Here is a 72,089-nt window from a genome sequence, read left to right on the forward strand (position 1 = left end):
CGGATTATGAGGCACGTGCGATTTCAACCACAGAGAGGTATCAGCTCACACTTGTCAGAATAACCATCAGCAAGAAAACTACAAACAATAAATGCTGAAGGTGTTGTGGAGAAATGCACACCCTCAACTTCGAGTGGGACGTAACTTGGAAACCACCACGAATGAGAACAGAACGGATGTGCCTTAAAAAGGTCAACGTTGAGCTACCATATGATCCAGCAGGCCCACTCCTCGACCTAAAATCTAAGAAGAGAGAATTGCAAAGACACAGGCAGGCAAATCTGCATGGCACAGTATTACAATAGCCAAGATATGGAAGTAACCAAAAAGTCCACCAACAGATGGGTGGACAAAGAAGAACTCCTCCATGTACAGATGGAATATTCGCTAGTGAAAAAAGTGAAACAATGCCATTTGCAGCACCATAGATGAGTCTAGACGTAATCACGCCACGTGTAGTAAGTGAGAAAGCAAAAGACACATATCCTATCATATCACTTTTAGGAGTTACTTAAAAATTGATACCAATGAAGATATTTCCACAGAGAAAGGCAACCACAGATTCATTAAAAAACTTATGGTTCACCAAATAGAAAGGGATGAGGATTGGCTACATTACCATATTGGGGTTAACAGAGATATACAAACCATGTGAAATATATAATCACCAAAGACGTACGGAAGACCAGGAGAGAGACTACTCAACATTGTGTCATAACCTACATGGAAAAAGGACGCGAGGAAGAATAGATACACGTATATGTGTGAAAGAACCACATCTTGCACACCTAGAACAAACAAACCATTGTAATCAAATTTGCTGGGATAAAAAATCAAAAGTAAATTACAAATATGAACAAGAAGTAATGAGACATAAACTTACAGGGCTTTTTCCTGGCACATTCCATTCTAATTTACAACCTAGAACACCACTTCCATTAAGGCTCTGTTTCCCCAGTAACCAAATTTGGTAAAGGAGAAATGCTGCCACCTTCTGACCTTTCCCTGCAGGAGCAGCTTTAAACTCACAGCTAATGGTCACTTAACATTCCCAAGGACTCAGGGCTGTAAAGGACACCTGCCCTAAAAAATTGTGCTGAAGTAGGGAATGGACAAAAAAATTCAAAACAGGCAAAGGTTTCAAGAAGAGAGTATGAAGAGTTAAGTTTTACTCACGCTCTTTTAAAAAAAAAGGAAAATGGATAAAAGCTCAACCTCAGGGAGTGTTAGACCCATGCAATCTAATCTACAAAAAGTTTCAACTTACACCAGTCGACTGACCAGCAGCAAAAAGTCTACAGACAATAAATGCTGAAGGGGTTTTAGGGAACTGTGTACCCTCTACCTGCTGGTGAGACGTAAAGGGGTAACAGCCAATAATGAGAACAGAAAGCAGCTGTGTTTAAAAGTAAAAATGGAGGTACCATTCAATCCAGCAGGCGCACCATTGGACCTCTCACCTGAGAAGACAAGAATCGAGAAGACACAGGCCGCAAAAGCTGCAGTGCAGCCTTATTCACAATAGCCAAGAAAGTGAAGCAATCAAAATGTCCAACAAGAGGTGAATGGATAAAGAAGAAGTGGTCCATGTACACAATGGAATATTAGCCATGGAAGACAATGAACCATTGCTCTCTGAGGCACCACAAATGAGTCTGGAGATAATCACGAAACATGAGGTAAGTCGGAAAGCAAAAGACCTATATTCTATGATATCACTTATAGGCGTTATCTAATAACTGACACAAATGAACGTATTTCCACAGAGAAAGACACCCACAGACTTAGAAAACAAACTATGCTCATCTAAAAGGAAAGGTGGGGGGAATGGATAAATTAAGATTAGTGTTACTATATGTATACAAACACATATTATATACATATATCAAAAAGACCGACCATATAGCAAGGGAGGTCTGCGGAACCCTCAGTAACATTTTACATGGGAAGAGGATCTGTACTTGAATAGACATATATAATGTACAAATGAACCAGATCGTGTACACCTAGGAGAAACAATATTCTAAGCTTTACCCCAATTAAAAAAAAATTTTAAAACCAAGAAGAAATAATGAGACATAATCTTATGGGGGTTTCTCCATGCACATTCCAATGTAATTTACAACCTAGGAACACGACTTCCAGAAAGACTCTGCTGCCCTCGTACCCAGATTTGGGAATGGAGAAATGCTGCCTCCTTGAGGCCACTTCCCACAACAGCAGCTTTAAATCCATTGCCAAAGGTCACTAAATAGTCACCAAACTTGCAGTTCGGTAAATGACACCTGCTCTCTAAAAAAATTCTGGGGTGGAAAATCGACCAAAAAATTCAAAAGAGGGCAACCTTCCAAGAAGACAATTGCAAGCGTTATATTGTACTCCCAATTGTTTCCTTTTTTTAACAGAAAAGAACACGGCAGAGAAAAATGATGAGTTTTACGAATTTTCAAAGACATGCAAACCCAAATTACAAACACCTATCAGCTCACAGCAGCCAGAAGGGCCGTTAGCATAAATGCTGCAAACAATAAATGCTGAAGCGATTGTGGAGAAATGCGTACCCTCGATTCTAAGGGGGACGTGGTAAGAGCCACTAATGAAAACACAAAGAAGGTGCTTTGAAAAGGGTAACACGGTGCTACCAGTCAATCAATCCCAACCACTGCTGGGCCTATCACCTGAGAAAATGAGAATTAAAAAGTCACAGGCTGGCAATCCTGCACTCCAACAATATTTACCATAGCCAACACTTGGAAGCAATGAAAATGTCCATCAACCGAGGAATGCACAAAGTAGAAGTGGTCCACGTACACAGTGGAAAATTACTCCAATAAAAAATAAAAAGTAAATTTAAAAAAACCAACAAAAGTAAGGAGACATCAGCTTGTGTGGGTTTGTCTGGGCACACTCCACTCTAATTTATAACCGAGAAACACCACAGGCCGCAAGGGCTTTTCCCTAGGTACCAGGGTGGGGAACATAGAAAGGCTGCCACCCTCTGGCAGTTACCTGCAAAAGCAGCTTTAAAGGCTGTGCTAATGGTCATTTCATAGGAACAAGTACTGCAGAACTGTAAATGAAACCTGCCCTCAAAATGTCTTGAGGGAGGTAATGGCCAAAACATTTCAAAATGTGACACATACTTTAAGAGAACACTTTGAAGAACTAAGGGGTAATCACAGCTTGCAAAATACAAAGGACATGCCTTAAAGCTCAATTTCAACGGATTATGAGGCACGTGCGATTTCAACCACAGAGAGGTATCAGCTCACACTTGTCAGAATAACCATCAGCAAGAAAACTACAAACAATAAATGCTGAAGGTGTTGTGGAGAAATGCACACCCTCAACTTCGAGTGGGACGTAAGTTGGAAACCGCCACGAATGAGAACAGAACGGATGTGCCTTAAAAAGGTCAACGTTGAGCTACCATATGATCCAGCAGGCCCACTCCTCGACCGAAAATCTAAGAAGAGAGAATTGCAAAGACACAGGCAGGCAAATCTGCATGGCACAGTATTACAATAGCCAAGATATGGAAGTAACCAAAAAGTCCACCAACAGATGGGTGGACAAAGAAGAACTCCTCCATGTACAGATGGAATATTCGCTAGTGAAAAAAGTGAAACAATGCCATTTGCAGCACCATAGATGAGTCTAGACGTAATCACGCCACGTGTAGTAAGTGAGAAAGCAAAAGACACATATCCTATCATATCACTTTTAGGAGTTACTTAAAAATTGATACCAATGAAGATATTTCCACAGAGAAAGGCAACCACAGATTCATTAAAAAACTTATGGTTCACCAAATAGAAAGGGATGAGGATTGGCTACATTACCATATTGGGGTTAACAGAGATATACAAACCATGTGAAATATATAATCACCAAAGACGTACGGAAGACCAGGAGAGAGACTACTCAACATTGTGTCATAACCTACATGGAAAAAGGACGCGAGGAAGAATAGATACACGTATATGTGTGAAAGAACCACATCTTGCACACCTAGAACAAACAAACCATTGTAATCAAATTTGCTGGGATAAAAAATCAAAAGTAAATTACAAATATGAACAAGAAGTAATGAGACATAAACTTACAGGGCTTTTTCCTGGCACATTCCATTCTAATTTACAACCTAGAACACCACTTCCATTAAGGCTCTGTTTCCCCAGTAACCAAATTTGGTAAAGGAGAAATGCTGCCACCTTCTGACCTTTCCCTGCAGGAGCAGCTTTAAACTCACAGCTAATGGTCACTTAACATTCCCAAGGACTCAGGGCTGTAAAGGACACCTGCCCTAAAAAATTGTGCTGAAGTAGGGAATGGACAAAAAAATTCAAAACAGGCAAATGTTTCAAGAAGAGAGTATGAAGAGTTAAGTTTTACTCACGCTCTTTTAAAAAAAAAAAGGAAAATGGATAAAAGCTCAACCTCAGGGAGTGTTAGACCCATGCAATCTAATCTACAAGAAGTTTCAACTTACACCAGTCGACTGACCAGCAGCAAAAAGTCTACAGACAATAAATGCTGAAGGGGTTTTAGGGAACTGTGTACCCTCTACCTGCTGGTGAGACGTAAAGGGGTAACAGCCAATAATGAGAACAGAAAGGAGCTGTGTTTAAAAGTAAAAATGGAGGTACCATTCAATCCAGCAGGCGCACCATTGGACCTCTCACCTGAGAAGACAAGAATCGAGAAGACACAGGCCGCAAAAGCTGCAGTGCAGCCTTATTCACAATAGCCAAGAAAGTGAAGCAATCAAAATGTCCAACAAGAGGTGAATGGATAAAGAAGAAGTGGTCCATGTACACAATGGAATATTAGCCATGGAAGACAATGAACCATTGCTCTCTGAGGCACCACAAATGAGTCTGGAGATAATCACGAAACATGAGGTAAGTCGGAAAGCAAAAGACCTATATTCTATGATATCACTTATAGGCGTTATCTAATAACTGACACAAATGAACGTATTTCCACAGAGAAAGACACCCACAGACTTAGAAAACAAACTATGCTCATCTAAAAGGAAAGGTGGGGGGAATGGATAAATTAAGATTAGTGTTACTATATGTATACAAACACATATTATATACATATATCAAAAAGACCGACCATATAGCAAGGGAGGTCTGCGGAACCCTCAGTAACATTTTACATGGGAAGAGGATCTGTACTTGAATAGACATATATAATGTACAAATGAACCAGATCGTGTACACCTAGGAGAAACAATATTCTAAGCTTTACCCCAATTAAAAAAAAATTTTAAAACCAAGAAGAAATAATGAGACATAATCTTATGGGGGTTTCTCCATGCACATTCCAATGTAATTTACAACCTAGGAACACGACTTCCAGAAAGACTCTGCTGCCCTCGTACCCAGATTTGGGAATGGAGAAATGCTGCCTCCTTGAGGCCACTTCCCACAACAGCAGCTTTAAATCCATTGCCAAAGGTCACTAAATAGTCACCAAACTTGCAGTTCGGTAAATGACACCTGCTCTCTAAAAAAATTCTGGGGTGGAAAATCGACCAAAAAATTCAAAAGAGGGCAACCTTCCAAGAAGACAATTGCAAGCGTTATATTGTACTCCCAATTGTTTCCTTTTTTTAAGAGAAAAGAAAACGGCAGAGAAAAATGATGAGTTTTACGAATTTTCAAAGACATGCAAACCCAAATTACAAACACCTATCAGCTCACAGCAGCCAGAAGGGCCGTTAGCATAAATGCTGCAAACAATAAATGCTGAAGCGATTGTGGAGAAATGCGTACCCTCGATTCTAAGGGGGACGTGGTAAGAGCCACTAATGAAAACACAAAGAAGGTGCTTTGAAAAGGGTAACACGGTGCTACCAGTCAATCAATCCCAACCACTGCTGGGCCTATCACCTGAGAAAATGAGAATTAAAAAGTCACAGGCTGGCAATCCTGCACTCCAACAATATTTACCATAGCCAACACTTGGAAGCAATGAAAATGTCCATCAACCGAGGAATGCACAAAGTAGAAGTGGTCCACGTACACAGTGGAAAATTACTCCAATAAAAAATAAAAAGTAAATTTAAAAAAACCAACAAAAGTAAGGAGACATCAGCTTGTGTGGGTTTGTCTGGGCACACTCCACTCTAATTTATAACCGAGAAACACCACAGGCCGCAAGGGCTTTTCCCTAGGTACCAGGGTGGGGAACATAGAAAGGCTGCCACCCTCTGGCAGTTACCTGCAAAAGCAGCTTTAAAGGCTGTGCTAATGGTCATTTCATAGGAACAAGTACTGCAGAACTGTAAATGAAACCTGCCCTCAAAATGTCTTGAGGGAGGTAATGGCCAAAACATTTCAAAATGTGACACATACTTTAAGAGAACACTTTGAAGAACTAAGGGGTAATCACAGCTTGCAAAATACAAAGGACATGCCTTAAAGCTCAATTTCAACGGATTATGAGGCACGTGCGATTTCAACCACAGAGAGGTATCAGCTCACACTTGTCAGAATAACCATCAGCAAGAAAACTACAAACAATAAATGCTGAAGGTGTTGTGGAGAAATGCACACCCTCAACTTCGAGTGGGACGTAACTTGGAAACCGCCACGAATGAGAACAGAACGGATGTGCCTTAAAAAGGTCAACGTTGAGCTACCATATGATCCAGCAGGCCCACTCCTCGACCTAAAATCTAAGAAGAGAGAATTGCAAAGACACAGGCAGGCAAATCTGCATGGCACAGTATTACAATAGCCAAGATATGGAAGTAACCAAAAAGTCCACCAACAGATGGGTGGACAAAGAAGAACTCCTCCATGTACAGATGGAATATTCGCTAGTGAAAAAAGTGAAACAATGCCATTTGCAGCACCATAGATGAGTCTAGACGTAATCACGCCACGTGTAGTAAGTGAGAAAGCAAAAGACACATATCCTATCATATCACTTTTAGGAGTTACTTAAAAATTGATACCAATGAAGATATTTCCACAGAGAAAGGCAACCACAGATTCATTAAAAAACTTATGGTTCACCAAATAGAAAGGGATGAGGATTGGCTACATTACCATATTGGGGTTAACAGAGATATACAAACCATGTGAAATATATAATCACCAAAGACGTACGGAAGACCAGGAGAGAGACTACTCAACATTGTGTCATAACCTACATGGAAAAAGGACGCGAGGAAGAATAGATACACGTATATGTGTGAAAGAACCACATCTTGCACACCTAGAACAAACAAACCATTGTAATCAAATTTGCTGGGATAAAAAATCAAAAGTAAATTACAAATATGAACAAGAAGTAATGAGACATAAACTTACAGGGCTTTTTCCTGGCACATTCCATTCTAATTTACAACCTAGAACACCACTTCCATTAAGGCTCTGTTTCCCCAGTAACCAAATTTGGTAAAGGAGAAATGCTGCCACCTTCTGACCTTTCCCTGCAGGAGCAGCTTTAAACTCACAGCTAATGGTCACTTAACATTCCCAAGGACTCAGGGCTGTAAAGGACACCTGCCCTAAAAAATTGTGCTGAAGTAGGGAATGGACAAAAAAATTCAAAACAGGCAAAGGTTTCAAGAAGAGAGTATGAAGAGTTAAGTTTTACTCACGCTCTTTTAAAAAAAAAAGGAAAATGGATAAAAGCTCAACCTCAGGGAGTGTTAGACCCATGCAATCTAATCTACAAAAAGTTTCAACTTACACCAGTCGACTGACCAGCAGCAAAAAGTCTACAGACAATAAATGCTGAAGGGGTTTTAGGGAACTGTGTACCCTCTACCTGCTGGTGAGACGTAAAGGGGTAACAGCCAATAATGAGAACAGAAAGCAGCTGTGTTTAAAAGTAAAAATGGAGGTACCATTCAATCCAGCAGGCGCACCATTGGACCTCTCACCTGAGAAGACAAGAATCGAGAAGACACAGGCCGCAAAAGCTGCAGTGCAGCCTTATTCACAATAGCCAAGAAAGTGAAGCAATCAAAATGTCCAACAAGAGGTGAATGGATAAAGAAGAAGTGGTCCATGTACACAATGGAATATTAGCCATGGAAGACAATGAACCATTGCTCTCTGAGGCACCACAAATGAGTCTGGAGATAATCACGAAACATGAGGTAAGTCGGAAAGCAAAAGACCTATATTCTATGATATCACTTATAGGCGTTATCTAATAACTGACACAAATGAACGTATTTCCACAGAGAAAGACACCCACAGACTTAGAAAACAAACTATGCTCATCTAAAAGGAAAGGTGGGGGGAATGGATAAATTAAGATTAGTGTTACTATATGTATACAAACACATATTATATACATATATCAAAAAGACCGACCATATAGCAAGGGAGGTCTGCGGAACCCTCAGTAACATTTTACATGGGAAGAGGATCTGTACTTGAATAGACATATATAATGTACAAATGAACCAGATCGTGTACACCTAGGAGAAACAATATTCTAAGCTTTACCCCAATTAAAAAAAAATTTTAAAACCAAGAAGAAATAATGAGACATAATCTTATGGGGGTTTCTCCATGCACATTCCAATGTAATTTACAACCTAGGAACACGACTTCCAGAAAGACTCTGCTGCCCTCGTACCCAGATTTGGGAATGGAGAAATGCTGCCTCCTTGAGGCCACTTCCCACAACAGCAGCTTTAAATCCATTGCCAAAGATCACTAAATAGTCACCAAACTTGCAGTTCGGTAAATGACACCTGCTCTCTAAAAAAATTCTGGGGTGGAAAATCGACCAAAAAATTCAAAAGAGGGCAACCTTCCAAGAAGACAATTGCAAGCGTTATATTGTACTCCCAATTGTTTCCTTTTTTTAACAGAAAAGAAAACGGCAGAGAAAAATGATGAGTTTTACGAATTTTCAAAGACATGCAAACCCAAATTACAAACACCTATCAGCTCACAGCAGCCAGAAGGGCCGTTAGCATAAATGCTGCAAACAATAAATGCTGAAGCGATTGTGGAGAAATGCGTACCCTCGATTCTAAGGGGGACGTGGTAAGAGCCACTAATGAAAACACAAAGAAGGTGCTTTGAAAAGGGTAACACGGTGCTACCAGTCAATCAATCCCAACCACTGCTGGGCCTATCACCTGAGAAAATGAGAATTAAAAAGTCACAGGCTGGCAATCCTGCACTCCAACAATATTTACCATAGCCAACACTTGGAAGCAATGAAAATGTCCATCAACCGAGGAATGCACAAAGTAGAAGTGGTCCACGTACACAGTGGAAAATTACTCCAATAAAAAATAAAAAGTAAATTTAAAAAAACCAACAAAAGTAAGGAGACATCAGCTTGTGTGGGTTTGTCTGGGCACACTCCACTCTAATTTATAACCGAGAAACACCACAGGCCGCAAGGGCTTTTCCCTAGGTACCAGGGTGGGGAACATAGAAAGGCTGCCACCCTCTGGCAGTTACCTGCAAAAGCAGCTTTAAAGGCTGTGCTAATGGTCATTTCATAGGAACAAGTACTGCAGAACTGTAAATGAAACCTGCCCTCAAAATGTCTTGAGGGAGGTAATGGCCAAAACATTTCAAAATGTGACACATACTTTAAGAGAACACTTTGAAGAACTAAGGGGTAATCACAGCTTGCAAAATACAAAGGACATGCCTTAAAGCTCAATTTCAACGGATTATGAGGCACGTGCGATTTCAACCACAGAGAGGTATCAGCTCACACTTGTCAGAATAACCATCAGCAAGAAAACTACAAACAATAAATGCTGAAGGTGTTGTGGAGAAATGCACACCCTCAACTTCGAGTGGGACGTAACTTGGAAACCGCCACGAATGAGAACAGAACGGATGTGCCTTAAAAAGGTCAACGTTGAGCTACCATATGATCCAGCAGGCCCACTCCTCGACCTAAAATCTAAGAAGAGAGAATTGCAAAGACACAGGCAGGCAAATCTGCATGGCACAGTATTACAATAGCCAAGATATGGAAGTAACCAAAAAGTCCACCAACAGATGGGTGGACAAAGAAGAACTCCTCCATGTACAGATGGAATATTCGCTAGTGAAAAAAGTGAAACAATGCCATTTGCAGCACCATAGATGAGTCTAGACGTAATCACGCCACGTGTAGTAAGTGAGAAAGCAAAAGACACATATCCTATCATATCACTTTTAGGAGTTACTTAAAAATTGATACCAATGAAGATATTTCCACAGAGAAAGGCAACCACAGATTCATTAAAAAACTTATGGTTCACCAAATAGAAAGGGATGAGGATTGGCTACATTACCATATTGGGGTTAACAGAGATATACAAACCATGTGAAATATATAATCACCAAAGACGTACGGAAGACCAGGAGAGAGACTACTCAACATTGTGTCATAACCTACATGGAAAAAGGACGCGAGGAAGAATAGATACACGTATATGTGTGAAAGAACCACATCTTGCACACCTAGAACAAACAAACCATTGTAATCAAATTTGCTGGGATAAAAAATCAAAAGTAAATTACAAATATGAACAAGAAGTAATGAGACATAAACTTACAGGGCTTTTTCCTGGCACATTCCATTCTAATTTACAACCTAGAACACCACTTCCATTAAGGCTCTGTTTCCCCAGTAACCAAATTTGGTAAAGGAGAAATGCTGCCACCTTCTGACCTTTCCCTGCAGGAGCAGCTTTAAACTCACAGCTAATGGTCACTTAACATTCCCAAGGACTCAGGGCTGTAAAGGACACCTGCCCTAAAAAATTGTGCTGAAGTAGGGAATGGACAAAAAAATTCAAAACAGGCAAAGGTTTCAAGAAGAGAGTATGAAGAGTTAAGTTTTACTCACGCTCTTTTAAAAAAAAAAGGAAAATGGATAAAAGCTCAACCTCAGGGAGTGTTAGACCCATGCAATCTAATCTACAAAAAGTTTCAACTTACACCAGTCGACTGACCAGCAGCAAAAAGTCTACAGACAATAAATGCTGAAGGGGTTTTAGGGAACTGTGTACCCTCTACCTGCTGGTGAGACGTAAAGGGGTAACAGCCAATAATGAGAACAGAAAGCAGCTGTGTTTAAAAGTAAAAATGGAGGTACCATTCAATCCAGCAGGCGCACCATTGGACCTCTCACCTGAGAAGACAAGAATCGAGAAGACACAGGCCGCAAAAGCTGCAGTGCAGCCTTATTCACAATAGCCAAGAAAGTGAAGCAATCAAAATGTCCAACAAGAGGTGAATGGATAAAGAAGAAGTGGTCCATGTACACAATGGAATATTAGCCATGGAAGACAATGAACCATTGCTCTCTGAGGCACCACAAATGAGTCTGGAGATAATCACGAAACATGAGGTAAGTCGGAAAGCAAAAGACCTATATTCTATGATATCACTTATAGGCGTTATCTAATAACTGACACAAATGAACGTATTTCCACAGAGAAAGACACCCACAGACTTAGAAAACAAACTATGCTCATCTAAAAGGAAAGGTGGGGGGAATGGATAAATTAAGATTAGTGTTACTATATGTATACAAACACATATTATATACATATATCAAAAAGACCGACCATATAGCAAGGGAGGTCTGCGGAACCCTCAGTAACATTTTACATGGGAAGAGGATCTGTACTTGAATAGACATATATAATGTACAAATGAACCAGATCGTGTACACCTAGGAGAAACAATATTCTAAGCTTTACCCCAATTAAAAAAAAATTTTAAAACCAAGAAGAAATAATGAGACATAATCTTATGGGGGTTTCTCCATGCACATTCCAATGTAATTTACAACCTAGGAACACGACTTCCAGAAAGACTCTGCTGCCCTCGTACCCAGATTTGGGAATGGAGAAATGCTGCCTCCTTGAGGCCACTTCCCACAACAGCAGCTTTAAATCCATTGCCAAAGATCACTAAATAGTCACCAAACTTGCAGTTCGGTAAATGACACCTGCTCTCTAAAAAAATTCTGGGGTGGAAAATCGACCAAAAAATTCAAAAGAGGGCAACCTTCCAAGAAGACAATTGCAAGCGTTATATTGTACTCCCAATTGTTTCCTTTTTTTAACAGAAAAGAAAACGGCAGAGAAAAATGATGAGTTTTACGAATTTTCAAAGACATGCAAACCCAAATTACAAACACCTATCAGCTCACAGCAGCCAGAAGGGCCGTTAGCATAAATGCTGCAAACAATAAATGCTGAAGCGATTGTGGAGAAATGCGTACCCTCGATTCTAAGGGGGACGTGGTAAGAGCCACTAATGAAAACACAAAGAAGGTGCTTTGAAAAGGGTAACACGGTGCTACCAGTCAATCAATCCCAACCACTGCTGGGCCTATCACCTGAGAAAATGAGAATTAAAAAGTCACAGGCTGGCAATCCTGCACTCCAACAATATTTACCATAGCCAACACTTGGAAGCAATGAAAATGTCCATCAACCGAGGAATGCACAAAGTAGAAGTGGTCCACGTACACAGTGGAAAATTACTCCAATAAAAAATAAAAAGTAAATTTAAAAAAACCAACAAAAGTAAGGAGACATCAGCTTGTGTGGGTTTGTCTGGGCACACTCCACTCTAATTTATAACCGAGAAACACCACAGGCCGCAAGGGCTTTTCCCTAGGTACCAGGGTGGGGAACATAGAAAGGCTGCCACCCTCTGGCAGTTACCTGCAAAAGCAGCTTTAAAGGCTGTGCTAATGGTCATTTCATAGGAACAAGTACTGCAGAACTGTAAATGAAACCTGCCCTCAAAATGTCTTGAGGGAGGTAATGGCCAAAACATTTCAAAATGTGACACATACTTTAAGAGAACACTTTGAAGAACTAAGGGGTAATCACAGCTTGCAAAATACAAAGGACATGCCTTAAAGCTCAATTTCAACGGATTATGAGGCACGTGCGATTTCAACCACAGAGAGGTATCAGCTCACACTTGTCAGAATAACCATCAGCAAGAAAACTACAAACAATAAATGCTGAAGGTGTTGTGGAGAAATGCACACCCTCAACTTCGAGTGGGACGTAACTTGGAAACCGCCACGAATGAGAACAGAACGGATGTGCCTTAAAAAGGTCAACGTTGAGCTACCATATGATCCAGCAGGCCCACTCCTCGACCTAAAATCTAAGAAGAGAGAATTGCAAAGACACAGGCAGGCAAATCTGCATGGCACAGTATTACAATAGCCAAGATATGGAAGTAACCAAAAAGTCCACCAACAGATGGGTGGACAAAGAAGAACTCCTCCATGTACAGATGGAATATTCGCTAGTGAAAAAAGTGAAACAATGCCATTTGCAGCACCATAGATGAGTCTAGACGTAATCACGCCACGTGTAGTAAGTGAGAAAGCAAAAGACACATATCCTATCATATCACTTTTAGGAGTTACTTAAAAATTGATACCAATGAAGATATTTCCACAGAGAAAGGCAACCACAGATTCATTAAAAAACTTATGGTTCACCAAATAGAAAGGGATGAGGATTGGCTACATTACCATATTGGGGTTAACAGAGATATACAAACCATGTGAAATATATAATCACCAAAGACGTACGGAAGACCAGGAGAGAGACTACTCAACATTGTGTCATAACCTACATGGAAAAAGGACGCGAGGAAGAATAGATACATGTATATGTGTGAAAGAACCACATCTTGCACACCTAGAACAAACAAACCATTGTAATCAAATTTGCTGGGATAAAAAATCAAAAGTAAATTACAAATATGAACAAGAAGTAATGAGACATAAACTTACAGGGCTTTTTCCTGGCACATTCCATTCTAATTTACAACCTAGAACACCACTTCCATTAAGGCTCTGTTTCCCCAGTAACCAAATTTGGTAAAGGAGAAATGCTGCCACCTTCTGACCTTTCCCTGCAGGAGCAGCTTTAAACTCACAGCTAATGGTCACTTAACATTCCCAAGGACTCAGGGCTGTAAAGGACACCTGCCCTAAAAAATTGTGCTGAAGTAGGGAATGGACAAAAAAATTCAAAACAGGGAAAGGTTTCAAGAAGAGAGTATGAAGAGTTAAGTTTTACTCACGCTCTTTTAAAAAAAAAAGGAAAATGGATAAAAGCTCAACCTCAGGGAGTGTTAGACCCATGCAATCTAATCTACAAAAAGTTTCAACTTACACCAGTCGACTGACCAGCAGCAAAAAGTCTACAGACAATAAATGCTGAAGGGGTTTTAGGGAACTGTGTACCCTCTACCTGCTGGTGAGACGTAAAGGGGTAACAGCCAATAATGAGAACAGAAAGCAGCTATGTTTAAAAGTAAAAATGGAGGTACCATTCAATCCAGCAGGTGCACCATTGGACCTCTCACCTGAGAAGACAAGAATCGAGAAGACACAGGCCGCAAAAGCTGCAGTGCAGCCTTATTCACAATAGCCAAGAAAGTGAAGCAATCAAAATGTCCAACAAGAGGTGAATGGATAAAGAAGAAGTGGTCCATGTACACAATGGAATATTAGCCATGGAAGACAATGAACCATTGCTCTCTGAGGCACCACAAATGAGTCTGGAGATAATCACGAAACATGAGGTAAGTCGGAAAGCAAAAGACCTATATTCTATGATATCACTTATAGGCGTTATCTAATAACTGACACAAATGAACGTATTTCCACAGAGAAAGACACCCACAGACTTAGAAAACAAACTATGCTCATCTAAAAGGAAAGGTGGGGGGAATGGATAAATTAAGATTAGTGTTACTATATGTATACAAACACATATTATATACATATATCAAAAAGACCGACCATATAGCAAGGGAGGTCTGCGGAACCCTCAGTAACATTTTACATGGGAAGAGGATCTGTACTTGAATAGACATATATAATGTACAAATGAACCAGATCGTGTACACCTAGGAGAAACAATATTCTAAGCTTTACCCCAATTAAAAAAAAATTTTAAAACCAAGAAGAAATAATGAGACATAATCTTATGGGGGTTTCTCCATGCACATTCCAATGTAATTTACAACCTAGGAACACGACTTCCAGAAAGACTCTGCTGCCCTCGTACCCAGATTTGGGAATGGAGAAATGCTGCCTCCTTGAGGCCACTTCCCACAACAGCAGCTTTAAATCCATTGCCAAAGGTCACTAAATAGTCACCAAACTTGCAGTTCGGTAAATGACACCTGCTCTCTAAAAAAATTCTGGGGTGGAAAATCGACCAAAAAATTCAAAAGAGGGCAACCTTCCAAGAAGACAATTGCAAGAGTTATATTGTACTCCCAATTGTTTCCTTTTTTTAACAGAAAAGAAAACGGCAGAGAAAAATGATGAGTTTTACGAATTTTCAAAGACATGCAAACCCAAATTACAAACACCTATCAGCTCACAGCAGCCAGAAGGGCCGTTAGCATAAATGCTGCAAACAATAAATGCTGAAGCGATTGTGGAGAAATGCGTACCCTCGATTCTAAGGGGGACGTGGTAAGAGCCACTAATGAAAACACAAAGAAGGTGCTTTGAAAAGGGTAACACGGTGCTACCAGTCAATCAATCCCAACCACTGCTGGGCCTATCACCTGAGAAAATGAGAATTAAAAAGTCACAGGCTGGCAATCCTGCACTCCAACAATATTTACCATAGCCAACACTTGGAAGCAATGAAAATGTCCATCAACCGAGGAATGCACAAAGTAGAAGTGGTCCACGTACACAGTGGAAAATTACTCCAATAAAAAATAAAAAGTAAATTTAAAAAAACCAACAAAAGTAAGGAGACATCAGCTTGTGTGGGTTTGTCTGGGCACACTCCACTCTAATTTATAACCGAGAAACACCACAGGCCGCAAGGGCTTTTCCCTAGGTACCAGGGTGGGGAACATAGAAAGGCTGCCACCCTCTGGCAGTTACCTGCAAAAGCAGCTTTAAAGGCTGTGCTAATGGTCATTTCATAGGAACAAGTACTGCAGAACTGTAAATGAAACCTGCCCTCAAAATGTCTTGAGGGAGGTAATGGCCAAAACATTTCAAAATGTGACACATACTTTAAGAGAACACTTTGAAGAACTAAGGGGTAATCACAGCTTGCAAAATACAAAGGACATGCCTTAAAGCTCAATTTCAACAGATTATGAGGCACGTGCGATTTCAACCACAGAGAGGTATCAGCTCACACTTGTCAGAATAACCATCAGCAAGAAAACTACAAACAATAAATGCTGAAGGTGTTGTGGAGAAATGCACACCCTCAACTTCGAGTGGGACGTAACTTGGAAACCACCACGAATGAGAACAGAACGGATGTGCCTTAAAAAGGTCAATGTTGAGCTACCATATGATCCAGCAGGCCCACTCCTCGACCTAAAATCTAAGAAGAGAGAATTGCAAAGACACAGGCAGGCAAATCTGCATGGCACAGTATTACAATAGCCAAGATATGGAAGTAACCAAAAAGTCCACCAACAGATGGGTGGACAAAGAAGAACTCCTCCATGTACAGATGGAATATTCGCTAGTGAAAAAAGTGAAACAATGCCATTTGCAGCACCATAGATGAGTCTAGACGTAATCACGCCACGTGTAGTAAGTGAGAAAGCAAAAGACACATATCCTATCATATCACTTTTAGGAGTTACTTAAAAATTGATACCAATGAAGATATTTCCACAAAGGCAACCACAGATTCATTAAAAAACTTATGGTTCACCAAATAGAAAGGGATGAGGATTGGCTACATTACCATATTGGGGTTAACAGAGATATACAAACCATGTGAAATATATAATCACCAAAGACGTACGGAAGACCAGGAGAGAGACTACTCAACATTGTGTCATAACCTACATGGAAAAAGGACACGAGGAAGAATAGATACACGTATATGTGTGAAAGAACCACATCTTGCACACCTAGAACAAACAAACCATTGTAATCAAATTTGCTGGGATAAAAAATCAAAAGTAAATTACAAATATGAACAAGAAGTAATGAGACATAAACTTACAGGGCTTTTTCCTGGCACATTCCATTCTAATTTACAACCTAGAACACCACTTCCATTAAGGCTCTGTTTCCCCAGTAACCAAATTTGGTAAAGGAGAAATGCTGCCACCTTCTGACCTTTCCCTGCAGGAGCAGCTTTAAACTCACAGCTAATGGTCACTTAACATTCCCAAGGACTCAGGGCTGTAAAGGACACCTGCCCTAAAAAATTGTGCTGAAGTAGGGAATGGACAAAAAAATTCAAAACAGGCAAAGGTTTCAAGAAGAGAGTATGAAGAGTTAAGTTTTACTCACGCTCTTTTAAAAAAAAAAGGAAAATGGATAAAAGCTCAACCTCAGGGAGTGTTAGACCCATGCAATCTAATCTACAAAAAGTTTCAACTTACACCAGTCGACTGACCAGCAGCAAAAAGTCTACAGACAATAAATGCTGAAGGGGTTTTAGGGAACTGTGTACCCTCTACCTGCTGGTGAGACGTAAAGGGGTAACAGCCAATAATGAGAACAGAAAGCAGCTGTGTTTAAAAGTAAAAATGGAGGTACCATTCAATCCAGCAGGTGCACCATTGGACCTCTCACCTGAGAAGACAAGAATCGAGAAGACACAGGCCGCAAAAGCTGCAGTGCAGCCTTATTCACAATAGCCAAGAAAGTGAAGCAATCAAAATGTCCAACAAGAGGTGAATGGATAAAGAAGAAGTGGTCCATGTACACAATGGAATATTAGCCATGGAAGACAATGAACCATTGCTCTCTGAGGCACCACAAATGAGTCTGGAGATAATCACGAAACATGAGGTAAGTCGGAAAGCAAAAGACCTATATTCTATGATATCACTTATAGGCGTTATCTAATAACTGACACAAATGAACGTATTTCCACAGAGAAAGACACCCACAGACTTAGAAAACAAACTATGCTCATCTAAAAGGAAAGGTGGGGGGAATGGATAAATTAAGATTAGTGTTACTATATGTATACAAACACATATTATATACATATATCAAAAAGACCGACCATATAGCAAGGGAGGTCTGCGGAACCCTCAGTAACATTTTACATGGGAAGAGGATCTGTACTTGAATAGACATATATAATGTACAAATGAACCAGATCGTGTACACCTAGGAGAAACAATATTCTAAGCTTTACCCCAATTAAAAAAAAATTTTAAAACCAAGAAGAAATAATGAGACATAATCTTATGGGGGTTTCTCCATGCACATTCCAATGTAATTTACAACCTAGGAACACGACTTCCAGAAAGACTCTGCTGCCCTCGTACCCAGATTTGGGAATGGAGAAATGCTGCCTCCTTGAGGCCACTTCCCACAACAGCAGCTTTAAATCCATTGCCAAAGGTCACTAAATAGTCACCAAACTTGCAGTTCGGTAAATGACACCTGCTCTCTAAAAAAATTCTGGGGTGGAAAATCGACCAAAAAATTCAAAAGAGGGCAACCTTCCAAGAAGACAATTGCAAGAGTTATATTGTACTCCCAATTGTTTCCTTTTTTTAACAGAAAAGAAAACGGCAGAGAAAAATGATGAGTTTTACGAATTTTCAAAGACATGCAAACCCAAATTACAAACACCTATCAGCTCACAGCAGCCAGAAGGGCCGTTAGCATAAATGCTGCAAACAATAAATGCTGAAGCGATTGTGGAGAAATGCGTACCCTCGATTCTAAGGGGGACGTGGTAAGAGCCACTAATGAAAACACAAAGAAGGTGCTTTGAAAAGGGTAACACGGTGCTACCAGTCAATCAATCCCAACCACTGCTGGGCCTATCACCTGAGAAAATGAGAATTAAAAAGTCACAGGCTGGCAATCCTGCACTCCAACAATATTTACCATAGCCAACACTTGGAAGCAATGAAAATGTCCATCAACCGAGGAATGCACAAAGTAGAAGTGGTCCACGTACACAGTGGAAAATTACTCCAATAAAAAATAAAAAGTAAATTTAAAAAAACCAACAAAAGTAAGGAGACATCAGCTTGTGTGGGTTTGTCTGGGCACACTCCACTCTAATTTATAACCGAGAAACACCACAGGCCGCAAGGGCTTTTCCCTAGGTACCAGGGTGGGGAACATAGAAAGGCTGCCACCCTCTGGCAGTTACCTGCAAAAGCAGCTTTAAAGGCTGTGCTAATGGTCATTTCATAGGAACAAGTACTGCAGAACTGTAAATGAAACCTGCCCTCAAAATGTCTTGAGGGAGGTAATGGCCAAAACATTTCAAAATGTGACACATACTTTAAGAGAACACTTTGAAGAACTAAGGGGTAATCACAGCTTGCAAAATACAAAGGACATGCCTTAAAGCTCAATTTCAACGGATTATGAGGCACGTGCGATTTCAACCACAGAGAGGTATCAGCTCACACTTGTCAGAATAACCATCAGCAAGAAAACTACAAACAATAAATGCTGAAGGTGTTGTGGAGAAATGCACACCCTCAACTTCGAGTGGGACGTAAGTTGGAAACCGCCACGAATGAGAACAGAACGGATGTGCCTTAAAAAGGTCAACGTTGAGCTACCATATGATCCAGCAGGCCCACTCCTCGACCTAAAATCTAAGAAGAGAGAATTGCAAAGACACAGGCAGGCAAATCTGCATGGCACAGTATTACAATAGCCAAGATATGGAAGTAACCAAAAAGTCCACCAACAGATGGGTGGACAAAGAAGAACTCCTCCATGTACAGATGGAATATTCGCTAGTGAAAAAAGTGAAACAATGCCATTTGCAGCACCATAGATGAGTCTAGACGTAATCACGCCACGTGTAGTAAGTGAGAAAGCAAAAGACACATATCCTATCATATCACTTTTAGGAGTTACTTAAAAATTGATACCAATGAAGATATTTCCACAGAGAAAGGCAACCACAGATTCATTAAAAAACTTATGGTTCACCAAATAGAAAGGGATGAGGATTGGCTACATTACCATATTGGGGTTAACAGAGATATACAAACCATGTGAAATATATAATCACCAAAGACGTACGGAAGACCAGGAGAGAGACTACTCAACATTGTGTCATAACCTACATGGAAAAAGGACGCGAGGAAGAATAGATACACGTATATGTGTGAAAGAACCACATCTTGCACACCTAGAACAAACAAACCATTGTAATCAAATTTGCTGGGATAAAAAATCAAAAGTAAATTACAAATATGAACAAGAAGTAATGAGACATAAACTTACAGGGCTTTTTCCTGGCACATTCCATTCTAATTTACAACCTAGAACACCACTTCCATTAAGGCTCTGTTTCCCCAGTAACCAAATTTGGTAAAGGAGAAATGCTGCCACCTTCTGACCTTTCCCTGCAGGAGCAGCTTTAAACTCACAGCTAATGGTCACTTAACATTCCCAAGGACTCAGGGCTGTAAAGGACACCTGCCCTAAAAAATTGTGCTGAAGTAGGGAATGGACAAAAAAATTCAAAACAGGCAAATGTTTCAAGAAGAGAGTAGGAAGAGTTAAGTTTTACTCACGCTCTTTTAAAAAAAAAAAGGAAAATGGATAAAAGCTCAACCTCAGGGAGTGTTAGACCCATGCAATCTAATCTACAAAAAGTTTCAACTTACACCAGTCGACTGACCAGCAGCAAAAAGTCTACAGACAATAAATGCTGAAGGGGTTTTAGGGAACTGTGTACCCTCTACCTGCTGGTGAGACGTAAAGGGGTAACAGCCAATAATGAGAACAGAAAGGAGCTGTGTTTAAAAGTAAAAATGGAGGTACCATTCAATCCAGCAGGCGCACCATTGGACCTCTCACCTGAGAAGACAAGAATCGAGAAGACACAGGCCGCAAAAGCTGCAGTGCAGCCTTATTCACAATAGCCAAGAAAGTGAAGCAATCAAAATGTCCAACAAGAGGTGAATGGATAAAGAAGAAGTGGTCCATGTACACAATGGAATATTAGCCATGGAAGACAATGAACCATTGCTCTCTGAGGCACCACAAATGAGTCTGGAGATAATCACGAAACATGAGGTAAGTCGGAAAGCAAAAGACCTATATTCTATGATATCACGTATAGGCGTTATCTAATAACTGACACAAATGAACGTATTTCCACAGAGAAAGACACCCACAGACTTAGAAAACAAACTATGCTCATCTAAAAGGAAAGGTGGGGGGAATGGATAAATTAAGATTAGTGTTACTATATGTATACAAACACATATTATATACATATATCAAAAAGACCGACCATATAGCAAGGGAGGTCTGCGGAACCCTCAGTAACATTTTACATGGGAAGAGGATCTGTACTTGAATAGACATATATAATGTACAAATGAACCAGATCGTGTACACCTAGGAGAAACAATATTCTAAGCTTTACCCCAATTAAAAAAAAATTTTAAAACCAAGAAGAAATAATGAGACATAATCTTATGGGGGTTTCTCCATGCACATTCCAATGTAATTTACAACCTAGGAACACGACTTCCAGAAAGACTCTGCTGCCCTCGTACCCAGATTTGGGAATGGAGAAATGCTGCCTCCTTGAGGCCACTTCCCACAACAGCAGCTTTAAATCCATTGCCAAAGGTCACTAAATAGTCACCAAACTTGCAGTTCGGTAAATGACACCTGCTCTCTAAAAAAATTCTGGGGTGGAAAATCGACCAAAAAATTCAAAAGAGGGCAACCTTCCAAGAAGACAATTGCAAGAGTTATATTGTACTCCCAATTGTTTCCTTTTTTTAACAGAAAAGAACACGGCAGAGAAAAATGATGAGTTTTACGAATTTTCAAAGACATGCAAACCCAAATTACAAACACCTATCAGCTCACAGCAGCCAGAAGGGCCGTTAGCATAAATGCTGCAAACAATAAATGCTGAAGCGATTGTGGAGAAATGCGTACCCTCGATTCTAAGGGGGACGTGGTAAGAGCCACTAATGAAAACACAAAGAAGGTGCTTTGAAAAGGGTAACACGGTGCTACCAGTCAATCAATCCCAACCACTGCTGAGCCTATCACCTGAGAAAATGAGAATTAAAAAGTCACAGGCTGGCAATCCTGCACTCCAACAATATTTACCATAGCCAACACTTGGAAGCAATGAAAATGTCCATCAACCGAGGAATGCACAAAGTAGAAGTGGTCCACGTACACAGTGGAAAATTACTCCAATAAAAAATAAAAAGTAAATTTAAAAAACCAACAAAAGTAAGGAGACATCAGCTTGTGTGGGTTTGTCTGGGCACACTCCACTCTAATTTATAACCGAGAAACACCACAGGCCGCAAGGGCTTTTCCCTAGGTACCAGGGTGGGGAACATAGAAAGGCTGCCACCCTCTGGCAGTTACCTGCAAAAGCAGCTTTAAAGGCTGTGCTAATGGTCATTTCATAGGAACAAGTACTGCAGAACTGTAAATGAAACCTGCCCTCAAAATGTCTTGAGGGAGGTAATGGCCAAAACATTTCAAAATGTGACACATACTTTAAGAGAACACTTTGAAGAACTAAGGGGTAATCACAGCTTGCAAAATACAAAGGACATGCCTTAAAGCTCAATTTCAACGGATTATGAGGCACGTGCGATTTCAACCACAGAGAGGTATCAGCTCACACTTGTCAGAATAACCATCAGCAAGAAAACTACAAACAATAAATGCTGAAGGTGTTGTGGAGAAATGCACACCCTCAACTTCGAGTGGGACGTAAGTTGGAAACCGCCACGAATGAGAACAGAACGGATGTGCCTTAAAAAGGTCAACGTTGAGCTACCATATGATCCAGCAGGCCCACTCCTCGACCGAAAATCTAAGAAGAGAGAATTGCAAAGACACAGGCAGGCAAATCTGCATGGCACAGTATTACAATAGCCAAGATATGGAAGTAACCAAAAAGTCCACCAACAGATGGGTGGACAAAGAAGAACTCCTCCATGTACAGATGGAATATTCGCTAGTGAAAAAAGTGAAACAATGCCATTTGCAGCACCATAGATGAGTCTAGACGTAATCACGCCACGTGTAGTAAGTGAGAAAGCAAAAGACACATATCCTATCATATCACTTTTAGGAGTTACTTAAAAATTGATACCAATGAAGATATTTCCACAGAGAAAGGCAACCACAGATTCATTAAAAAACTTATGGTTCACCAAATAGAAAGGGATGAGGATTGGCTACATTACCATATTGGGGTTAACAGAGATATACAAACCATGTGAAATATATAATCACCAAAGACGTACGGAAGACCAGGAGAGAGACTACTCAACATTGTGTCATAACCTACATGGAAAAAGGACACGAGGAAGAATAGATACACGTATATGTGTGAAAGAACCACATCTTGCACACCTAGAACAAACAAACCATTGTAATCAAATTTGCTGGGATAAAAAATCAAAAGTAAATTACAAATATGAACAAGAAGTAATGAGACATAAACTTACAGGGCTTTTTCCTGGCACATTCCATTCTAATTTACAACCTAGAACACCACTTCCATTAAGGCTCTGTTTCCCCAGTAACCAAATTTGGTAAAGGAGAAATGCTGCCACCTTCTGACCTTTCCCTGCAGGAGCAGCTTTAAACTCACAGCTAATGGTCACTTAACATTCCCAAGGACTCAGGGCTGTAAAGGACACCTGCCCTAAAAAATTGTGCTGAAGTAGGGAATGGACAAAAAAATTCAAAACAGGCAAAGGTTTCAAGAAGAGAGTAGGAAGAGTTAAGTTTTACTCACGCTCTTTTAAAAAAAAAAGGAAAATGGATAAAAGCTCAACCTCAGGGAGTGTTAGACCCATGCAATCTAATCTACAAAAAGTTTCAACTTACACCAGTCGACTGACCAGCAGCAAAAAGTCTACAGACAATAAATGCTGAAGGGGTTTTAGGGAACTGTGTACCCTCTACCTGCTGGTGAGACGTAAAGGGGTAACAGCCAATAATGAGAACAGAAAGCAGCTGTGTTTAAAAGTAAAAATGGAGGTACCATTCAATCCAGCAGGTGCACCATTGGACCTCTCACCTGAGAAGACAAGAATCGAGAAGACACAGGCCGCAAAAGCTGCAGTGCAGCCTTATTCACAATAGCCAAGAAAGTGAAGCAATCAAAATGTCCAACAAGAGGTGAATGGATAAAGAAGAAGTGGTCCATGTACACAATGGAATATTAGCCATGGAAGACAATGAACCATTGCTCTCTGAGGCACCACAAATGAGTCTGGAGATAATCACGAAACATGAGGTAAGTCGGAAAGCAAAAGACCTATATTCTATGATATCACTTATAGGCGTTATCTAATAACTGACACAAATGAACGTATTTCCACAGAGAAAGACACCCACAGACTTAGAAAACAAACTATGCTCATCTAAAAGGAAAGGTGGGGGGAATGGATAAATTAAGATTAGTGTTACTATATGTATACAAACACATATTATATACATATATCAAAAAGACCGACCATATAGCAAGGGAGGTCTGCGGAACCCTCAGTAACATTTTACATGGGAAGAGGATCTGTACTTGAATAGACATATATAATGTACAAATGAACCAGATCGTGTACACCTAGGAGAAACAATATTCTAAGCTTTACCCCAATTAAAAAAAAAATTTAAAACCAAGAAGAAATAATGAGACATAATCTTATGGGGGTTTCTCCATGCACATTCCAATGTAATTTACAACCTAGGAACACGACTTCCAGAAAGACTCTGCTGCCCTCGTACCCAGATTTGGGAATGGAGAAATGCTGCCTCCTTGAGGCCACTTCCCACAACAGCAGCTTTAAATCCATTGCCAAAGGTCACTAAATAGTCACCAAACTTGCAGTTCGGTAAATGACACCTGCTCTCTAAAAAAATTCTGGGGTGGAAAATCGACCAAAAAATTCAAAAGAGGGCAACCTTCCAAGAAGACAATTGCAAGAGTTATATTGTACTCCCAATTGTTTCCTTTTTTTAACAGAAAAGAAAACGGCAGAGAAAAATGATGAGTTTTACGAATTTTCAAAGACATGCAAACCCAAATTACAAACACCTATCAGCTCACAGCAGCCAGAAGGGCCGTTAGCATAAATGCTGCAAACAATAAATGCTGAAGCGATTGTGGAGAAATGCGTACCCTCGATTCTAAGGGGGACGTGGTAAGAGCCACTAATGAAAACACAAAGAAGGTGCTTTGAAAAGGGTAACACGGTGCTACCAGTCAATCAATCCCAACCACTGCTGGGCCTATCACCTGAGAAAATGAGAATTAAAAAGTCACAGGCTGGCAATCCTGCACTCCAACAATATTTACCATAGCCAACACTTGGAAGCAATGAAAATGTCCATCAACCGAGGAATGCACAAAGTAGAAGTGGTCCACGTACACAGTGGAAAATTACTCCAATAAAAAATAAAAAGTAAATTTAAAAAAACCAACAAAAGTAAGGAGACATCAGCTTGTGTGGGTTTGTCTGGGCACACTCCACTCTAATTTATAACCGAGAAACACCACAGGCCGCAAGGGCTTTTCCCTAGGTACCAGGGTGGGGAACATAGAAAGGCTGCCACCCTCTGGCAGTTACCTGCAAAAGCAGCTTTAAAGGCTGTGCTAATGGTCATTTCATAGGAACAAGTACTGCAGAACTGTAAATGAAACCTGCCCTCAAAATGTCTTGAGGGAGGTAATGGCCAAAACATTTCAAAATGTGACACATACTTTAAGAGAACACTTTGAAGAACTAAGGGGTAATCACAGCTTGCAAAATACAAAGGACATGCCTTAAAGCTCAATTTCAACGGATTATGAGGCACGTGCGATTTCAACCACAGAGAGGTATCAGCTCACACTTGTCAGAATAACCATCAGCAAGAAAACTACAAACAATAAATGCTGAAGGTGTTGTGGAGAAATGCACACCCTCAACTTCGAGTGGGACGTAACTTGGAAACCACCACGAATGAGAACAGAACGGATGTGCCTTAAAAAGGTCAACGTTGAGCTACCATATGATCCAGCAGGCCCACTCCTCGACCTAAAATCTAAGAAGAGAGAATTGCAAAGACACAGGCAGGCAAATCTGCATGGCACAGTATTACAATAGCCAAGATATGGAAGTAACCAAAAAGTCCACCAACAGATGGGTGGACAAAGAAGAACTCCTCCATGTACAGATGGAATATTCGCTAGTGAAAAAAGTGAAACAATGCCATTTGCAGCACCATAGATGAGTCTAGACGTAATCACGCCACGTGTAGTAAGTGAGAAAGCAAAAGACACATATCCTATCATATCACTTTTAGGAGTTACTTAAAAATTGATACCAATGAAGATATTTCCACAAAGGCAACCACAGATTCATTAAAAAACTTATGGTTCACCAAATAGAAAGGGATGAGGATTGGCTACATTACCATATTGGGGTTAACAGAGATATACAAACCATGTGAAATATATAATCACCAAAGACGTACGGAAGACCAGGAGAGAGACTACTCAACATTGTGTCATAACCTACATGGAAAAAGGACACGAGGAAGAATAGATACACGTATATGTGTGAAAGAACCACATCTTGCACACCTAGAACAAACAAACCATTGTAATCAAATTTGCTGGGATAAAAAATCAAAAGTAAATTACAAATATGAACAAGAAGTAATGAGACATAAACTTACAGGGCTTTTTCCTGGCACATTCCATTCTAATTTACAACCTAGAACACCACTTCCATTAAGGCTCTGTTTCCCCAGTAACCAAATTTGGTAAAGGAGAAATGCTGCCACCTTCTGACCTTTCCCTGCAGGAGCAGCTTTAAACTCACAGCTAATGGTCACTTAACATTCCCAAGGACTCAGGGCTGTAAAGGACACCTGCCCTAAAAAATTGTGCTGAAGTAGGGAATGGACAAAAAAATTCAAAACAGGCAAAGATTTCAAGAAGAGAGTATGAAGAGTTAAGTTTTACTCACGCTCTTTTAAAAAAAAAAGGAAAATGGATAAAAGCTCAACCTCAGGGAGTGTTAGACCCATGCAATCTAATCTACAAAAAGTTTCAACTTACACCAGTCGACTGACCAGCAGCAAAAAGTCTACAGACAATAAATGCTGAAGGGGTTTTAGGGAACTGTGTACCCTCTACCTGCTGGTGAGACGTAAAGGGGTAACAGCCAATAATGAGAACAGAAAGGAGCTGTGTTTAAAAGTAAAAATGGAGGTACCATTCAATCCAGCAGGCGCACCATTGGACCTCTCACCTGAGAAGACAAGAATCGAGAAGACACAGGCCGCAAAAGCTGCAGTGCAGCCTTATTCACAATAGCCAAGAAAGTGAAGCAATCAAAATGTCCAACAAGAGGTGAATGGATAAAGAAGAAGTGGTCCATGTACACAATGGAATATTAGCCATGGAAGACAATGAACCATTGCTCTCTGAGGCACCACAAATGAGTCTGGAGATCATCACGAAACATGAGGTAAGTCGGAAAGCAAAAGACCTATATTCTATGATATCACTTATAGGCGTTATCTAATAACTGACACAAATGAACGTATTTCCACAGAGAAAGACACCCACAGACTTAGAAAACAAACTATGCTCATCTAAAAGGAAAGGTGGGGGGAATGGATAAATTAAGATTAGTGTTACTATATGTATACAAACACATATTATATACATATATCAAAAAGACCGACCATATAGCAAGGGAGGTCTGCGGAACCCTCAGTAACATTTTACATGGGAAGAGGATCTGTACTTGAATAGACATATATAATGTACAAATGAACCAGATCGTGTACACCTAGGAGAAACAATATTCTAAGCTTTACCCCAATTAAAAAAAAATTTTAAAACCAAGAAGAAATAATGAGACATAATCTTATGGGGGTTTCTCCATGCACATTCCAATGTAATTTACAACCTAGGAACACGACTTCCAGAAAGACTCTGCTGCCCTCGTACCCAGATTTGGGAATGGAGAAATGCTGCCTCCTTGAGGCCACTTCCCACAACAGCAGCTTTAAATCCATTGCCAAAGGTCACTAAATAGTCACCAAACTTGCAGTTCGGTAAATGACACCTGCTCTCTAAAAAAATTCTGGGGTGGAAAATCGACCAAAAAATTCAAAAGAGGGCAACCTTCCAAGAAGACAATTGCAAGAGTTATATTGTACTCCCAATTGTTTCCTTTTTTTAACAGAAAAGAAAACGGCAGAGAAAAATGATGAGTTTTACGAATTTTCAAAGACATGCAAACCCAAATTACAAACACCTATCAGCTCACAGCAGCCAGAAGGGCCGTTAGCATAAATGCTGCAAACAATAAATGCTGAAGCGATTGTGGAGAAATGCGTACCCTCGATTCTAAGGGGGACGTGGTAAGAGCCACTAATGAAAACACAAAGAAGGTGCTTTGAAAAGGGTAACACGGTGCTACCAGTCAATCAATCCCAACCACTGCTGGGCCTATCACCTGAGAAAATGAGAATTAAAAAGTCACAGGCTGGCAATCCTGCACTCCAGCAATATTTACCATAGCCAACACTTGGAAGCAATGAAAATGTCCATCAACCGAGGAATGCACAAAGTAGAAGTGGTCCACGTACACAGTGGAAAATTACTCCAATAAAAAATAAAAAGTAAATTTAAAAAAACCAACTAAAGTAAGGAGACATCAGCTTGTGTGGGTTTGTCTGGGCACACTCCACTCTAATTTATAACCGAGAAACACCACAGGCCGCAAGGGCTTTTCCCTAGGTACCAGGGTGGGGAACATAGAAAGGCTGCCACCCTCTGGCAGTTACCTGCAAAAGCAGCTTTAAAGGCTGTGCTAATGGTCATTTCATAGGAACAAGCACTGCAGAACTGTAAATGAAACCTGCCCTCAAAATGTCTTGAGGGAGGTAATGGCCAAAACATTTCAAAATGTGACACATACTTTAAGAGAACACTTTGAAGAACTAAGGGGTAATCACAGCTTGCAAAATACAAAGGACATGCCTTAAAGCTCAATTTCAACGCAGTATGAGACACGTGCGAATTCAACCACAAAAAGGTATCAGCTCACCCTTGTCAGAATAACCATCTTTCAGAAAACTACAAACAATAAATGCTGAAGGTGTTGTGGAGAAATGCACACCCTCAACTTCGAGTGGGACATAACTTGGAAACCGCCACGAATGAGAACAGAACGGATGTGCCTTAAAAAGGTCAACGTTGAGCTACCATATGATCCAGCAGGCCCACTCCTCGACCGAAAATCTAAGAAGAGAGAATTGCAAAGACACAGGCAGGCAAATCTGCATGGCACAGTATTACAATAGCCAAGATATGGAAGTAACCAAAAAGTCCACCAACAGATGGGTGGACAAAGAAGAACTCCTCCATGTACAGATGGAATATTCACTAGTGAAAAAAGTGAAACAATGCCATTTGCAGCACCATAGATGAGTCTAGACGTAATCACGCCACGTGTAGTAAGTGAGAAAGCAAAAGACACATATCCTATCATATCACTTTTAGGAGTTACTTAAAAATTGATACCAATGAAGATATTTCCACAGAGAAAGGCAACCACAGATTCATTAAAAAACTTATGGTTCACCAAATAGAAAGGGATGAGGATTGGCTACATTACCATATTGGGGTTAACAGAGATATACAAACCATGTGAAATATATAATCACCAAAGACGTACGGAAGACCAGGAGAGAGACTACTCAACATTGTGTCATAACCTACATGGAAAAAGGACACGAGGAAGAATAGATACACGTATATGTGTGAAAGAACCACATCTTGCACACCTAGAACAAACAAACCATTGTAATCAAATTTGCTGGGATAAAAAATCAAAAGTAAATTACAAATATGAACAAGAAGTAATGAGACATAAACTTACAGGGCTTTTTCCTGGCACATTCCATTCTAATTTACAACCTAGAACACCACTTCCATTAAGGCTCTGTTTCCCCAGTAACCAAATTTGGTAAAGGAGAAATGCTGCCACCTTCTGACCTTTCCCTGCAGGAGCAGCTTTAAACTCACAGCTAATGGTCACTTAACATTCCCAAGGACTCAGGGCTGTAAAGGACACCTGCCCTAAAAAATTGTGCTGAAGTAGGGAATGGACAAAAAAATTCAAAACAGGCAAAGGTTTCAAGAAGAGAGTATGAAGAGTTAAGTTTTACTCACGCTCTTTTAAAAAAAAAAGGAAAATGGATAAAAGCTCAACCTCAGGGAGTGTTAGACCCATGCAATCTAATCTACAAAAAGTTTCAACTTACACCAGTCGACTGACCAGCAGCAAAAAGTCTACAGACAATAAATGCTGAAGGGGTTTTAGGGAACTGTGTACCCTCTACCTGCTGGTGAGACGTAAAGGGGTAACAGCCAATAATGAGAACAGAAAGGAGCTGTGTTTAAAAGTAAAAATGGAGGTACCATTCAATCCAGCAGGCGCACCATTGGACCTCTCACCTGAGAAGACAAGAATCGAGAAGACACAGGCCGCAAAAGCTGCAGTGCAGCCTTATTCACAATAGCCAAGAAAGTGAAGCAATCAAAATGTCCAACAAGAGGTGAATGGATAAAGAAGAAGTGGTCCATGTACACAATGGAATATTAGCCATGGAAGACAATGAACCATTGCTCTCTGAGGCACCACAAATGAGTCTGGAGATCATCACGAAACATGAGGTAAGTCGGAAAGCAAAAGACCTATATTCTATGATATCACTTATAGGCGTTATCTAATAACTGACACAAATGAACGTATTTCCACAGAGAAAGACACCCACAGACTTAGAAAACAAACTATGCTCATCTAAAAGGAAAGGTGGGGGGAATGGATAAATTAAGATTAGTGTTACTATATGTATACAAACACATATTATATACATATATCAAAAAGACCGACCATATAGCAAGGGAGGTCTGCGGAACCCTCAGTAACATTTTACATGGGAAGAGGATCTGTACTTGAATAGACATATATAATGTACAAATGAACCAGATCGTGTACACCTAGGAGAAACAATATTCTAAGCTTTACCCCAATTAAAAAAAAATTTTAAAACCAAGAAGAAATAATGAGACATAATCTTATGGGGGTTTCTCCATGCACATTCCAATGTAATTTACAACCTAGGAACACGACTTCCAGAAAGACTCTGCTGCCCTCGTACCCAGATTTGGGAATGGAGAAATGCTGCCTCCTTGAGGCCACTTCCCACAACAGCAGCTTTAAATCCATTGCCAAAGGTCACTAAATAGTCACCAAACTTGCAGTTCGGTAAATGACACCTGCTCTCTAAAAAAATTCTGGGGTGGAAAATCGACCAAAAAATTCAAAAGAGGGCAACCTTCCAAGAAGACAATTGCAAGAGTTATATTGTACTCCCAATTGTTTCCTTTTTTTAACAGAAAAGAAAACGGCAGAGAAAAATGATGAGTTTTACGAATTTTCAAAGACATGCAAACCCAAATTACAAACACCTATCAGCTCACAGCAGCCAGAAGGGCCGTTAGCATAAATGCTGCAAACAATAAATGCTGAAGCGATTGTGGAGAAATGCGTACCCTCGATTCTAAGGGGGACGTGGTAAGAGCCACTAATGAAAACACAAAGAAGGTGCTTTGAAAAGGGTAACACGGTGCTACCAGTCAATCAATCCCAACCACTGCTGGGCCTATCACCTGAGAAAATGAGAATTAAAAAGTCACAGGCTGGCAATCCTGCACTCCAGCAATATTTACCATAGCCAACACTTGGAAGCAATGAAAATGTCCATCAACCGAGGAATGCACAAAGTAGAAGTGGTCCACGTACACAGTGGAAAATTACTCCAATAAAAAATAAAAAGTAAATTTAAAAAAACCAACTAAAGTAAGGAGACATCAGCTTGTGTGGGTTTGTCTGGGCACACTCCACTCTAATTTATAACCGAGAAACACCACAGGCCGCAAGGGCTTTTCCCTAGGTACCAGGGTGGGGAACATAGAAAGGCTGCCACCCTCTGGCAGTTACCTGCAAAAGCAGCTTTAAAGGCTGTGCTAATGGTCATTTCATAGGAACAAGCACTGCAGAACTGTAAATGAAACCTGCCCTCAAAATGTCTTGAGGGAGGTAATGGCCAAAACATTTCAAAATGTGACACATACTTTAAGAGAACACTTTGAAGAACTAAGGGGTAATCACAGCTTGCAAAATACAAAGGACATGCCTTAAAGCTCAATTTCAACGCAGTATGAGACACGTGCGAATTCAACCACAAAATGGTATCAGCTCACCCTTGTCAGAATAACCATCTTTCAGAAAACTACAAACAATAAATGCTGAAGGTGTTGTGGAGAAATGCACACCCTCAACTTCGAGTGGGACATAACTTGGAAACCGCCACGAATGAGAACAGAACGGATGTGCCTTAAAAAGGTCAACGTTGAGCTACCATATGATCCAGCAGGCCCACTCCTCGACCGAAAATCTAAGAAGAGAGAATTGCAAAGACACAGGCAGGCAAATCTGCATGGCACAGTATTACAATAGCCAAGATATGGAAGTAACCAAAAAGTCCACCAACAGATGGGTGGACAAAGAAGAACTCCTCCATGTACAGATGGAATATTCGCTAGTGAAAAAAGTGAAACAATGCCATTTGCAGCACCATAGATGAGTCTAGACGTAATCACGCCACGTGTAGTAAGTGAGAAAGCAAAAGACACATATCCTATCATATCACTTTTAGGAGTTACTTAAAAATTGATACCAATGAAGATATTTCCACAGAGAAAGGCAACCACAGATTCATTAAAAAACTTATGGTTCACCAAATAGAAAGGGATGAGGATTGGCTACATTACCATATTGGGGTTAACAGAGATATACAAACCATGTGAAATATATAATCACCAAAGACGTACGGAAGACCAGGAGAGAGACTACTCAACATTGTGTCATAACCTACATGGAAAAAGGACACGAGGAAGAATAGATACACGTATATGTGTGAAAGAACCACATCTTGCACACCTAGAACAAACAAACCATTGTAATCAAATTTGCTGGGATAAAAAATCAAAAGTAAATTACAAATATGAACAAGAAGTAATGAGACATAAACTTACAGGGCTTTTTCCTGGCACATTCCATTCTAATTTACAACCTAGAACACCACTTCCATTAAGGCTCTGTTTCCCCAGTAACCAAATTTGGTAAAGGAGAAATGCTGCCACCTTCTGACCTTTCCCTGCAGGAGCAGCTTTAAACTCACAGCTAATGGTCACTTAACATTCCCAAGGACTCAGGGCTGTAAAGGACACCTGCCCTAAAAAATTGTGCTGAAGTAGGGAATGGACAAAAAAATTCAAAACAGGCAAAGGTTTCAAGAAGAGAGTATGAAGAGTTAAGTTTTACTCACGCTCTTTTAAAAAAAAAAGGAAAATGGATAAAAGCTCAACCTCAGGGAGTGTTAGACCCATGCAATCTAATCTACAAAAAGTTTCAACTTACACCAGTCGACTGACCAGCAGCAAAAAGTCTACAGACAATAAATGCTGAAGGGGTTTTAGGGAACTGTGTACCCTCTACCTGCTGGTGAGACGTAAAGGGGTAACAGCCAATAATGAGAACAGAAAGGAGCTGTGTTTAAAAGTAAAAATGGAGGTACCATTCAATCCAGCAGGCGCACCATTGGACCTCTCACCTGAGAAGACAAGAATCGAGAAGACACAGGCCGCAAAAGCTGCAGTGCAGCCTTATTCACAATAGCCAAGAAAGTGAAGCAATCAAAATGTCCAACAAGAGGTGAATGGATAAAGAAGAAGTGGTCCATGTACACAATGGAATATTAGCCATGGAAGACAATGAACCATTGCTCTCTGAGGCACCACAAATGAGTCTGGAGATCATCACGAAACATGAGGTAAGTCGGAAAGCAAAAGACCTATATTCTATGATATCACTTATAGGCGTTATCTAATAACTGACACAAATGAACGTATTTCCACAGAGAAAGACACCCACAGACTTAGAAAACAAACTATGCTCATCTAAAAGGAAAGGTGGGGGGAATGGATAAATTAAGATTAGTGTTACTATATGTATACAAACACATATTATATACATATATCAAAAAGACCGACCATATAGCAAGGGAGGTCTGCGGAACCCTCAGTAACATTTTACATGGGAAGAGGATCTGTACTTGAATAGACATATATAATGTACAAATGAACCAGATCGTGTACACCTAGGAGAAACAATATTCTAAGCTTTACCCCAATTAAAAAAAAATTTTAAAACCAAGAAGAAATAATGAGACGTAATCTTATGGGGGTTTCTCCATGCACATTCCAATGTAATTTACAACCTAGGAACACGACTTCCAGAAAGACTCTGCTGCCCTCGTACCCAGATTTGGGAATGGAGAAATGCTGCCTCCTTGAGGCCACTTCCCACAACAGCAGCTTTAAATCCATTGCCAAAGGTCACTAAATAGTCACCAAACTTGCAGTTCGGTAAATGACATCTGCTCTCTAAAAAAATTCTGGGGTGGAAAATCGACCAAAAAATTCAAAAGAGGGCAACCTTCCAAGAAGACAATTGCAAGAGTTATATTGTACTCCCAATTGTTTCCTTTTTTTAACAGAAAAGAAAACGGCAGAGAAAAATGATGAGTTTTACGAATTTTCAAAGACATGCAAACCCAAATTACAAACACCTATCAGCTCACAGCAGCCAGAAGGGCCGTTAGCATAAATGCTGCAAACAATAAATGCTGAAGCGATTGTGGAGAAATGCGTACCCTCGATTCTAAGGGGGACGTGGTAAGAGCCACTAATGAAAACACAAAGAAGGTGCTTTGAAAAGGGTAACACGGTGCTACCAGTCAATCAATCCCAACCACTGCTGGGCCTATCACCTGAGAAAATGAGAATTAAAAAGTCACAGGCTGGCAATCCTGCACTCCAGCAATATTTACCATAGCCAACACTTGGAAGCAATGAAAATGTCCATCAACCGAGGAATGCACAAAGTAGAAGTGGTCCACGTACACAGTGGAAAATTACTCCAATAAAAAATAAAAAGTAAATTTAAAAAAACCAACTAAAGTAAGGAGACATCAGCTTGTGTGGGTTTGTCTGGGCACACTCCACTCTAATTTATAACCGAGAAACACCACAGGCCGCAAGGGCTTTTCCCTAGGTACCAGGGTGGGGAACATAGAAAGGCTGCCACCCTCTGGCAGTTACCTGCAAAAGCAGCTTTAAAGGCTGTGCTAATGGTCATTTCATAGGAACAAGCACTGCAGAACTGTAAATGAAACCTGCCCTCAAAATGTCTTGAGGGAGGTAATGGCCAAAACATTTCAAAATGTGACACATACTTTAAGAGAACACTTTGAAGAACTAAGGGGTAATCACAGCTTGCAAAATACAAAGGACATGCCTTAAAGCTCAATTTCAACGCAGTATGAGACACGTGCGAATTCAACCACAAAAAGGTATCAGCTCACCCTTGTCAGAATAACCATCTTTCAGAAAACTACAAACAATAAATGCTGAAGGTGTTGTGGAGAAATGCACACCCTCAACTTCGAGTGGGACATAACTTGGAAACCGCCACGAATGAGAACAGAACGGATGTGCCTTAAAAAGGTCAACGTTGAGCTACCATATGATCCAGCAGGCCCACTCCTCGACCGAAAATCTAAGAAGAGAGAATTGCAAAGACACAGGCAGGCAAATCTGCATGGCACAGTATTACAATAGCCAAGATATGGAAGTAACCAAAAAGTCCACCAACAGATGGGTGGACAAAGAAGAACTCCTCCATGTACAGATGGAATATTCACTAGTGAAAAAAGTGAAACAATGCCATTTGCAGCACCATAGATGAGTCTAGACGTAATCACGCCACGTGTAGTAAGTGAGAAAGCAAAAGACACATATCCTATCATATCACTTTTAGGAGTTACTTAAAAATTGATACCAATGAAGATATTTCCACAGAGAAAGGCAACCACAGATTCATTAAAAAACTTATGGTTCACCAAATAGAAAGGGATGAGGATTGGCTACATTACCATATTGGGGTTAACAGAGATATACAAACCATGTGAAATATATAATCACCAAAGACGTACGGAAGACCAGGAGAGAGACTACTCAACATTGTGTCATAACCTACATGGAAAAAGGACGCGAGGAAGAATAGATACACGTATATGTGTGAAAGAACCACATCTTGCACACCTAGAACAAACAAACCATTGTAATCAAATTTGCTGGGATAAAAAATCAAAAGTAAATTACAAATATGAACAAGAAGTAATGAGACATAAACTTACAGGGCTTTTTCCTGGCACATTCCATTCTAATTTACAACCTAGAACACCACTTCCATTAAGGCTCTGTTTCCCCAGTAACCAAATTTGGTAAAGGAGAAATGCTGCCACCTTCTGACCTTTCCCTGCAGGAGCAGCTTTAAACTCACAGCTAATGGTCACTTAACATTCCCAAGGACTCAGGGCTGTAAAGGACACCTGCCCTAAAAAATTGTGCTGAAGTAGGGAATGGACAAAAAAATTCAAAACAGGCAAATGTTTCAAGAAGAGAGTATGAAGAGTTAAGTTTTACTCACGCTCTTTTAAAAAAAAAAAGGAAAATGGATAAAAGCTCAACCTCAGGGAGTGTTAGACCCATGCAATCTAATCTACAAGAAGTTTCAACTTACACCAGTCGACTGACCAGCAGCAAAAAGTCTACAGACAATAAATGCTGAAGGGGTTTTAGGGAACTGTGTACCCTCTACCTGCTGGTGAGACGTAAAGGGGTAACAGCCAATAATGAGAACAGAAAGCAGCTGTGTTTAAAAGTAAAAATGGAGGTACCATTCAATCCAGCAGGCGCACCATTGGACCTCTCACCTGAGAAGACAAGAATCGAGAAGACACAGGCCGCAAAAGCTGCAGTGCAGCCTTATTCACAATAGCCAAGAAAGTGAAGCAATCAAAATGTCCAACAAGAGGTGAATGGATAAAGAAGAAGTGGTCCATGTACACAATGGAATATTAGCCATGGAAGACAATGAACCATTGCTCTCTGAGGCACCACAAATGAGTCTGGAGATCATCACGAAACATGAGGTAAGTCGGAAAGCAAAAGACCTATATTCTATGATATCACTTATAGGCGTTATCTAATAACTGACACAAATGAACGTATTTCCACAGAGAAAGACACCCACAGACTTAGAAAACAAACTATGCTCATCTAAAAGGAAAGGTGGGGGGAATGGATAAATTAAGATTAGTGTTACTATATGTATACAAACACATATTATATACATATATCAAAAAGACCGACCATATAGCAAGGGAGGTCTGCGGAACCCTCAGTAACATTTTACATGGGAAGAGGATCTGTACTTGAATAGACATATATAATGTACAAATGAACCAGATCGTGTACACCTAGGAGAAACAATATTCTAAGCTTTACCCCAATTAAAAAAAAATTTTAAAACCAAGAAGAAATAATGAGACATAATCTTATGGGGGTTTCTCCATGCACATTCCAATGTAATTTACAACCTAGGAACACGACTTCCAGAAAGACTCTGCTGCCCTCGTACCCAGATTTGGGAATGGAGAAATGCTGCCTCCTTGAGGCCACTTCCCACAACAGCAGCTTTAAATCCATTGCCAAAGGTCACTAAATAGTCACCAAACTTGCAGTTCGGTAAATGACACCTGCTCTCTAAAAAAATTCTGGGGTGGAAAATCGACCAAAAAATTCAAAAGAGGGCAACCTTCCAAGAAGACAATTGCAAGAGTTATATTGTACTCCCAATTGTTTCCTTTTTTTAACAGAAAAGAAAACGGCAGAGAAAAATGATGAGTTTTACGAATTTTCAAAGACATGCAAACCCAAATTACAAACACCTATCAGCTCACAGCAGCCAGAAGGGCCGTTAGCATAAATGCTGCAAACAATAAATGCTGAAGCGATTGTGGAGAAATGCGTACCCTCGATTCTAAGGGGGACGTGGTAAGAGCCACTAATGAAAACACAAAGAAGGTGCTTTGAAAAGGGTAACACGGTGCTACCAGTCAATCAATCCCAACCACTGCTGGGCCTATCACCTGAGAAAATGAGAATTAAAAAGTCACAGGCTGGCAATCCTGCACTCCAGCAATATTTACCATAGCCAACACTTGGAAGCAATGAAAATGTCCATCAACCGAGGAATGCACAAAGTAGAAGTGGTCCACGTACACAGTGGAAAATTACTCCAATAAAAAATAAAAAGTAAATTTAAAAAAACCAACAAAAGTAAGGAGACATCAGCTTGTGTGGGTTTGTCTGGGCACACTCCACTCTAATTTATAACCGAGAAACACCACAGGCCGCAAGGGCTTTTCCCTAGGTACCAGGGTGGGGAACATAGAAAGGCTGCCACCCTCTGGCAGTTACCTGCAAAAGCAGCTTTAAAGGCTGTGCTAATGGTCATTTCATAGGAACAAGCACTGCAGAACTGTAAATGAAACCTGCCCTCAAAATGTCTTGAGGGAGGTAATGGCCAAAACATTTCAAAATGTGACACATACTTTAAGAGAACACTTTGAAGAACTAAGGGGTAATCACAGCTTGCAAAATACAAAGGACATGCCTTAAAGCTCAATTTCAACGGATTATGAGGCACGTGCGATTTCAACCACAGAGAGGTATCAGCTCACACTTGTCAGAATAACCATCAGCAAGAAAACTACAAACAATAAATGCTGAAGGTGTTGTGGAGAAATGCACACCCTCAACTTCGAGTGGGACGTAAGTTGGAAACCGCCACGAATGAGAACAGAACGGATGTGCCTTAAAAAGGTCAACGTTGAGCTACCATATGATCCAGCAGGCCCACTCCTCGACCGAAAATCTAAGAAGAGAGAATTGCAAAGACACAGGCAGGCAAATCTGCATGGCACAGTATTACAATAGCCAAGATATGGAAGTAACCAAAAAGTCCACCAACAGATGGGTGGACAAAGAAGAACTCCTCCATGTACAGATGGAATATTCGCTAGTGAAAAAAGTGAAACAATGCCATTTGCAGCACCATAGATGAGTCTAGACGTAATCACGCCACGTGTAGTAAGTGAGAAAGCAAAAGACACATATCCTATCATATCACTTTTAGGAGTTACTTAAAAATTGATACCAATGAAGATATTTCCACAGAGAAAGGCAACCAGAGATTCATTAAAAAACTTATGGTTCACCAAATAGAAAGGGATGAGGATTGGCTACATTACCATATTGGGGTTAACAGAGATATACAAACCATGTGAAATATATAATCACCAAAGACGTACGGAAGACTAGGAGAGAGACTACTCAACATTGTGTCATAACCTACATGGAAAAAGGACGCGAGGAAGAATAGATACACGTATATGTGTGAAAGAACCACATCTTGCACACCTAGAACAAACAAACCATTGTAATCAAATTTGCTGGGATAAAAAATCAAAAGTAAATTACAAATATGAACAAGAAGTAATGAGACATAAACTTACAGGGCTTTTTCCTGGCACATTCCATTCTAATTTACAACCTAGAACACCACTTCCATTAAGGCTCTGTTTCCCCAGTAACCAAATTTGGTAAAGGAGAAATGCTGCCACCTTCTGACCTTTCCCTGCAGGAGCAGCTTTAAACTCACAGCTAATGGTCACTTAACATTCCCAAGGACTCAGGGCTGTAAAGGACACCTGCCCTAAAAAATTGTGCTGAAGTAGGGAATGGACAAAAAAATTCAAAACAGGCAAAGGTTTCAAGAAGAGAGTATGAAGAGTTAAGTTTTACTCACGCTCTTTTAAAAAAAAAAGGAAAATGGATAAAAGCTCAACCTCAGGGAGTGTTAGACCCATGCAATCTAATCTACAAAAAGTTTCAACTTACACCAGTCGACTGACCAGCAGCAAAAAGTCTACAGACAATAAATGCTGAAGGGGTTTTAGGGAACTGTGTACCCTCTACCTGCTGGTGAGACGTAAAGGAGTAACAGCCAATAATGAGAACAGAAAGCAGCTGTGTTTAAAAGTAAAAATGGAGGTACCATTCAATCCAGCAGGCGCACCATTGGACCTCTCACCTGAGAAGACAAGAATCGAGAAGACACAGGCCGCAAAAGCTGCAGTGCAGCCTTATTCACAATAGCCAAGAAAGTGAAGCAATCAAAATGTCCAACAAGAGGTGAATGGATAAAGAAGAAGTGGTCCATGTACACAATGGAATATTAGCCATGGAAGACAATGAACCATTGCTCTCTGAGGCACCACAAATGAGTCTGGAGATCATCACGAAACATGAGGTAAGTCGGAAAGCAAAAGACCTATATTCTATGATATCACTTATAGGCGTTATCTAATAACTGACACAAATGAACGTATTTCCACAGAGAAAGACACCCACAGACTTAGAAAACAAACTATGCTCATCTAAAAGGAAAGGTGGGGGGAATGGATAAATTAAGATTAGTGTTACTATATGTATACAAACACATATTATATACATATATCAAAAAGACCGACCATATAGCAAGGGAGGTCTGCGGAACCCTCAGTAACATTTTACATGGGAAGAGGATCTGTACTTGAATAGACATATATAATGTACAAATGAACCAGATCGTGTACACCTAGGAGAAACAATATTCTAAGCTTTACCCCAATTAAAAAAAAATTTTAAAACCAAGAAGAAATAATGAGACATAATCTTATGGGGGTTTCTCCATGCACATTCCAATGTAATTTACAACCTAGGAACACGACTTCCAGAAAGACTCTGCTGCCCTCGTACCCAGATTTGGGAATGGAGAAATGCTGCCTCCTTGAGGCCACTTCCCACAACAGCAGCTTTAAATCCATTGCCAAAGGTCACTAAATAGTCACCAAACTTGCAGTTCGGTAAATGACACCTGCTCTCTAAAAAAATTCTGGGGTGGAAAATCGACCAAAAAATTCAAAAGAGGGCAACCTTCCAAGAAGACAATTGCAAGAGTTATATTGTACTCCCAATTGTTTCCTTTTTTTAACAGAAAAGAAAACGGCAGAGAAAAATGATGAGTTTTACGAATTTTCAAAGACATGCAAACCCAAATTACAAACACCTATCAGCTCACAGCAGCCAGAAGGGCCGTTAGCATAAATGCTGCAAACAATAAATGCTGAAGCGATTGTGGAGAAATGCGTACCCTCGATTCTAAGGGGGACGTGGTAAGAGCCACTAATGAAAACACAAAGAAGGTGCTTTGAAAAGGGTAACACGGTGCTACCAGTCAATCAATCCCAACCACTGCTGGGCCTATCACCTGAGAAAATGAGAATTAAAAAGTCACAGGCTGGCAATCCTGCACTCCAGCAATATTTACCATAGCCAACACTTGGAAGCAATGAAAATGTCCATCAACCGAGGAATGCACAAAGTAGAAGTGGTCCACGTACACAGTGGAAAATTACTCCAATAAAAAATAAAAAGTAAATTTAAAAAAACCAACTAAAGTAAGGAGACATCAGCTTGTGTGGGTTTGTCTGGGCACACTCCACTCTAATTTATAACCGAGAAACACCACAGGCCGCAAGGGCTTTTCCCTAGGTACCAGGGTGGGGAACATAGAAAGGCTGCCACCCTCTGGCAGTTACCTGCAAAAGCAGCTTTAAAGGCTGTGCTAATGGTCATTTCATAGGAACAAGCACTGCAGAACTGTAAATGAAACCTGCCCTCAAAATGTCTTGAGGGAGGTAATGGCCAAAACATTTCAAAATGTGACACATACTTTAAGAGAACACTTTGAAGAACTAAGGGGTAATCACAGCTTGCAAAATACAAAGGACATGCCTTAAAGCTCAATTTCAACGCAGTATGAGACACGTGCGAATTCAACCACAAAAAGGTATCAGCTCACCCTTGTCAGAATAACCATCTTTCAGAAAACTACAAACAATAAATGCTGAAGGTGTTGTGGAGAAATGCACACCCTCAACTTCGAGTGGGACATAACTTGGAAACCGCCACGAATGAGAACAGAACGGATGTGCCTTAAAAAGGTCAACGTTGAGCTACCATATGATCCAGCAGGCCCACTCCTCGACCTAAAATCTAAGAAGAGAGAATTGCAAAGACACAGGCAGGCAAATCTGCATGGCACAGTATTACAATAGCCAAGATATGGAAGTAACCAAAAAGTCCACCAACAGATGGGTGGACAAAGAAGAACTCCTCCATGTACAGATGGAATATTCACTAGTGAAAAAAGTGAAACAATGCCATTTGCAGCACCATAGATGAGTCTAGACGTAATCACGCCACGTGTAGTAAGTGAGAAAGCAAAAGACACATATCCTATCATATCACTTTTAGGAGTTACTTAAAAATTGATACCAATGAAGATATTTCCACAGAGAAAGGCAACCACAGATTCATTAAAAAACTTATGGTTCACCAAATAGAAAGGGATGAGGATTGGCTACATTACCATATTGGGGTTAACAGAGATATACAAACCATGTGAAATATATAATCACCAAAGACGTACGGAAGACCAGGAGAGAGACTACTCAACATTGTGTCATAACCTACATGGAAAAAGGACGCGAGGAAGAATAGATACACGTATATGTATGAAAGAACCACATCTTGCACACCTAGAACAAACAAACCATTGTAATCAAATTTGCTGGGATAAAAAATCAAAAGTAAATTACAAATATGAACAAGAAGTAATGAGACATAAACTTACAGGGCTTTTTCCTGGCACATTCCATTCTAATTTACAACCTAGAACACCACTTCCATTAAGGCTCTGTTTCCCCAGTAACCAAATTTGGTAAAGGAGAAATGCTGCCACCTTCTGACCTTTCCCTGCAGGAGCAGCTTTAAACTCACAGCTAATGGTCACTTAACATTCCCAAGGACTCAGGGCTGTAAAGGACACCTGCCCTAAAAAATTGTGCTGAAGTAGGGAATGGACAAAAAAATTCAAAACAGGCAAAGGTTTCAAGAAGAGAGTATGAAGAGTTAAGTTTTACTCACGCTCTTTTAAAAAAAAAAGGAAAATGGATAAAAGCTCAACCTCAGGGAGTGTTAGACCCATGCAATCTAATCTACAAAAAGTTTCAACTTACACCAGTCGACTGACCAGCAGCAAAAAGTCTACAGACAATAAATGCTGAAGGGGTTTTAGGGAACTGTGTACCCTCTACCTGCTGGTGAGACGTAAAGGAGTAACAGCCAATAATGAGAACAGAAAGCAGCTGTGTTTAAAAGTAAAAATGGAGGTACCATTCAATCCAGCAGGCGCACCATTGGACCTCTCACCTGAGAAGACAAGAATCGAGAAGACACAGGCCGCAAAAGCTGCAGTGCAGCCTTATTCACAATAGCCAAGAAAGTGAAGCAATCAAAATGTCCAACAAGAGGTGAATGGATAAAGAAGAAGTGGTCCATGTACACAATGGAATATTAGCCATGGAAGACAATGAACCATTGCTCTCTGAGGCACCACAAATGAGTCTGGAGATCATCACGAAACATGAGGTAAGTCGGAAAGCAAAAGACCTATATTCTATGATATCACTTATAGGCGTTATCTAATAACTGACACAAATGAACGTATTTCCACAGAGAAAGACACCCACAGACTTAGAAAACAAACTATGCTCATCTAAAAGGAAAGGTGGGGGGAATGGATAAATTAAGATTAGTGTTACTATATGTATACAAACACATATTATATACATATATCAAAAAGACCGACCATATAGCAAGGGAGGTCTGCGGAACCCTCAGTAACATTTTACATGGGAAGAGGATCTGTACTTGAATAGACATATATAATGTACAAATGAACCAGATCGTGTACACCTAGGAGAAACAATATTCTAAGCTTTACCCCAATTAAAAAAAAATTTTAAAACCAAGAAGAAATAATGAGACATAATCTTATGGGGGTTTCTCCATGCACATTCCAATGTAATTTACAACCTAGGAACACGACTTCCAGAAAGACTCTGCTGCCCTCGTACCCAGATTTGGGAATGGAGAAATGCTGCCTCCTTGAGGCCACTTCCCACAACAGCAGCTTTAAATCCATTGCCAAAGGTCACTAAATAGTCACCAAACTTGCAGTTCGGTAAATGACACCTGCTCTCTAAAAAAATTCTGGGGTGGAAAATCGACCAAAAAATTCAAAAGAGGGCAACCTTCCAAGAAGACAATTGCAAGAGTTATATTGTACTCCCAATTGTTTCCTTTTTTTAACAGAAAAGAAAACGGCAGAGAAAAATGATGAGTTTTACGAATTTTCAAAGACATGCAAACCCAAATTACAAACACCTATCAGCTCACAGCAGCCAGAAGGGCCGTTAGCATAAATGCTGCAAACAATAAATGCTGAAGCGATTGTGGAGAAATGCGTACCCTCGATTCTAAGGGGGACGTGGTAAGAGCCACTAATGAAAACACAAAGAAGGTGCTTTGAAAAGGGTAACACGGTGCTACCAGTCAATCAATCCCAACCACTGCTGGGCCTATCACCTGAGAAAATGAGAATTAAAAAGTCACAGGCTGGCAATCCTGCACTCCAGCAATATTTACCATAGCCAACACTTGGAAGCAATGAAAATGTCCATCAACCGAGGAATGCACAAAGTAGAAGTGGTCCACGTACACAGTGGAAAATTACTCCAATAAAAAATAAAAAGTAAATTTAAAAAAACCAACTAAAGTAAGGAGACATCAGCTTGTGTGGGTTTGTCTGGGCACACTCCACTCTAATTTATAACCGAGAAACACCACAGGCCGCAAGGGCTTTTCCCTAGGTACCAGGGTGGGGAACATAGAAAGGCTGCCACCCTCTGGCAGTTACCTGCAAAAGCAGCTTTAAAGGCTGTGCTAATGGTCATTTCATAGGAACAAGCACTGCAGAACTGTAAATGAAACCTGCCCTCAAAATGTCTTGAGGGAGGTAATGGCCAAAACATTTCAAAATGTGACACATACTTTAAGAGAACACTTTGAAGAACTAAGGGGTAATCACAGCTTGCAAAATACAAAGGACATGCCTTAAAGCTCAATTTCAACGCAGTATGAGACACGTGCGAATTCAACCACAAAAAGGTATCAGCTCACCCTTGTCAGAATAACCATCTTTCAGAAAACTACAAACAATAAATGCTGAAGGTGTTGTGGAGAAATGCACACCCTCAACTTCGAGTGGGACATAACTTGGAAACCGCCACGAATGAGAACAGAACGGATGTGCCTTAAAAAGGTCAACGTTGAGCTACCATATGATCCAGCAGGCCCACTCCTCGACCTAAAATCTAAGAAGAGAGAATTGCAAAGACACAGGCAGGCAAATCTGCATGGCACAGTATTACAATAGCCAAGATATGGAAGTAACCAAAAAGTCCACCAACAGATGGGTGGACAAAGAAGAACTCCTCCATGTACAGATGGAATATTCACTAGTGAAAAAAGTGAAACAATGCCATTTGCAGCACCATAGATGAGTCTAGACGTAATCACGCCACGTGTAGTAAGTGAGAAAGCAAAAGACACATATCCTATCATATCACTTTTAGGAGTTACTTAAAAATTGATACCAATGAAGATATTTCCACAGAGAAAGGCAACCACAGATTCATTAAAAAACTTATGGTTCACCAAATAGAAAGGGATGAGGATTGGCTACATTACCATATTGGGGTTAACAGAGATATACAAACCATGTGAAATATATAATCACCAAAGACGTACGGAAGACCAGGAGAGAGACTACTCAACATTGTGTCATAACCTACATGGAAAAAGGACGCGAGGAAGAATAGATACACGTATATGTGTGAAAGAACCACATCTTGCACACCTAGAACAAACAAACCATTGTAATCAAATTTGCTGGGATAAAAAATCAAAAGTAAATTACAAATATGAACAAGAAGTAATGAGACATAAACTTACAGGGCTTTTTCCTGGCACATTCCATTCTAATTTACAACCTAGAACACCACTTCCATTAAGGCTCTGTTTCCCCAGTAACCAAATTTGGTAAAGGAGAAATGCTGCCACCTTCTGAACTTTCCCTGCAGGAGCAGCTTTAAACTCACAGCTAATGGTCACTTAACATTCCCAAGGACTCAGGGCTGTAAAGGACACCTGCCCTAAAAAATTGTGCTGAAGTAGGGAATGGACAAAAAAATTCAAAACAGGCAAATGTTTCAAGAAGAGAGTATGAAGAGTTAAGTTTTACTCACGCTCTTTTAAAAAAAAAGGAAAATGGATAAAAGCTCAACCTCAGGGAGTGTTAGACCCATGCAATCTAATCTACAAAAAGTTTCAACTTACACCAGTCGACTGACCAGCAGCAAAAAGTCTACAGACAATAAATGCTGAAGGGGTTTTAGGGAACTGTGTACCCTCTACCTGCTGGTGAGACGTAAAGGGGTAACAGCCAATAATGAGAACAGAAAGGAGCTGTGTTTAAAAGTAAAAATGGAGGTACCATTCAATCCAGCAGGCGCACCATTGGACCTCTCACCTGAGAAGACAAGAATCGAGAAGACACAGGCCGCAAAAGCTGCAGTGCAGCCTTATTCACAATAGCCAAGAAAGTGAAGCAATCAAAATGTCCAACAAGAGGTGAATGGATAAAGAAGAAGTGGTCCATGTACACAATGGAATATTAGCCATGGAAGACAATGAACCATTGCTCTCTGAGGCACCACAAATGAGTCTGGAGATAATCACGAAACATGAGGTAAGTCGGAAAGCAAAAGACCTATATTCTATGATATCACTTATAGGCGTTATCTAATAACTGACACAAATGAACGTATTTCCACAGAGAAAGACACCCACAGACTTAGAAAACAAACTATGCTCATCTAAAAGGAAAGGTGGGGGGAATGGATAAATTAAGATTAGTGTTACTATATGTATACAAACACATATTATATACATATATCAAAAAGACCGACCATATAGCAAGGGAGGTCTGCGGAACCCTCAGTAACATTTTACATGGGAAGAGGATCTGTACTTGAATAGACATATATAATGTACAAATGAACCAGATCGTGTACACCTAGGAGAAACAATATTCTAAGCTTTACCCCAATTAAAAAAAAATTTTAAAACCAAGAAGAAATAATGAGACATAATCTTATGGGGGTTTCTCCATGCACATTCCAATGTAATTTACAACCTAGGAACACGACTTCCAGAAAGACTCTGCTGCCCTCGTACCCAGATTTGGGAATGGAGAAATGCTGCCTCCTTGAGGCCACTTCCCACAACAGCAGCTTTAAATCCATTGCCAAAGGTCACTAAATAGTCACCAAACTTGCAGTTCGGTAAATGACACCTGCTCTCTAAAAAAATTCTGGGGTGGAAAATCGACCAAAAAATTCAAAAGAGGGCAACCTTCCAAGAAGACAATTGCAAGAGTTATATTGTACTCCCAATTGTTTCCTTTTTTTAACAGAAAAGAAAACGGCAGAGAAAAATGATGAGTTTTACGAATTTTCAAAGACATGCAAACCCAAATTACAAACACCTATCAGCTCACAGCAGCCAGAAGGGCCGTTAGCATAAATGCTGCAAACAATAAATGCTGAAGCGATTGTGGAGAAATGCGTACCCTCGATTCTAAGGGGGACGTGGTAAGAGCCACTAATGAAAACACAAAGAAGGTGCTTTGAAAAGGGTAACACGGTGCTACCAGTCAATCAATCCCAACCACTGCTGGGCCTATCACCTGAGAAAATGAGAATTAAAAAGTCACAGGCTGGCAATCCTGCACTCCAGCAATATTTACCATAGCCAACACTTGGAAGCAATGAAAATGTCCATCAACCGAGGAATGCACAAAGTAGAAGTGGTCCACGTACACAGTGGAAAATTACTCCAATAAAAAATAAAAAGTAAATTTAAAAAAACCAACTAAAGTAAGGAGACATCAGCTTGTGTGGGTTTGTCTGGGCACACTCCACTCTAATTTATAACCGAGAAACACCACAGGCCGCAAGGGCTTTTCCCTAGGTACCAGGGTGGGGAACATAGAAAGGCTGCCACCCTCTGGCAGTTACCTGCAAAAGCAGCTTTAAAGGCTGTGCTAATGGTCATTTCATAGGAACAAGCACTGCAGAACTGTAAATGAAACCTGCCCTCAAAATGTCTTGAGGGAGGTAATGGCCAAAACATTTCAAAATGTGACACATACTTTAAGAGAACACTTTGAAGAACTAAGGGGTAATCACAGCTTGCAAAATACAAAGGACATGCCTTAAAGCTCAATTTCAACGCAGTATGAGACACGTGCGAATTCAACCACAAAAAGGTATCAGCTCACCCTTGTCAGAATAACCATCTTTCAGAAAACTACAAACAATAAATGCTGAAGGTGTTGTGGAGAAATGCACACCCTCAACTTCGAGTGGGACATAACTTGGAAACCGCCACGAATGAGAACAGAACGGATGTGCCTTAAAAAGGTCAACGTTGAGCTACCATATGATCCAGCAGGCCCACTCCTCGACCTAAAATCTAAGAAGAGAGAATTGCAAAGACACAGGCAGGCAAATCTGCATGGCACAGTATTACAATAGCCAAGATATGGAAGTAACCAAAAAGTCCACCAACAGATGGGTGGACAAAGAAGAACTCCTCCATGTACAGATGGAATATTCACTAGTGAAAAAAGTGAAACAATGCCATTTGCAGCACCATAGATGAGTCTAGACGTAATCACGCCACGTGTAGTAAGTGAGAAAGCAAAAGACACATATCCTATCATATCACTTTTAGGAGTTACTTAAAAATTGATACCAATGAAGATATTTCCACAGAGAAAGGCAACCACAGATTCATTAAAAAACTTATGGTTCACCAAATAGAAAGGGATGAGGATTGGCTACATTACCATATTGGGGTTAACAGAGATATACAAACCATGTGAAATATATAATCACCAAAGACGTACGGAAGACCAGGAGAGAGACTACTCAACATTGTGTCATAACCTACATGGAAAAAGGACGCGAGGAAGAATAGATACACGTATATGTGTGAAAGAACCACATCTTGCACACCTAGAACAAACAAACCATTGTAATCAAATTTGCTGGGATAAAAAATCAAAAGTAAATTACAAATATGAACAAGAAGTAATGAGACATAAACTTACAGGGCTTTTTCCTGGCACATTCCATTCTAATTTACAACCTAGAACACCACTTCCATTAAGGCTCTGTTTCCCCAGTAACCAAATTTGGTAAAGGAGAAATGCTGCCACCTTCTGAACTTTCCCTGCAGGAGCAGCTTTAAACTCACAGCTAATGGTCACTTAACATTCCCAAGGACTCAGGGCTGTAAAGGACACCTGCCCTAAAAAATTGTGCTGAAGTAGGGAATGGACAAAAAAATTCAAAACAGGCAAATGTTTCAAGAAGAGAGTATGAAGAGTTAAGTTTTACTCACGCTCTTTTAAAAAAAAAGGAAAATGGATAAAAGCTCAACCTCAGGGAGTGTTAGACCCATGCAATCTAATCTACAAAAAGTTTCAACTTACACCAGTCGACTGACCAGCAGCAAAAAGTCTACAGACAATAAATGCTGAAGGGGTTTTAGGGAACTGTGTACCCTCTACCTGCTGGTGAGACGTAAAGGGGTAACAGCCAATAATGAGAACAGAAAGGAGCTGTGTTTAAAAGTAAAAATGGAGGTACCATTCAATCCAGCAGGCGCACCATTGGACCTCTCACCTGAGAAGACAAGAATCGAGAAGACACAGGCCGCAAAAGCTGCAGTGCAGCCTTATTCACAATAGCCAAGAAAGTGAAGCAATCAAAATGTCCAACAAGAGGTGAATGGATAAAGAAGAAGTGGTCCATGTACACAATGGAATATTAGCCATGGAAGACAATGAACCATTGCTCTCTGAGGCACCACAAATGAGTCTGGAGATAATCACGAAACATGAGGTAAGTCGGAAAGCAAAAGACCTATATTCTATGATATCACTTATAGGCGTTATCTAATAACTGACACAAATGAACGTATTTCCACAGAGAAAGACACCCACAGACTTAGAAAACAAACTATGCTCATCTAAAAGGAAAGGTGGGGGGAATGGATAAATTAAGATTAGTGTTACTATATGTATACAAACACATATTATATACATATATCAAAAAGACCGACCATATAGCAAGGGAGGTCTGCGGAACCCTCAGTAACATTTTACATGGGAAGAGGATCTGTACTTGAATAGACATATATAATGTACAAATGAACCAGATCGTGTACACCTAGGAGAAACAATATTCTAAGCTTTACCCCAATTAAAAAAAAATTTTAAAACCAAGAAGAAATAATGAGACATAATCTTATGGGGGTTTCTCCTCCATGCACATTCCAATGTAATTTACAACCTAGGAACACGACTTCCAGAAAGACTCTGCTGCCCTCGTACCCAGATTTGGGAATGGAGAAATGCTGCCTCCTTGAGGCCACTTCCCACAACAGCAGCTTTAAATCCATTGCCAAAGGTCACTAAATAGTCACCAAACTTGCAGTTCGGTAAATGACACCTGCTCTCTAAAAAAATTCTGGGGTGGAAAATCGACCAAAAAATTCAAAAGAGGGCAACCTTCCAAGAAGACAATTGCAAGAGTTATATTGTACTCCCAATTGTTTCCTTTTTTTAACAGAAAAGAAAACGGCAGAGAAAAATGATGAGTTTTACGAATTTTCAAAGACATGCAAACCCAAATTACAAACACCTATCAGCTCACAGCAGCCAGAAGGGCCGTTAGCATAAATGCTGCAAACAATAAATGCTGAAGCGATTGTGGAGAAATGCGTACCCTCGATTCTAAGGGGGACGTGGTAAGAGCCACTAATGAAAACACAAAGAAGGTGCTTTGAAAAGGGTAACACGGTGCTACCAGTCAATCAATCCCAACCACTGCTGGGCCTATCACCTGAGAAAATGAGAATTAAAAAGTCACAGGCTGGCAATCCTGCACTCCAACAATATTTACCATAGCCAACACTTGGAAGCAATGAAAATGTCCATCAACCGAGGAATGCACAAAGTAGAAGTGGTCCACGTACACAGTGGAAAATTACTCCAATAAAAAATAAAAAGTAAATTTAAAAAAACCAACAAAAGTAAGGAGACATCAGCTTGTGTGGGTTTGTCTGGGCACACTCCACTCTAATTTATAACCGAGAAACACCACAGGCCGCAAGGGCTTTTCCCTAGGTACCAGGGTGGGGAACATAGAAAGGCTGCCACCCTCTGGCAGTTACCTGCAAAAGCAGCTTTAAAGGCTGTGCTAATGGTCATTTCATAGGAACAAGTACTGCAGAACTGTAAATGAAACCTGCCCTCAAAATGTCTTGAGGGAGGTAATGGCCAAAACATTTCAAAATGTGACACATACTTTAAGAGAACACTTTGAAGAACTAAGGGGTAATCACAGCTTGCAAAATACAAAGGACATGCCTTAAAGCTCAATTTCAACGGATTATGAGGCACGTGCGATTTCAACCACAGAGAGGTATCAGCTCACACTTGTCAGAATAACCATCAGCAAGAAAACTACAAACAATAAATGCTGAAGGTGTTGTGGAGAAATGCACACCCTCAACTTCGAGTGGGACGTAAGTTGGAAACCGCCACGAATGAGAACAGAACGGATGTGCCTTAAAAAGGTCAACGTTGAGCTACCATATGATCCAGCAGGCCCACTCCTCGACCTAAAATCTAAGAAGAGAGAATTGCAAAGACACAGGCAGGCAAATCTGCATGGCACAGTATTACAATAGCCAAGATATGGAAGTAACCAAAAAGTCCACCAACAGATGGGTGGACAAAGAAGAACTCCTCCATGTACAGATGGAATATTCGCTAGTGAAAAAAGTGAAACAATGCCATTTGCAGCACCATAGATGAGTCTAGACGTAATCACGCCACGTGTAGTAAGTGAGAAAGCAAAAGACACATATCCTATCATATCACTTTTAGGAGTTACTTAAAAATTGATACCAATGAAGATATTTCCACAGAGAAAGGCAACCACAGATTCATTAAAAAACTTATGGTTCACCAAATAGAAAGGGATGAGGATTGGCTACATTACCATATTGGGGTTAACAGAGATATACAAACCATGTGAAATATATAATCACCAAAGACGTACGGAAGACCAGGAGAGAGACTACTCAACATTGTGTCATAACCTACATGGAAAAAGGACACGAGGAAGAATAGATACACGTATATGTGTGAAAGAACCACATCTTGCACACCTAGAACAAACAAACCATTGTAATCAAATTTGCTGGGATAAAAAATCAAAAGTAAATTACAAATATGAACAAGAAGTAATGAGACATAAACTTACAGGGCTTTTTCCTGGCACATTCCATTCTAATTTACAACCTAGAACACCACTTCCATTAAGGCTCTGTTTCCCCAGTAACCAAATTTGGTAAAGGAGAAATGCTGCCACCTTCTGACCTTTCCCTGCAGGAGCAGCTTTAAACTCACAGCTAATGGTCACTTAACATTCCCAAGGACTCAGGGCTGTAAAGGACACCTGCCCTAAAAAATTGTGCTGAAGTAGGGAATGGACAAAAAAATTCAAAACAGGCAAAGGTTTCAAGAAGAGAGTATGAAGAGTTAAGTTTTACTCACGCTCTTTTAAAAAAAAAAGGAAAATGGATAAAAGCTCAACCTCAGGGAGTGTTAGACCCATGCAATCTAATCTACAAAAAGTTTCAACTTACACCAGTCGACTGACCAGCAGCAAAAAGTCTACAGACAATAAATGCTGAAGGGGTTTTAGGGAACTGTGTACCCTCTACCTGCTGGTGAGACGTAAAGGGGTAACAGCCAATAATGAGAACAGAAAGCAGCTGTGTTTAAAAGTAAAAATGGAGGTACCATTCAATCCAGCAGGTGCACCATTGGACCTCTCACCTGAGAAGACAAGAATCGAGAAGACACAGGCCGCAAAAGCTGCAGTGCAGCCTTATTCACAATAGCCAAGAAAGTGAAGCAATCAAAATGTCCAACAAGAGGTGAATGGATAAAGAAGAAGTGGTCCATGTACACAATGGAATATTAGCCATGGAAGACAATGAACCATTGCTCTCTGAGGCACCACAAATGAGTCTGGAGATAATCACGAAACATGAGGTAAGTCGGAAAGCAAAAGACCTATATTCTATGATATCACTTATAGGCGTTATCTAATAACTGACACAAATGAACGTATTTCCACAGAGAAAGACACCCACAGACTTAGAAAACAAACTATGCTCATCTAAAAGGAAAGGTGGGGGGAATGGATAAATTAAGATTAGTGTTACTATATGTATACAAACACATATTATATACATATATCAAAAAGACCGACCATATAGCAAGGGAGGTCTGCGGAACCCTCAGTAACATTTTACATGGGAAGAGGATCTGTACTTGAATAGACATATATAATGTACAAATGAACCAGACCGTGTACACCTAGGAGAAACAATATTCTAAGCTTTACCCCAATTAAAAAAAAAATTTAAAACCAAGAAGAAATAATGAGACATAATCTTATGGGGGTTTCTCCATGCACATTCCAATGTAATTTACAACCTAGGAACACGACTTCCAGAAAGACTCTGCTGCCCTCGTACCCAGATTTGGGAATGGAGAAATGCTGCCTCCTTGAGGCCACTTCCCACAACAGCAGCTTTAAATCCATTGCCAAAGGTCACTAAATAGTCACCAAACTTGCAGTTCGGTAAATGACACCTGCTCTCTAAAAAAATTCTGGGGTGGAAAATCGACCAAAAAATTCAAAAGAGGGCAACCTTCCAAGAAGACAATTGCAAGCGTTATATTGTACTCCCAATTGTTTCCTTTTTTTAACAGAAAAGAAAACGGCAGAGAAAAATGATGAGTTTTACGAATTTTCAAAGACATGCAAACCCAAATTACAAACACCTATCAGCTCACAGCAGCCAGAAGGGCCGTTAGCATAAATGCTGCAAACAATAAATGCTGAAGCGATTGTGGAGAAATGCGTACCCTCGATTCTAAGGGGGACGTGGTAAGAGCCACTAATGAAAACACAAAGAAGGTGCTTTGAAAAGGGTAACACGGTGCTACCAGTCAATCAATCCCAACCACTGCTGGGCCTATCACCTGAGAAAATGAGAATTAAAAAGTCACAGGCTGGCAATCCTGCACTCCAACAATATTTACCATAGCCAACACTTGGAAGCAATGAAAATGTCCATCAACCGAGGAATGCACAAAGTAGAAGTGGTCCACGTACACAGTGGAAAATTACTCCAATAAAAAATAAAAAGTAAATTTAAAAAAACCAACTAAAGTAAGGAGACATCAGCTTGTGTGGGTTTGTCTGGGCACACTCCACTCTAATTTATAACCGAGAAACACCACAGGCCGCAAGGGCTTTCCCCTAGGTACCAGGGTGGGGAACATAGAAAGGCTGCCACCCTCTGGCAGTTACCTGCAAAAGCAGCTTTAAAGGCTGTGCTAATGGTCATTTCATAGGAACAAGTACTGCAGAACTGTAAATGAAACCTGCCCTCAAAATGTCTTGAGGGAGGTAATGGCCAAAACATTTCAAAATGTGACACATACTTTAAGAGAACACTTTGAAGAACTAAGGGGTAATCACAGCTTGCAAAATACAAAGGACATGCCTTAAAGCTCAATTTCAACGGATTATGAGGCACGTGCGATTTCAACCACAGAGAGGTATCAGCTCACACTTGTCAGAATAACCATCAGCAAGAAAACTACAAACAATAAATGCTGAAGGTGTTGTGGAGAAATGCACACCCTCAACTTCGAGTGGGACGTAACTTGGAAACCGCCACGAATGAGAACAGAACGGATGTGCCTTAAAAAGGTCAACGTTGAGCTACCATATGATCCAGCAGGCCCACTCCTCGACCTAAAATCTAAGAAGAGAGAATTGCAAAGACACAGGCAGGCAAATCTGCATGGCACAGTATTACAATAGCCAAGATATGGAAGTAACCAAAAAGTCCACCAACAGATGGGTGGACAAAGAAGAACTCCTCCATGTACAGATGGAATATTCGCTAGTGAAAAAAGTGAAACAATGCCATTTGCAGCACCATAGATGAGTCTAGACGTAATCACGCCACGTGTAGTAAGTGAGAAAGCAAAAGACACATATCCTATCATATCACTTTTAGGAGTTACTTAAAAATTGATACCAATGAAGATATTTCCACAGAGAAAGGCAACCACAGATTCATTAAAAAACTTATGGTTCACCAAATAGAAAGGGATGAGGATTGGCTACATTACCATATTGGGGTTAACAGAGATATACAAACCATGTGAAATATATAATCACCAAAGACGTACGGAAGACCAGGAGAGAGACTACTCAACATTGTGTCATAACCTACATGGAAAAAGGACGCGAGGAAGAATAGATACACGTATATGTGTGAAAGAACCACATCTTGCACACCTAGAACAAACAAACCATTGTAATCAAATTTGCTGGGATAAAAAATCAAAAGTAAATTACAAATATGAACAAGAAGTAATGAGACATAAACTTACAGGGCTTTTTCCTGGCACATTCCATTCTAATTTACAACCTAGAACACCACTTCCATTAAGGCTCTGTTTCCCCAGTAACCAAATTTGGTAAAGGAGAAATGCTGCCACCTTCTGACCTTTCCCTGCAGGAGCAGCTTTAAACTCACAGCTAATGGTCACTTAACATTCCCAAGGACTCAGGGCTGTAAAGGACACCTGCCCTAAAAAATTGTGCTGAAGTAGGGAATGGACAAAAAAATTCAAAACAGGCAAAGATTTCAAGAAGAGAGTATGAAGAGTTAAGTTTTACTCACGCTCTTTAAAAAAAAAAAGGAAAATGGATAAAAGCTCAACCTCAGGGAGTGTTAGACCCATGCAATCTAATCTACAAAAAGTTTCAACTTACACCAGTCGACTGACCAGCAGCAAAAAGTCTACAGACAATAAATGCTGAAGGGGTTTTAGGGAACTGTGTACCCTCTACCTGCTGGTGAGACGTAAAGGGGTAACAGCCAATAATGAGAACAGAAAGGAGCTGTGTTTAAAAGTAAAAATGGAGGTACCATTCAATCCAGCAGGCGCACCATTGGACCTCTCACCTGAGAAGACAAGAATCGAGAAGACACAGGCCGCAAAAGCTGCAGTGCAGCCTTATTCACAATAGCCAAGAAAGTGAAGCAATCAAAATGTCCAACAAGAGGTGAATGGATAAAGAAGAAGTGGTCCATGTACACAATGGAATATTAGCCATGGAAGACAATGAACCATTGCTCTCTGAGGCACCACAAATGAGTCTGGAGATCATCACGAAACATGAGGTAAGTCGGAAAGCAAAAGACCTATATTCTATGATATCACTTATAGGCGTTATCTAATAACTGACACAAATGAACGTATTTCCACAGAGAAAGACACCCACAGACTTAGAAAACAAACTATGCTCATCTAAAAGGAAAGGTGGGGGGAATGGATAAATTAAGATTAGTGTTACTATATGTATACAAACACATATTATATACATATATCAAAAAGACCGACCATATAGCAAGGGAGGTCTGCGGAACCCTCAGTAACATTTTACATGGGAAGAGGATCTGTACTTGAATAGACATATATAATGTACAAATGAACCAGATCGTGTACACCTAGGAGAAACAATATTCTAAGCTTTACCCCAATTAAAAAAAAATTTTAAAACCAAGAAGAAATAATGAGACATAATCTTATGGGGGTTTCTCCATGCACATTCCAATGTAATTTACAACCTAGGAACACGACTTCCAGAAAGACTCTGCTGCCCTCGTACCCAGATTTGGGAATGGAGAAATGCTGCCTCCTTGAGGCCACTTCCCACAACAGCAGCTTTAAATCCATTGCCAAAGGTCACTAAATAGTCACCAAACTTGCAGTTCGGTAAATGACACCTGCTCTCTAAAAAAATTCTGGGGTGGAAAATCGACCAAAAAATTCAAAAGAGGGCAACCTTCCAAGAAGACAATTGCAAGAGTTATATTGTACTCCCAATTGTTTCCTTTTTTTAACAGAAAAGAAAACGGCAGAGAAAAATGATGAGTTTTACGAATTTTCAAAGACATGCAAACCCAAATTACAAACACCTATCAGCTCACAGCAGCCAGAAGGGCCGTTAGCATAAATGCTGCAAACAATAAATGCTGAAGCGATTGTGGAGAAATGCGTACCCTCGATTCTAAGGGGGACGTGGTAAGAGCCACTAATGAAAACACAAAGAAGGTGCTTTGAAAAGGGTAACACGGTGCTACCAGTCAATCAATCCCAACCACTGCTGGGCCTATCACCTGAGAAAATGAGAATTAAAAAGTCACAGGCTGGCAATCCTGCACTCCAGCAATATTTACCATAGCCAACACTTGGAAGCAATGAAAATGTCCATCAACCGAGGAATGCACAAAGTAGAAGTGGTCCACGTACACAGTGGAAAATTACTCCAATAAAAAATAAAAAGTAAATTTAAAAAAACCAACAAAAGTAAGGAGACATCAGCTTGTGTGGGTTTGTCTGGGCACACTCCACTCTAATTTATAACCGAGAAACACCACAGGCCGCAAGGGCTTTTCCCTAGGTACCAGGGTGGGGAACATAGAAAGGCTGCCACCCTCTGGCAGTTACCTGCAAAAGCAGCTTTAAAGGCTGTGCTAATGGTCATTTCATAGGAACAAGTACTGCAGAACTGTAAATGAAACCTGCCCTCAAAATGTCTTGAGGGAGGTAATGGCCAAAACATTTCAAAATGTGACACATACTTTAAGAGAACACTTTGAAGAACTAAGGGGTAATCACAGCTTGCAAAATACAAAGGACATGCCTTAAAGCTCAATTTCAACGGATTATGAGGCACGTGCGATTTCAACCACAGAGAGGTATCAGCTCACACTTGTCAGAATAACCATCAGCAAGAAAACTACAAACAATAAATGCTGAAGGTGTTGTGGAGAAATGCACACCCTCAACTTCGAGTGGGACGTAACTTGGAAACCACCACGAATGAGAACAGAACGGATGTGCCTTAAAAAGGTCAACGTTGAGCTACCATATGATCCAGCAGGCCCACTCCTCGACCTAAAATCTAAGAAGAGAGAATTGCAAAGACACAGGCAGGCAAATCTGCATGGCACAGTATTACAATAGCCAAGATATGGAAGTAACCAAAAAGTCCACCAACAGATGGGTGGACAAAGAAGAACTCCTCCATGTACAGATGGAATATTCGCTAGTGAAAAAAGTGAAACAATGCCATTTGCAGCACCATAGATGAGTCTAGACGTAATCACGCCACGTGTAGTAAGTGAGAAAGCAAAAGACACATATCCTATCATATCACTTTTAGGAGTTACTTAAAAATTGATACCAATGAAGATATTTCCACAAAGGCAACCACAGATTCATTAAAAAACTTATGGTTCACCAAATAGAAAGGGATGAGGATTGGCTACATTACCATATTGGGGTTAACAGAGATATACAAACCATGTGAAATATATAATCACCAAAGACGTACGGAAGACCAGGAGAGAGACTACTCAACATTGTGTCATAACCTACATGGAAAAAGGACGCGAGGAAGAATAGATACACGTATATGTGTGAAAGAACCACATCTTGCACACCTAGAACAAACAAACCATTGTAATCAAATTTGCTGGGATAAAAAATCAAAAGTAAATTACAAATATGAACAAGAAGTAATGAGACATAAACTTACAGGGCTTTTTCCTGGCACATTCCATTCTAATTTACAACCTAGAACACCACTTCCATTAAGGCTCTGTTTCCCCAGTAACCAAATTTGGTAAAGGAGAAATGCTGCCACCTTCTGACCTTTCCCTGCAGGAGCAGCTTTAAACTCACAGCTAATGGTCACTTAACATTCCCAAGGACTCAGGGCTGTAAAGGACACCTGCCCTAAAAAATTGTGCTGAAGTAGGGAATGGACAAAAAAATTCAAAACAGGCAAATGTTTCAAGAAGAGAGTATGAAGAGTTAAGTTTTACTCACGCTCTTTTAAAAAAAAAAGGAAAATGGATAAAAGCTCAACCTCAGGGAGTGTTAGACCCATGCAATCTAATCTACAAAAAGTTTCAACTTACACCAGTCGACTGACCAGCAGCAAAAAGTCTACAGACAATAAATGCTGAAGGGGTTTTAGGGAACTGTGTACCCTCTACCTGCTGGTGAGACGTAAAGGGGTAACAGCCAATAATGAGAACAGAAAGCAGCTGTGTTTAAAAGTAAAAATGGAGGTACCATTCAATCCAGCAGGTGCACCATTGGACCTCTCACCTGAGAAGACAAGAATCGAGAAGACACAGGCCGCAAAAGCTGCAGTGCAGCCTTATTCACAATAGCCAAGAAAGTGAAGCAATCAAAATGTCCAACAAGAGGTGAATGGATAAAGAAGAAGTGGTCCATGTACACAATGGAATATTAGCCATGGAAGACAATGAACCATTGCTCTCTGAGGCACCACAAATGAGTCTGGAGATAATCACGAAACATGAGGTAAGTCGGAAAGCAAAAGACCTATATTCTATGATATCACTTATAGGCGTTATCTAATAACTGACACAAATGAACGTATTTCCACAGAGAAAGACACCCACAGACTTAGAAAACAAACTATGCTCATCTAAAAGGAAAGGTGGGGGGAATGGATAAATTAAGATTAGTGTTACTATATGTATACAAACACATATTATATACATATATCAAAAAGACCGACCATATAGCAAGGGAGGTCTGCGGAACCCTCAGTAACATTTTACATGGGAAGAGGATCTGTACTTGAATAGACATATATAATGTACAAATGAACCAGACCGTGTACACCTAGGAGAAACAATATTCTAAGCTTTACCCCAATTAAAAAAAAAATTTAAAACCAAGAAGAAATAATGAGACATAATCTTATGGGGGTTTCTCCATGCACATTCCAATGTAATTTACAACCTAGGAACACGACTTCCAGAAAGACTCTGCTGCCCTCGTACCCAGATTTGGGAATGGAGAAATGCTGCCTCCTTGAGGCCACTTCCCACAACAGCAGCTTTAAATCCATTGCCAAAGGTCACTAAATAGTCACCAAACTTGCAGTTCGGTAAATGACACCTGCTCTCTAAAAAAATTCTGGGGTGGAAAATCGACCAAAAAATTCAAAAGAGGGCAACCTTCCAAGAAGACAATTGCAAGCGTTATATTGTACTCCCAATTGTTTCCTTTTTTTAACAGAAAAGAAAACGGCAGAGAAAAATGATGAGTTTTACGAATTTTCAAAGACATGCAAACCCAAATTACAAACACCTATCAGCTCACAGCAGCCAGAAGGGCCGTTAGCATAAATGCTGCAAACAATAAATGCTGAAGCGATTGTGGAGAAATGCGTACCCTCGATTCTAAGGGGGACGTGGTAAGAGCCACTAATGAAAACACAAAGAAGGTGCTTTGAAAAGGGTAACACGGTGCTACCAGTCAATCAATCCCAACCACTGCTGGGCCTATCACCTGAGAAAATGAGAATTAAAAAGTCACAGGCTGGCAATCCTGCACTCCAACAATATTTACCATAGCCAACACTTGGAAGCAATGAAAATGTCCATCAACCGAGGAATGCACAAAGTAGAAGTGGTCCACGTACACAGTGGAAAATTACTCCAATAAAAAATAAAAAGTAAATTTAAAAAAACCAACTAAAGTAAGGAGACATCAGCTTGTGTGGGTTTGTCTGGGCACACTCCACTCTAATTTATAACCGAGAAACACCACAGGCCGCAAGGGCTTTTCCCTAGGTACCAGGGTGGGGAACATAGAAAGGCTGCCACCCTCTGGCAGTTACCTGCAAAAGCAGCTTTAAAGGCTGTGCTAATGGTCATTTCATAGGAACAAGTACTGCAGAACTGTAAATGAAACCTGCCCTCAAAATGTCTTGAGGGAGGTAATGGCCAAAACATTTCAAAATGTGACACATACTTTAAGAGAACACTTTGAAGAACTAAGGGGTAATCACAGCTTGCAAAATACAAAGGACATGCCTTAAAGCTCAATTTCAACGGATTATGAGGCACGTGCGATTTCAACCACAGAGAGGTATCAGCTCACACTTGTCAGAATAACCATCAGCAAGAAAACTACAAACAATAAATGCTGAAGGTGTTGTGGAGAAATGCACACCCTCAACTTCGAGTGGGACGTAAGTTGGAAACCGCCACGAATGAGAACAGAACGGATGTGCCTTAAAAAGGTCAACGTTGAGCTACCATATGATCCAGCAGGCCCACTCCTCGACCTAAAATCTAAGAAGAGAGAATTGCAAAGACACAGGCAGGCAAATCTGCATGGCACAGTATTACAATAGCCAAGATATGGAAGTAACCAAAAAGTCCACCAACAGATGGGTGGACAAAGAAGAACTCCTCCATGTACAGATGGAATATTCGCTAGTGAAAAAAGTGAAACAATGCCATTTGCAGCACCATAGATGAGTCTAGACGTAATCACGCCACGTGTAGTAAGTGAGAAAGCAAAAGACACATATCCTATCATATCACTTTTAGGAGTTACTTAAAAATTGATACCAATGAAGATATTTCCACAGAGAAAGGCAACCACAGATTCATTAAAAAACTTATGGTTCACCAAATAGAAAGGGATGAGGATTGGCTACATTACCATATTGGGGTTAACAGAGATATACAAACCATGTGAAATATATAATCACCAAAGACGTACGGAAGACCAGGAGAGAGACTACTCAACATTGTGTCATAACCTACATGGAAAAAGGACGCGAGGAAGAATAGATACACGTATATGTGTGAAAGAACCACATCTTGCACACCTAGAACAAACAAACCATTGTAATCAAATTTGCTGGGATAAAAAATCAAAAGTAAATTACAAATATGAACAAGAAGTAATGAGACATAAACTTACAGGGCTTTTTCCTGGCACATTCCATTCTAATTTACAACCTAGAACACCACTTCCATTAAGGCTCTGTTTCCCCAGTAACCAAATTTGGTAAAGGAGAAATGCTGCCACCTTCTGACCTTTCCCTGCAGGAGCAGCTTTAAACTCACAGCTAATGGTCACTTAACATTCCCAAGGACTCAGGGCTGTAAAGGACACCTGCCCTAAAAAATTGTGCTGAAGTAGGGAATGGACAAAAAAATTCAAAACAGGCAAATGTTTCAAGAAGAGAGTATGAAGAGTTAAGTTTTACTCACGCTCTTTTAAAAAAAAAAGGAAAATGGATAAAAGCTCAACCTCAGGGAGTGTTAGACCCATGCAATCTAATCTACAAAAAGTTTCAACTTACACCAGTCGACTGACCAGCAGCAAAAAGTCTACAGACAATAAATGCTGAAGGGGTTTTAGGGAACTGTGTACCCTCTACCTGCTGGTGAGACGTAAAGGGGTAACAGCCAATAATGAGAACAGAAAGCAGCTGTGTTTAAAAGTAAAAATGGAGGTACCATTCAATCCAGCAGGTGCACCATTGGACCTCTCACCTGAGAAGACAAGAATCGAGAAGACACAGGCCGCAAAAGCTGCAGTGCAGCCTTATTCACAATAGCCAAGAAAGTGAAGCAATCAAAATGTCCAACAAGAGGTGAATGGATAAAGAAGAAGTGGTCCATGTACACAATGGAATATTAGCCATGGAAGACAATGAACCATTGCTCTCTGAGGCACCACAAATGAGTCTGGAGATAATCACGAAACATGAGGTAAGTCGGAAAGCAAAAGACCTATATTCTATGATATCACTTATAGGCGTTATCTAATAACTGACACAAATGAACGTATTTCCACAGAGAAAGACACCCACAGACTTAGAAAACAAACTATGCTCATCTAAAAGGAAAGGTGGGGGGAATGGATAAATTAAGATTAGTGTTACTATATGTATACAAACACATATTATATACATATATCAAAAAGACCGACCATATAGCAAGGGAGGTCTGCGGAACCCTCAGTAACATTTTACATGGGAAGAGGATCTGTACTTGAATAGACATATATAATGTACAAATGAACCAGACCGTGTACACCTAGGAGAAACAATATTCTAAGCTTTACCCCAATTAAAAAAAAAATTTAAAACCAAGAAGAAATAATGAGACATAATCTTATGGGGGTTTCTCCATGCACATTCCAATGTAATTTACAACCTAGGAACACGACTTCCAGAAAGACTCTGCTGCCCTCGTACCCAGATTTGGGAATGGAGAAATGCTGCCTCCTTGAGGCCACTTCCCACAACAGCAGCTTTAAATCCATTGCCAAAGGTCACTAAATAGTCACCAAACTTGCAGTTCGGTAAATGACACCTGCTCTCTAAAAAAATTCTGGGGTGGAAAATCGACCAAAAAATTCAAAAGAGGGCAACCTTCCAAGAAGACAATTGCAAGCGTTATATTGTACTCCCAATTGTTTCCTTTTTTTAACAGAAAAGAAAACGGCAGAGAAAAATGATGAGTTTTACGAATTTTCAAAGACATGCAAACCCAAATTACAAACACCTATCAGCTCACAGCAGCCAGAAGGGCCGTTAGCATAAATGCTGCAAACAATAAATGCTGAAGCGATTGTGGAGAAATGCGTACCCTCGATTCTAAGGGGGACGTGGTAAGAGCCACTAATGAAAACACAAAGAAGGTGCTTTGAAAAGGGTAACACGGTGCTACCAGTCAATCAATCCCAACCACTGCTGGGCCTATCACCTGAGAAAATGAGAATTAAAAAGTCACAGGCTGGCAATCCTGCACTCCAACAATATTTACCATAGCCAACACTTGGAAGCAATGAAAATGTCCATCAACCGAGGAATGCACAAAGTAGAAGTGGTCCACGTACACAGTGGAAAATTACTCCAATAAAAAATAAAAAGTAAATTTAAAAAAACCAACTAAAGTAAGGAGACATCAGCTTGTGTGGGTTTGTCTGGGCACACTCCACTCTAATTTATAACCGAGAAACACCACAGGCCGCAAGGGCTTTTCCCTAGGTACCAGGGTGGGGAACATAGAAAGGCTGCCACCCTCTGGCAGTTACCTGCAAAAGCAGCTTTAAAGGCTGTGCTAATGGTCATTTCATAGGAACAAGTACTGCAGAACTGTAAATGAAACCTGCCCTCAAAATGTCTTGAGGGAGGTAATGGCCAAAACATTTCAAAATGTGACACATACTTTAAGAGAACACTTTGAAGAACTAAGGGGTAATCACAGCTTGCAAAATACAAAGGACATGCCTTAAAGCTCAATTTCAACGGATTATGAGGCACGTGCGATTTCAACCACAGAGAGGTATCAGCTCACACTTGTCAGAATAACCATCAGCAAGAAAACTACAAACAATAAATGCTGAAGGTGTTGTGGAGAAATGCACACCCTCAACTTCGAGTGGGACGTAAGTTGGAAACCGCCACGAATGAGAACAGAACGGATGTGCCTTAAAAAGGTCAACGTTGAGCTACCATATGATCCAGCAGGCCCACTCCTCGACCTAAAATCTAAGAAGAGAGAATTGCAAAGACACAGGCAGGCAAATCTGCATGGCACAGTATTACAATAGCCAAGATATGGAAGTAACCAAAAAGTCCACCAACAGATGGGTGGACAAAGAAGAACTCCTCCATGTACAGATGGAATATTCGCTAGTGAAAAAAGTGAAACAATGCCATTTGCAGCACCATAGATGAGTCTAGACGTAATCACGCCACGTGTAGTAAGTGAGAAAGCAAAAGACACATATCCTATCATATCACTTTTAGGAGTTACTTAAAAATTGATACCAATGAAGATATTTCCACAGAGAAAGGCAACCACAGATTCATTAAAAAACTTATGGTTCACCAAATAGAAAGGGATGAGGATTGGCTACATTACCATATTGGGGTTAACAGAGATATACAAACCATGTGAAATATATAATCACCAAAGACGTACGGAAGACCAGGAGAGAGACTACTCAACATTGTGTCATAACCTACATGGAAAAAGGACGCGAGGAAGAATAGATACACGTATATGTGTGAAAGAACCACATCTTGCACACCTAGAACAAACAAACCATTGTAATCAAATTTGCTGGGATAAAAAATCAAAAGTAAATTACAAATATGAACAAGAAGTAATGAGACATAAACTTACAGGGCTTTTTCCTGGCACATTCCATTCTAATTTACAACCTAGAACACCACTTCCATTAAGGCTCTGTTTCCCCAGTAACTAAATTTGGTAAAGGAGAAATGCTGCCACCTTCTGACCTTTCCCTGCAGGAGCAGCTTTAAACTCACAGCTAATGGTCACTTAACATTCCCAAGGACTCAGGGCTGTAAAGGACACCTGCCCTAAAAAATTGTGCTGAAGTAGGGAATGGACAAAAAAATTCAAAACAGGCAAATGTTTCAAGAAGAGAGTAGGAAGAGTTAAGTTTTACTCACGCTCTTTTAAAAAAAAGGAAAATGGATAAAAGCTCAACCTCAGGGAGTGTTAGACCCATGCAATCTAATCTACAAAAAGTTTCAACTTACACCAGTCGACTGACCAGCAGCAAAAAGTCTACAGACAATAAATGCTGAAGGGGTTTTAGGGAACTGTGTACCCTCTACCTGCTGGTGAGACGTAAAGGGGTAACAGCCAATAATGAGAACAGAAAGGAGCTGTGTTTAAAAGTAAAAATGGAGGTACCATTCAATCCAGCAGGCGCACCATTGGACCTCTCACCTGAGAAGACAAGAATCGAGAAGACACAGGCCGCAAAAGCTGCAGTGCAGCCTTATTCACAATAGCCAAGAAAGTGAAGCAATCAAAATGTCCAACAAGAGGTGAATGGATAAAGAAGAAGTGGTCCATGTACACAATGGAATATTAGCCATGGAAGACAATGAACCATTGCTCTCTGAGGCACCACAAATGAGTCTGGAGATAATCACGAAACATGAGGTAAGTCGGAAAGCAAAAGACCTATATTCTATGATATCACTTATAGGCGTTATCTAATAACTGACACAAGTGAACGTATTTCCACAGAGAAAGACACCCACAGACTTAGAAAACAAACTATGCTCATCTAAAAGGAAAGGTGGGGGGAATGGATAAATTAAGATTAGTGTTACTATATGTATACAAACACATATTATATACATATATCAAAAAGACCGACCATATAGCAAGGGAGGTCTGCGGAACCCTCAGTAACATTTTACATGGGAAGAGGATCTGTACTTGAATAGACATATATAATGTACAAATGAACCAGATCGTGTACACCTAGGAGAAACAATATTCTAAGCTTTACCCCAATTAAAAAAAAATTTTAAAACCAAGAAGAAATAATGAGACATAATCTTATGGGGGTTTCTCCATGCACATTCCAATGTAATTTACAACCTAGGAACACGACTTCCAGAAAGACTCTGCTGCCCTCGTACCCAGATTTGGGAATGGAGAAATGCTGCCTCCTTGAGGCCACTTCCCACAACAGCAGCTTTAAATCCATTGCCAAAGGTCACTAAATAGTCACCAAACTTGCAGTTCGGTAAATGACACCTGCTCTCTAAAAAAATTCTGGGGTGGAAAATCGACCAAAAAATTCAAAAGAGGGCAACCTTCCAAGAAGACAATTGCAAGAGTTATATTGTACTCCCAATTGTTTCCTTTTTTTAACAGAAAAGAAAACGGCAGAGAAAAATGATGAGTTTTACGAATTTTCAAAGACATGCAAACCCAAATTACAAACACCTATCAGCTCACAGCAGCCAGAAGGGCCGTTAGCATAAATGCTGCAAACAATAAATGCTGAAGCGATTGTGGAGAAATGCGTACCCTCGATTCTAAGGGGGACGTGGTAAGAGCCACTAATGAAAACACAAAGAAGGTGCTTTGAAAAGGGTAACACGGTGCTACCAGTCAATCAATCCCAACCACTGCTGGGCCTATCACCTGAGAAAATGAGAATTAAAAAGTCACAGGCTGGCAATCCTGCACTCCAGCAATATTTACCATAGCCAACACTTGGAAGCAATGAAAATGTCCATCAACCGAGGAATGCACAAAGTAGAAGTGGTCCACGTACACAGTGGAAAATTACTCCAATAAAAAATAAAAAGTAAATTTAAAAAAACCAACAAAAGTAAGGAGACATCAGCTTGTGTGGGTTTGTCTGGGCACACTCCACTCTAATTTATAACCGAGAAACACCACAGGCCGCAAGGGCTTTTCCCTAGGTACCAGGGTGGGGAACATAGAAAGGCTGCCACCCTCTGGCAGTTACCTGCAAAAGCAGCTTTAAAGGCTGTGCTAATGGTCATTTCATAGGAACAAGTACTGCAGAACTGTAAATGAAACCTGCCCTCAAAATGTCTTGAGGGAGGTAATGGCCAAAACATTTCAAAATGTGACACATACTTTAAGAGAACACTTTGAAGAACTAAGGGGTAATCACAGCTTGCAAAATACAAAGGACATGCCTTAAAGCTCAATTTCAACGGATTATGAGGCACGTGCGATTTCAACCACAGAGAGGTATCAGCTCACACTTGTCAGAATAACCATCAGCAAGAAAACTACAAACAATAAATGCTGAAGGTGTTGTGGAGAAATGCACACCCTCAACTTCGAGTGGGACGTAACTTGGAAACCGCCACGAATGAGAACAGAACGGATGTGCCTTAAAAAGGTCAACGTTGAGCTACCATATGATCCAGCAGGCCCACTCCTCGACCTAAAATCTAAGAAGAGAGAATTGCAAAGACACAGGCAGGCAAATCTGCATGGCACAGTATTACAATAGCCAAGATATGGAAGTAACCAAAAAGTCCACCAACAGATGGGTGGACAAAGAAGAACTCCTCCATGTACAGATGGAATATTCGTTAGTGAAAAAAGTGAAACAATGCCATTTGCAGCACCATAGATGAGTCTAGACGTAATCACGCCACGTGTAGTAAGTGAGAAAGCAAAAGACACATATCCTATCATATCACTTTTAGGAGTTACTTAAAAATTGATACCAATGAAGATATTTCCACAGAGAAAGGCAACCACAGATTCATTAAAAAACTTATGGTTCACCAAATAGAAAGGGATGAGGATTGGCTACATTACCATATTGGGGTTAACAGAGATATACAAACCATGTGAAATATATAATCACCAAAGACGTACGGAAGACCAGGAGAGAGACTACTCAACATTGTGTCATAACCTACATGGAAAAAGGACGCGAGGAAGAATAGATACACGTATATGTGTGAAAGAACCACATCTTGCACACCTAGAACAAACAAACCATTGTAATCAAATTTGCTGGGATAAAAAATCAAAAGTAAATTACAAATATGAACAAGAAGTAATGAGACATAAACTTACAGGGCTTTTTCCTGGCACATTCCATTCTAATTTACAACCTAGAACACCACTTCCATTAAGGCTCTGTTTCCCCAGTAACCAAATTTGGTAAAGGAGAAATGCTGCCACCTTCTGACCTTTCCCTGCAGGAGCAGCTTTAAACTCACAGCTAATGGTCACTTAACATTCCCAAGGACTCAGGGCTGTAAAGGACACCTGCCCTAAAAAATTGTGCTGAAGTAGGGAATGGACAAAAAAATTCAAAACAGGCAAAGGTTTCAAGAAGAGAGTAGGAAGAGTTAAGTTTTACTCACGCTCTTTTAAAAAAAAAGGAAAATGGATAAAAGCTCAACCTCAGGGAGTGTTAGACCCATGCAATCTAATCTACAAAAAGTTTCAACTTACACCAGTCGACTGACCAGCAGCAAAAAGTCTACAGACAATAAATGCTGAAGGGGTTTTAGGGAACTGTGTACCCTCTACCTGCTGGTGAGACGTAAAGGGGTAACAGCCAATAATGAGAACAGAAAGGAGCTGTGTTTAAAAGTAAAAATGGAGGTACCATTCAATCCAGCAGGCGCACCATTGGACCTCTCACCTGAGAAGACAAGAATCGAGAAGACACAGGCCGCAAAAGCTGCAGTGCAGCCTTATTCACAATAGCCAAGAAAGTGAAGCAATCAAAATGTCCAACAAGAGGTGAATGGATAAAGAAGAAGTGGTCCATGTACACAATGGAATATTAGCCATGGAAGACAATGAACCATTGCTCTCTGAGGCACCACAAATGAGTCTGGAGATAATCACGAAACATGAGGTAAGTCGGAAAGCAAAAGACCTATATTCTATGATATCACTTATAGGCGTTATCTAATAACTGACACAAATGAACGTATTTCCACAGAGAAAGACACCCACAGACTTAGAAAACAAACTATGCTCATCTAAAAGGAAAGGTGGGGGGAATGGATAAATTAAGATTAGTGTTACTATATGTATACAAACACATATTATATACATATATCAAAAAGACCGACCATATAGCAAGGGAGGTCTGCGGAACCCTCAGTAACATTTTACATGGGAAGAGGATCTGTACTTGAATAGACATATATAATGTACAAATGAACCAGATCGTGTACACCTAGGAGAAACAATATTCTAAGCTTTACCCCAATTAAAAAAAAATTTTAAAACCAAGAAGAAATAATGAGACATAATCTTATGGGGGTTTCTCCATGCACATTCCAATGTAATTTACAACCTAGGAACACGACTTCCAGAAAGACTCTGCTGCCCTCGTACCCAGATTTGGGAATGGAGAAATGCTGCCTCCTTGAGGCCACTTCCCACAACAGCAGCTTTAAATCCATTGCCAAAGGTCACTAAATAGTCACCAAACTTGCAGTTCGGTAAATGACACCTGCTCTCTAAAAAAATTCTGGGGTGGAAAATCGACCAAAAAATTCAAAAGAGGGCAACCTTCCAAGAAGACAATTGCAAGAGTTATATTGTACTCCCAATTGTTTCCTTTTTTTAACAGAAAAGAAAACGGCAGAGAAAAATGATGAGTTTTACGAATTTTCAAAGACATGCAAACCCAAATTACAAACACCTATCAGCTCACAGCAGCCAGAAGGGCCGTTAGCATAAATGCTGCAAACAATAAATGCTGAAGCGATTGTGGAGAAATGCGTACCCTCGATTCTAAGGGGGACGTGGTAAGAGCCACTAATGAAAACACAAAGAAGGTGCTTTGAAAAGGGTAACACGGTGCTACCAGTCAATCAATCCCAACCACTGCTGGGCCTATCACCTGAGAAAATGAGAATTAAAAAGTCACAGGCTGGCAATCCTGCACTCCAACAATATTTACCATAGCCAACACTTGGAAGCAATGAAAATGTCCATCAACCGAGGAATGCACAAAGTAGAAGTGGTCCACGTACACAGTGGAAAATTACTCCAATAAAAAATAAAAAGTAAATTTAAAAAAACCAACAAAAGTAAGGAGACATCAGCTTGTGTGGGTTTGTCTGGGCACACTCCACTCTAATTTATAACCGAGAAACACCACAGGCCGCAAGGGCTTTTCCCTAGGTACCAGGGTGGGGAACATAGAAAGGCTGCCACCCTCTGGCAGTTACCTGCAAAAGCAGCTTTAAAGGCTGTGCTAATGGTCATTTCATAGGAACAAGTACTGCAGAACTGTAAATGAAACCTGCCCTCAAAATGTCTTGAGGGAGGTAATGGCCAAAACATTTCAAAATGTGACACATACTTTAAGAGAACACTTTGAAGAACTAAGGGGTAATCACAGCTTGCAAAATACAAAGGACATGCCTTAAAGCTCAATTTCAACGGATTATGAGGCACGTGCGATTTCAACCACAGAGAGGTATCAGCTCACACTTGTCAGAATAACCATCAGCAAGAAAACTACAAACAATAAATGCTGAAGGTGTTGTGGAGAAATGCACACCCTCAACTTCGAGTGGGACGTAACTTGGAAACCGCCACGAATGAGAACAGAACGGATGTGCCTTAAAAAGGTCAACGTTGAGCTACCATATGATCCAGCAGGCCCACTCCTCGACCTAAAATCTAAGAAGAGAGAATTGCAAAGACACAGGCAGGCAAATCTGCATGGCACAGTATTACAATAGCCAAGATATGGAAGTAACCAAAAAGTCCACCAACAGATGGGTGGACAAAGAAGAACTCCTCCATGTACAGATGGAATATTCGCTAGTGAAAAAAGTGAAACAATGCCATTTGCAGCACCATAGATGAGTCTAGACGTAATCACGCCACGTGTAGTAAGTGAGAAAGCAAAAGACACATATCCTATCATATCACTTTTAGGAGTTACTTAAAAATTGATACCAATGAAGATATTTCCACAGAGAAAGGCAACCACAGATTCATTAAAAAACTTATGGTTCACCAAATAGAAAGGGATGAGGATTGGCTACATTACCATATTGGGGTTAACAGAGATATACAAACCATGTGAAATATATAATCACCAAAGACGTACGGAAGACCAGGAGAGAGACTACTCAACATTGTGTCATAACCTACATGGAAAAAGGACGCGAGGAAGAATAGATACACGTATATGTGTGAAAGAACCACATCTTGCACACCTAGAACAAACAAACCATTGTAATCAAATTTGCTGGGATAAAAAATCAAAAGTAAATTACAAATATGAACAAGAAGTAATGAGACATAAACTTACAGGGCTTTTTCCTGGCACATTCCATTCTAATTTACAACCTAGAACACCACTTCCATTAAGGCTCTGTTTCCCCAGTAACCAAATTTGGTAAAGGAGAAATGCTGCCACCTTCTGACCTTTCCCTGCAGGAGCAGCTTTAAACTCACAGCTAATGGTCACTTAACATTCCCAAGGACTCAGGGCTGTAAAGGACACCTGCCCTAAAAAATTGTGCTGAAGTAGGGAATGGACAAAAAAATTCAAAACAGGCAAATGTTTCAAGAAGAGAGTAGGAAGAGTTAAGTTTTACTC

The sequence above is a fragment of the Balaenoptera borealis genome (assembly GCF_965194805.1).
Source record: "Balaenoptera borealis genome assembly, chromosome: 3".
Lineage (NCBI taxonomy): Eukaryota > Metazoa > Chordata > Mammalia > Artiodactyla > Balaenopteridae > Balaenoptera > Balaenoptera borealis.